This window comes from Camellia sinensis, chromosome 12 (genome assembly GCF_055761805.1).
Source record: "Camellia sinensis isolate YWXY chromosome 12, ASM5576180v1, whole genome shotgun sequence".
NCBI lineage: Eukaryota > Viridiplantae > Streptophyta > Magnoliopsida > Ericales > Theaceae > Camellia > Camellia sinensis.
This window is the reverse complement of record NC_138972.1, coordinates 123,625,009-123,697,097: the sequence shown is the minus strand read 5'-3', so window position 1 is coordinate 123,697,097 and position 72,089 is coordinate 123,625,009. Positions and strand designations below refer to the sequence as shown.

The 72,089-nt window shown below is 37.4% G+C and overlaps 3 protein-coding genes across 5 annotated transcripts; 1 reads left to right on the top strand and 2 right to left on the bottom strand.

The window, feature by feature from the left end:
• Positions 1–44,321: 44,321 nt before the first annotated feature.
• Positions 44,322–63,566, top strand: LOC114286807 (L-cysteine desulfhydrase). Of its 3 annotated transcripts, none has more exons than XM_028230016.2 (2): positions 44,322–45,897; positions 48,124–48,448. In XM_028230016.2, the coding sequence occupies exon 1, from the start codon at positions 44,435–44,437 to the stop codon at positions 45,848–45,850; it is 1,416 nt and encodes a 471-aa protein (XP_028085817.2). In that variant the 5' UTR covers positions 44,322–44,434; the 3' UTR covers positions 45,851–45,897; positions 48,124–48,448. The 3 variants fall into 3 exon arrangements, with proteins under 3 accessions (XP_028085817.2, XP_028085816.2, XP_082755916.1); XM_028230015.2 differs by having other exon boundaries at positions 48,120–48,448; XM_082899790.1 differs by lacking the exon at positions 48,124–48,448 and adding an exon at positions 63,120–63,566 and having other exon boundaries at positions 44,329–45,897.
• On the bottom strand, positions 48,640–57,069 carry LOC114286806 (ABC transporter B family member 11). The gene is made up of 13 exons (XM_028230013.2): positions 56,761–57,069; positions 54,468–54,862; positions 54,239–54,293; positions 53,943–54,118; positions 53,541–53,762; positions 53,137–53,375; positions 52,340–52,865; positions 51,909–52,182; positions 50,640–51,520; positions 50,104–50,370; positions 49,727–49,990; positions 49,321–49,614; positions 48,640–49,199 (listed from the first exon to the last, which is right to left on the bottom strand). The coding sequence occupies exons 2-13, from the start codon at positions 54,807–54,809 to the stop codon at positions 48,846–48,848; spliced, it is 3,894 nt and encodes a 1,297-aa protein (XP_028085814.2). The 5' UTR covers positions 54,810–54,862; positions 56,761–57,069; the 3' UTR covers positions 48,640–48,845.
• Positions 63,567–63,696: 130 nt separating the features above from the next.
• Positions 63,697–71,556, bottom strand: LOC114286805 (ABC transporter B family member 11-like). Its single transcript, XM_082899789.1, has 13 exons — positions 71,224–71,556; positions 69,480–69,951; positions 69,250–69,304; positions 68,954–69,129; positions 68,552–68,773; positions 68,145–68,383; positions 67,342–67,867; positions 66,911–67,184; positions 65,642–66,522; positions 65,106–65,372; positions 64,729–64,992; positions 64,323–64,616; positions 63,697–64,199 (listed from the first exon to the last, which is right to left on the bottom strand). Exons 2-13 carry the CDS (start codon positions 69,819–69,821, stop codon positions 63,846–63,848), a joined length of 3,894 nt encoding a protein of 1,297 aa, XP_082755915.1. The 5' UTR covers positions 69,822–69,951; positions 71,224–71,556; the 3' UTR covers positions 63,697–63,845.
• Between the last annotated feature and the right edge of the window lie 533 nt (positions 71,557–72,089).

Sequence of the window (72,089 nt, the reverse complement as noted above, 5' to 3'; positions counted from 1 at the left end):
CTTAGTAAAAAAGGCCACAGACTTCTTATGGACAGAGAAGTGCAAAGTCGCCCTGGCTGACTTAAAGAAGTATTTGACCACGGCTCCAGTTCTCTCAAATCCAGAACCTGGGGACGAACTGTTCTTATACTTAGCAGTTTCAAAACACACGGTAAGCGCAATGGTAATCCGAGAAGAAAAAGGGGAGCAAAGGGTTGTTTACTATGTAAGCAAAACCTTGGCTGATGCAGAAACCAGGTATTTACCCCTTGAGAAGTTCGCACTGGCATTAGTAATGGCTTTAAAGAAACTGAACCATTACTTTCAAGCACACAGAATTGTGGTGCTAACTGAACACCCTTTGAAGTCCCTGTTACAACAGGGAGATCTGACAGGAAGAATAGCCAGATGGGCAGTGGCCTTGGGGTAGTACGACCTAGAGTGCAGACCCAAAACGGCGATCAAAGGCCAAGTCTTGGCCGACTTTGTGGCTGAGTTCACTCCAAGAGCCACCGTACATCGGGTTCCATCGAGCCGAGATGAACGGCATCCAAACGAACAAAAAGGAGCCCAGCTGAGGTCAACAGAACGAAGGGAAAAAGAAAAACTAAGGCCCTGCAGCATTTACATCGGCGACTCCTTTCGACTGTTTTTCGATGGGAGTTCAAACTGACAAGGAGCGGGGGCAAGAGTAGTACTGGTATCTCCAGATGGGCAGATACTAGAACAATCCATTCGTTTGGAGTTCAAGGCCTCAAACAATGAAGCAGAGTATGAAGCACTGATCGCAGGACTAAAACTGGCAGTAGCAGTAGAAAGGTGAGGTGATAGTTTTTTGTGACTCTCAACTTATAGTCAACCAAGCAACAGGCAAGTTCGTAACCCGAGATGAACATATGTCGGCATACGCAAAGGAAGTAGGTAGATTGGTGGCCTTGTTTCAGAATTGCCGACTACAGCAGGCTAGCCGAGATGATAACAGCCACGCCAATGCCCTGGCCAACCTGGCTAGTGCAATACAACCTGGAAAGGCAAGAACAATAATGGTCGATTACTTGTCGGGCCTGAGCATCGAACCACTGACCACAGAGCATGAAGCAATGCGTGTGGACATGGGACCAAGTTGGATGGATGCAATAGTTTCATTCTTGAAATAAGGAAAACTGCCAGATGATCACAAATAGGCACACAAGATCAAATTAAAGTCGCCCAGATTCAATCTGACAACAGAGGGACATCTCTACAGAATATCCTTCACTGGACCCCTTTTGAGGTGTGTGCATCCTTCACAAATTGAAGATTTTTTATACGAAATACATGAAGGAATATGTGGAAGCCACGCTGGGGGCAAATCACTTGCCCATAGGGCCATCACCCAGGGGTATTGGTGGCCCTACATACAGAAAGATGCAGAAGCCTATGTGAAGAAGTATGAAAAGTGCCAAAGGTTTGCACCTCTGATACACCAACCAGCAACAGACCTAAACCCAGTATCCAGTCCTTGGCCGTTTGCCCAATGGGGCATGGATCTCGTTGGACAACTCCCCCAAGCAACTGCACAACGGAAGTACCTGCTGGTGGCAACAGACTACTTCACAAAGTGGATAGAAGCTGAACCCCTTTCCAAGATTCGAGATGTGGATGTGAAGAGCTTCATATGGAAGAATATCATCACCCGGTTTGGGATTCCAAGAGCAATAGTTGCAAATAACGGATCACAATTTGACAGTCAGCTAATCAAGAGCTTCTGTGCAAAGTTCAAAATCAAGAATTACTTTTCAACCCCAAGCTTTCCCCAAAGCAATGGACAAGCCGATGCATTCAACAAAGTTATCCTGGATGGGATAAAGAAGAGGCTACAGGCAACAAAAGGAAAGTGGGTGGATGAGTTGCCTAGTGTACTCTGGGCGTATCGAACTACGCCAAGAAGATCAACAGGGGAATCCCCCTTTGCCATGGCTTATGGCATAGAAGCTGTCATTCCGCTGGAGGTCGGCATCCCAGGGATCAGAACCCAGGGAGTAGAAAATGGGACTAATGATGTACTCTTAGTCTGAGATCTGGATCTTCTAGAAGAAAGAAGGGAAAAAGCTGCAATTCAGCTCGCAGCATACCAGCACCAGCTTGCCAAAGCTTATAATAAAAAGGTCAACCCAATGGAGTTTCAAATCAGTGACCTTGTCTTTAGAAAAGTCGTCGGCAACAAGAAGGATCCCAGAAAGGGCGAGCTTGGCCCAAATTGGGAAGGACCCTACAGAATCATCTCGGTACTGGGTAATGGGGCATATCGGCTTGAAGATAATGAAGGCAAAGAGTTGCCAAGGCCTTGGAATACTTGCAATCTTAAGTTTTTTTATCATTAAATTATCTTGTTCTTTGCTATTAGCCAAAGTAATAAATAAAGCTTGATTCTTTCGTGACCGATATGATAGTTAAACGACGTTTCCAGAATGCATGTATAATGAGAACCCAAGTGGAACTTCAGTCCACATTAGGGGGCAGAGAGTTGGAAAACGGTTTTAACACTTGTTGAAATTTGTGAAAAATTTACAAGTTGAAGTTAGACCGAGATCATGTTTAACACTTGTTGAAATTTGTGAAACATTTACATGTTGAAGTTAGACCGAGATCATGTTTAACACTTGTTGAAATTTGTGAAAAATTTACAAGTTGAAGTTAAACTAAGGTTATGTCTAACACTTGTTGAAATTTGTGAAAAATTTACAAGTTGAAGTTAGACCGAGATCATGTTTAACACTTGTTGCAATTTATGAAAAATTTACAAGTTGAAGTTAAACTAAGGTTATGTCTAACACTTGTTGAAATTTGTGAAAAATTTATAAGTTGAAGTTAGACCGAAATCATATTTAACACTTGTTGAAATTTGTGAAAAATTTACAAGTTGAAGTTAAACTAAGGTTATGTCTAACACTTGTTGAAATTTGTGAAAAATTTACAAGTTGAAGTTAGACCGAGGTTATGTCAAACACTTGTTGAAATTTGTGAAAAATTTACAAGTAAAGACCAAAGTCGTATTAAAGTGAGCACTTATGTACTTACCGAGAAGATTACACAGTTCAGGTGTACATTAAAGACATGCAGAAATATTCCAAGTACAAGAGCATACAAGCATTGGAAGGAAAGAGTTGTATTTATATTCAGAAAAGGCACATTGGCCACATGAAGTACTCGCATTGTTCCAGAAGAAAGAAAAAGTACAAGGTACAGAAAAAAGAAAAAATATAAAATCAAGATTCTTCAGCACCACCAGAGGGTTGGGTTTGAAGTTCAGAAGACTGCTGGGAGGACATCTCGGCAGTTTTCCCAGCCGCAAGCTCGGCATCTATTTCTTGAAGGGTTTGATAGAGGCTCTTGTCGGCGAAAGGCACGTCTGAAGATGCCTTCTCGTGTGTAGCATCCTTGCGAACCTCCTCACCCTCCTCATCCTGAGTCAAGTCCAGGACTTGCTCATTTGGAGTAAAGGACTTGGCCCCAGCAGCCTCCTTTGACTTCCTCACCAAAACCTCCTCCTCAGACTCAGAATCATCGTCGGATTGGCTTGGAGTTAGAGGGAATGGCAGAGCAAGGACGTCGGTGTTCCTGAGGGGGGATTCGTCGGGGATTTTGGGCTTTTTAAGTAAAGTCATCCAACCAAAGGTGAAACCCTTGTTGCATGCCTACTTTACTTGTTTTTTGTAATCCGTCGTGACATCGGCCACCCCCTCATTATATCCCTTCTCATCGGTGGCCTTGACTTCAGTCTCTTTTGTGGCCAGGGCATCCTGAAGTTCTTTCTGGGCCTGGGATATCTTTTCCTCGGCCTCTCTTTTTTGGTCCTCGAGAACCTTCCTGATGGCCTCAGCGGATTTCGCCTTTTCTTCGGCGTCATTTTGAGCTTTGATAGCAGCCTCGGCTTGATCTTCTAAGGTCTTCATCTTTGATTACAAGTTTTTATTAGTCTTTTGTAGACTAGCAGCCTCCCTCTTCTTGTCGGCCAGCTCCTTCCGATTCTCAAAGGCTTGCACTGAGAAAGAATGAGCATGCTGGATGGCCTGAAAGTGAACAGAAGTTATTAGAAAATATTATAAGCATGAAAAGAAGAGAAAGAAAAAAAGATTACCAAATAAAGAGACTTACTTGAATAGAGCGCTGGAGCATCAGAGCATAGTTCTCATATTCGCTCATCTCGGCGTTTCGGTCGAGATCGCCGGGAAGGAGCAGAGTGGTACTAAGGGCAACAGCGACATTAATGTCATCGACACTATCACTAGCCTTAACTAGCTTATCCTCCAGTGTGATTTGGGGGGCCCAGGGGAAATCATGCTTTAGAGACCTCGAGGTAGTTGTAGCACATGACCTCGGCCTCTTTGATCGTTTAGACTTGGATGGTTGGGCCTCGGCAGGCCTCTTCTCGGCGGCGGAATGGGACTTATCGCTCTCAGCCAATTTAGAGATTAGCAAGGTGTCCTCAGTATTAACCTGAGTCACCGTTGCCTTGGCCTGAGCCTTCTTTATCCTTTTTTGTTTTTGCTTTGGTTGCGATGGTGTTGGTTCAGCGTCAACAGTGGCTGGGATGTTAGCCAAAAGGTCCTTAGCAACTGCTTTCTGGCGGCTCAACTCAACGGCAAAAAATGTTCGGCATCGTCGGTGGCGTTGAGATGGCGGGATCAACTGTGGAGCCGAGGTAGATGGTTGTTCTGCTGGATCAGAAGTCGATCCTTGATCTGGCCGAGATGTGGAGGCAGCTTGAGGAGTCGTGGCAGAATGAGGAGACAGACTCTTCTTCTTCTTCTTCTTCTTTGGAATGTCAGGAAGAACCGCCTTGTAGGTAGGAATGAAATTGAGTACCAAAGCGGCTCCCCGCTTGTGGACTGGCAGATCCAACAGTTTCCTCAAGTCTTTGCTGGGAAAGAAAGACTGGCGGAAGCCCTTTGGTGACTAAGGAAGAGCTGCAAGAGAAAACAGACATTAGAACAAATAAAGTATTGAAGACTTTAAAAACAAGTTAGTATGAACACAGGGCTCTTACCATTGCCCTCTACAAAAACTGATTGAGGAAGAGGGTAGAGATGGAGGTCCTCGTCTAGAGTGAACTCCCAGTTCCCCAAGGTAATGAAATAATCATCCCCAGCTCCGTTGTTGGAGTCAGAGAGGTCGGCAACAATGTTGTACTCTATGGACCTTGACTTGAGGTAATAAACATAGCCCGTATCTTTTTTGAGGCCACATATGGTGTAGCAATATTGAATATCGGCTAAGGTAACCCTAGCGCTTTCTTGTTTGGCTAAGGCTATTATGCCATTAATGACTCGGTAGGAGTTGATGGCAAGCTGCATCGGGTTCAACTTATAATAATGAAGTATCTCACGGAAAAGGATATTGAGTGGGAGCCGAAGTCTGCACTCGATAAAGGCTACAACGGGAAAGGGCATAGAATCAGTTGTGGGCATGATAGAGTCATCCTTCCCAGCCAACCTCAGATGAATGTCGGCAGGGATGTCAAATTCTCGCCTAAAATGCTCTACTTGGTCGGGGTGTCTACCCTATGCTTCCACATACGCATGATATCGACTTAACTAGAGGAGTTGGATTTCCGATGGGAGTATTTTGGAGGGTTTTAGGGACCTCGGCTCAAGCCTGAAAATACACAAAATCTACGGGAAATCGTTTCAGTTTTTCCTAAAATTCGTGGGTTCTACAAACAAATCCAAAACCTAGATCTATGGAAACGAAGATTGAAGGCACGAATCTGGAAAAGTCACAGAAAACAGAAAAGCAAGAATGTGTTTCAGAATCAAGAACAGTGATGAACTATCAAGAATAATGTGCCTGAAGTGAGTGCAAGGGTATAAAGGCCAAGAATAGTGGCAAAAGTGCAAAAAATTGTGAGCAGTGTGTGTATTCAAGACATGGGCAAAACTAAAGCCATGCAATAAACACACTCAGATACATGATTCATAAATTGAATACTCGAGCAAAACAGCAATGGCAACAAGTAATGAAACGGAAACTCTTGAAGAGCGACAAGAAGTAAAACCAGGCGGAACAGTGGCTTACCACAAAAAGTGAAGCCGGTGTAAGGATCGCCGAAGTCAGACAAACTGTTACAGAAGCAATAAAGTGGTGAAAATCACGCCGGAGAAGACGAATACAGCAAATTGCAGAGCTGGGAAAGCTTGAACAATGGAGGATTGGGGAGAAAAAGCTAGGGAGAGAGAGAAAGCCTCAGAAACGATGGAGAAGAGTGAAAAGACGGGGGAAGGAAGAAAGTTTTGTCAAAAACACGGAAAGACGGCAAAATGGAATTGATGAGCTTAGAATGACGGATTTGTCAGGCGGCGCATGTAGGTGCGAGATGACCTACAAGCACGTATGGAGTACGATCCAGTAAGGGGAAAACGCGTGGCTTAAACGGTTGAGTCATTATGCTTGACAGCTCATATGCGTGAGGGAGCTCTTAGAATTCTTGTTCTTTAAAACAGACGTGTCAGCCCGTATCACAATCTCGGCTAAGAAATTTTAGCCGACGTACTGGAATCAAGTACTGATATAGGTTCCATCACCTCAGAATGCCGAGGTGATAGAACCTAGGGGCAACTGTGGGGATATATTTTCTGAGCACCAACACATGGCCAAGGTGATGCCAACGTGTCAGCCGAGGTGCCACGTGTCCTGGTCGTGACGCTAACGTAATCCAGCTAAGCCGAGGTTACCTCCGAAGATATCGGAATCCGGGATAAGCGGATAAGGCACAAGAGTCCTAGAACAAGGAAGGACTTCAGCATAGATAAGGATAATACCCTTAGGGAGTCTATCTTTATCTCTTGGAAAGTCCAGGATAAGCACTGAGCCAGAGTCCATTGAAGCTAGGCTTCTATTGGGACTAGGATTGAATGAGCTATAAAAGAGAGGCACTCCTGATGGGTCTAAGGTATGCAATTTATATTCAGAATAGTGAGTTAAGCATTATTGATTATCTTTGAGAGATATTTGATTACTGATTTAATCATCGAAGTGCCCCCGGGTGGACGAACCACCGCCGAAGTCTCTTCTTTCTGTTACAGGTTGTTCGGGCTAATCCTATTCTGCCAGTGCTCTCCAGCTGGATACTGAGTTGGCAGTGTGGTCAGAAATTCACTCACACAATATATATATTCAAACAATGCAAGACACTTGCGATTCATACCAAAATCCAACATTGTTGGATTTTTATTTATTTTATATAGTTAAATGTCCAGTCTTATAATTACAATGATTGTAAATAATCATTGTGTTTGTGATGATTACAAATAAAATACTAATAATAAAAAGGTTGGTAGGCCTTGAGTCCACTCTTTCCAGTTCATCCAGAACACAACCATTTCATGAATCAAAACAGAAAAAACTGAAATGCTTTATTTGAGAAAAATGTGAACACTCAACCGAAGCCTCCGGTATTTACAGAAATGCCGCAATGCTTCTCATTCATACAATCTATATATGTGTGTGTGCGCAAGTCAAAAATATGAACTCTGGTGGTAATCAATTTGTGCCTTTATTAATCATCTCATTGTACTGTAAATATGAGACCTGTCTCTGCATCTTCATTTGCTCATAGAATTTAGCTATAAATTGCTCTGCCTTGAGATCAATCCCTTCATCGTCACAAGCAACAATGTCTTTGCAGTCATCTTTATTTCCACCTTTCAAGAAACTTTTCCTTGCTCCATCATCATCATCGTCATCAATAAAATCACAATTCATTTCATAGTCATTGTCACCATTGGACTCAAAATCATAATTGAAATCAACTTGAGGATGATTTATGCAAGGGATGCACACTAAAACAATTTACACTTTTGGCAACTAAAAGGAATTTAGTCGCCAAAAGTGTAATTTTTGGCGACTAAAAAATGCATTGGTCGGAATATATTATTTATTGGCAACTAAAAAAATTTTAGTCGCTAAATATACCATAATAGACGACCAAAACAAATATTAGTTGGCATTAGTCTGGTTTTTAGGCTACTAAAGTCTGTTTTAGTCATCTTATGCTAAGTTTTGCCGACTAAAATAATTTAGTCAGTAAATAATAGCCATAGTTTTACTGTTACCCTTCGGCGACAAAAAAATTGGTTGGCAAATATAAAGTTTTGGTGACTAAAAAAAATTTTAGTCATGGTACATTCATTTTTCCAACCAAAGAAAAACTAGTCGCCAAATGTCTACTTTTGACGACTAACATTTTAGTCGCTGTTAGAGTTGGTTCAGCTACTAAATAATTTAGTCATTATTACTTAAATTTTTGCCGACAAAATTTTACATTAATCACCAAAGGTGCCAAAATTTTGGTGGGAAAATAAAAAGCTATTGTTGCCCGCCCACGTATTCTCCTCTGTTTAGGAATACAAAACACTTCTCTCTCTCACACACAATTAGTCACCACCACACCTCACTTTACTGCCAGCACTCACCACTGGGAAGAATTCGACATCGCACATTGCCACCACTACCGCCGCCGCCGCAATACCAGGTTATCTCTCGCTCTTCCTCTCGGTCTCGCGCTCTCTCTCACTCTCACTCTTGCTCTCTTACTTGTTATATCCCCAAATCGACGAACAACGACGCGATAACAAACAATTCATCGCTGATCTGCTCTGGTTCTCCCTCAATCTCTCTACTATATGGTTTTAACTTGATCTTCCTTCACATTTTAGGGTAAGTTTTTCTCTGTTGCATATATGTATCCATAGACTCGTGTCTCTGTGTTTATAAAGATGGTCAAATTTATGTAATTCTTTCTAGTAAATTGTTTGATTTTGTTGGACTCAAAGGTCACTCCATTAGTATTGAAACTATTAGACTTCTGCTTCAGCTTTATATGAATCTAGCTTTATGACATCAGTTCACTTGTTTGACAAAGTCAATTTATTTCATTGAACTAATTGTTTATTAGTACTCTCAATTTTTGGACTTTTTTGACTGATTCATAGATATTTTTTTGGATGTTTAAAATCATATTCTAAACATTAATGAATTTTATGGTTGTTTATTAGTACTCTCATCATTTGATGCTTATTGGAAATTAATAAATTTTACGGTTATTTATTGGTACTCTCATCATAAAGAAGAGACCTCCAACGGTATGAACTCCGTCAACTTCTTTATCTAGTAATCTCTTTGTTCTCCTCCTTTCTCTCTTGGATCTCCTCTCTCTTTGTTTCTTCTTATTTTATGATTTGAATCTACTTCTAGGGTTTGGATCAACATATTCACCAATTCTTCTCTTACCTGATGTTGTCTGTCGTGATTTTGAATTGGTTAATTCTCTCCCTCTTTCATCAATTCTGTTATTTGAATTGTTCGTTCGGTTATGTGTGTTGAATTTTGATCGAGATTGCTAGAATTGATCACCTAAGTTTGTTGATGCTCATGCTCTATTTTTTTCCCTTCTGTTGCTTCAGATTCATACAATTGATGAGAGGTAATTTTAGTGTTTCATATATGTTTGTGATTCCATTGAATATAAATAATGATGAGATTGAACAGTGGCAGAGCCAGAAATTTAATATGGGGGTACCTATTAATTATAATCTCAAAATTTTTCTTTCCCAATCAATAACAATAACATAATAATAATTTTTTTAGCTAATATTAAACACAAAAAATTAATATTAGCACAAATTAATATTTTTAATTTTAGCACAAATCAAATCCCTAATTTTAACACAAACAACAAACCAAAATTCCTAATTTTAACATAAATCACCACCAATCAAAATTCATAATTTTAGCATTTCAAAGAGCTCCAAAATTCTATAAAAAAATTTACATGACTCACGAGATTTTTGTTAACATGACTCATGATTTCTAGGGTTTTATGGGTTTGATGTGGTAAAGAGGTTTGATTTATGTGGTTTGATACATTTTCCCTCTTTTTCTTTCTCTCTCATTAGGCTCAGAGTGCTAATCCGACTAATTGTGTATGTATTTCCATGTATGGCTGCTCATTGATTGTGTATGTATTCTGATTATTTGAATTGAAATTTGATGCTATGATTGTTAATGCAATATTGATGTAATTGATCCTACTATTCATGTATATTGCTGAATACTATAATTGGAAAGGATGCAAACTCAAAATTTTTACTATGAAATTTATCCAAAAATTGAATTTCTGATATAGATTAAAATTTAATATGATGTGGGTCAGCATCATATTGTGGGTGTTTGGGAAGTGGATTTTTTTGTAGGTTTTTTAGTTGTAGGATATTATTGGAGAAAAAAAAATTTGTATTTGGGAAAGTAGTTGGGTTTTTTTATGGTTGAATGTGATGTTTGTGAGAGAAAAAGTGAAATGATTATGGGGTTTGATGTGATATTTTGTTTGGATTTGTTTTTTTTTTGGTTTTGTAACCAATTTGTCTTTTAGTGAAAAAAACCAAAAAAAAATCCTTCCCAAACACCACCATTGAATCTGATCTGTACAATTTTAATTTTACGTGATTTTTTTCACATTTTTTCTGTGTAGTAATGTAGATTGCTCAATTAAAAATTACACATCAAATTATAAGAAACAAATAGAGAGCAAAGCTTATAAGGGTGTAAACAAGGAAGGACTCTACAACATTACCCTGCTCTCTCTCTCTTTCTCTCTCTCTCTCTCTTCTCTCCCCATTTCTCTTTGTTCACTCTTCTCAACCCTCCTAGCTTCTTTATCCATTTTGTGTTCCTCTCTCTCTCTATATATATATATCAATCAATCTTAACTCTACATCTATTGATCGAAAGATCTGATCTATCTAGATTGTAGATATCGAATATATTGAGAGTTAGAGACCATGTTGTTTAGAAAAGGCATTGCCTTGGTTATTGTTTTGGTGGTTTTGGGGTCCTTAGAGACATGTTTGGCACAACAGAAACATATCAATAGAGGAAGTTTTCAAAAAGGTTTTGCTTTGGGGACTGTCGCTTCTTCTTATTAGGTTGGTTTTTTTTTCTTCATGCACTTGTATTTTATTTTCTTTTCCATTGAACATATTCATGTGTTAATTTACTTATGAGTTGTTTCATTTACTCATTTGTACTATTGGTTTTTTTTTCTGACAAGTATTTTTCTATCTCCTTGGGATTCTTATTTTCTAGAAGATCAATGGAAAAAGTTATTTGGCTATAGCATCAGCTTTAGAATCATCCGAGCATAAATTTAAATGCTTGCTGGATTCCCTGAGGCCATGGGAGGCACAAGGAGTTTAAAGAAGCTTCCAAAGTGAGTGCTCAAGTAATTTTTGTATCTGAAATACTTAGACTCTCCTCTTTGTTATTCATATAATTGGCTATAAAACTCTCCTCTTTCTTAGTCACTTAATTGGCTATAAACTCCATGCTCTTTCTTTTCTCTGAAACATTGTTCTTTTAATGAATGCGACTCTAGGGTGTTTATGGTGTTTAAATTTTGGTTCTATCTAGTATAAATTTTGAAATGACTGCTGTAATTATAGCACACACACAGTATAATGGTTGATGATGTTACATCTTTCATACTTAATAACATATGTGCATAAATGTTCTTTTGTTTCCATAGAACTTGTCGAACTATTTAGTTGACTATACATATCTATATCTACAAATTGTCAAAAATTTTGCTTTATGCGCATCTTTCAAATTTGACGTGCTATTGTAAAGAAGCTAGGATATGTATAAGATTAAGTGTTGTATAAGATTAAGGAGTAGTGTTTGAAAATAAACTATTTAAGCATCTTCTTTCCAAATTTTCAGAACTCAAGTAATTAGCATTCTTTTGCTCATCTTGCTGTCCATTTGTTACTCTTGGTGGTGGTTCACATATTTTATTCGAAGTTTATGTTCATCTTTGTGTCACTAGATTCCTTCTTAATCTTAACGTAAGCTTCTTGTTAGTAGCATCATAATTGACTATGTGAATGAATATTCAGTAATGCTCATCCTCGTTATGCTTTGAGCCTTTTGGTACATGTTTGGAACATTCATGTTACAAATGGAGACACATCAAATGGAGTTTTATACTTGTCAATAAGTTTGAAAATTAGGTGGCCAAATACCAAATTTTATACATGCAGATTTGCAGATTCATTAGTAGAATGGTTTTCACTTAAGGAAAATGGGTGTTGTCATGGAATTTCACTTGTTCAAGATGCTCAAGTTCCCATAAAGTTAAGTTCAACTGGTTGTGATTTTGTTTTTTTGGATATTTGGGTTTTTTTAGTGATTTAGTTAATTGGGTGTGAATTAGAATTTAGATTATAATTTACATTTGAATCAGAATTTTGATTTGGTTGTTATTTTGGTTCATCTATGTGTTTGGTTATTATTTTGCACATGATTAGTAGAAGTCACCCTGCATCCTCAATGAAAATCCTAGGCTTTGTAGTCTTCTGATTTGCATATGGGTCTTTCTTGTTCTTATTTATCATTATTGACTTCATAATTTCATTTGGATTATCTGTCGAGAAATTGAAAGTTCCAATGGATTTAGATTATGGGTAGAATTTTTATGATGGTTTTAAGATCCTCTGTTATTGCATTTCACCTAGGTTCACCTTGGATTTGTTAAAGTCATTCCATAGGTAGCTTTCCTTTTCCTATTGTAGCTTTTATCTCATTTGCTGAGAATAGATAGATGAACATCACAATATGAGCTGATTTAATATTGGTTTTGATATATATATATATATACATATTTGTTTGCCATACAATGTGCTGATTTAATATTGATTTAAAGCATCTCATAAAGCATAAAAGTAGGGACATAAAGCTTAACTCATAAAGCATCTCCTACAACTATATAAAGGTGGGGACACCTTCCTAAATGCTAATCCAATGCTGCATAGCTTTCTTTTCTGTTAGTTTATGAACCACCGTACGGATGTCACGGCCACCTTCTCTGTGACAAATAAGACCAATCACAACAGATGGAATGTCATTAGCACACGTAGTTTGGCAGTTAGAGCCAAAAACGCATTAAACTTAATCGAAAAAGGGTGTTAAGGGGACGAAAATGCAAAACAGCCCCCGAACCACCGTACGAATGTCACGGCCACCTTTCCCATGACAAATAGGACCTGTGACAATAGACCAAATGTAATTAGCACGTGTAGGTTGGGAGTTAGAGCCGAAAACGCCTTAAACAAAACCGAAAAGGGCGATAAGGGGGTGAAACCATTGTACGGATGTCATGGCCACCTTCCCCATGACAAATAGGACCTGTCACAATAGACGGAATGTTATTAGCACAAGTAGTTTGGGAGTTAGAGTTGAAAACGCCTTAAGCTTAACCGAAAAAGGGCCTTATGGGGGCAAAAATGCAAAACAGCCCCCGAACCATCGTACGGATGTCACGGCCACCTTTCCCATCACAAATAGGACCTGTGACACATACAGAATGTAATTATCACATGTAGTTTGGGAATTAGAGCCGAAAATGCATTAAACTTAACTGAAAAAGGGCGTTAAGAGGGCAAAAATGCAAATCAACCCCCAAACCACCGTAGGGATGTCATGGCCACCTTTCCTGTGATGAATAGGACTTGTAACAATAGAAGGAATGTAATTAGCATGTGTAGGTTGGGAGTTAGAGCCAAAAACCTCTTAAACTTAACCGAAAAAAGGGCGTTAACGGGGTGAAAATGTGAAACAACCCCCGAACCACTGTACGGATGTCACAGCCACCTTCCCCATCACAAATAGAACCTATGACAATAGATGGAATGCAATTAGCACATGTAGTTTGGGAGTTAGAGTAGAAAACACATTAAACTTAACCAAAAAAAAACGATAAAGGGGCAAAAAATGTGAAACAACCCGCGAACCACTATACGGATGTCACTGCCACCTTCCTTATGACAAACAGGACCTGTCACAATAGATGGAATGTCATTAGTACACGTAGTTTGGGAGTTAGAGCCGAAAACACCTTAAGCTTAACCGAAAAAGGTCGTTAAGGAGGCGAAAATGCGAAACAACAACTGAACCATCGTACAAATGTCACAGACACCTTCCCTATCACAAATTGGACCTGTAACAACAGATAGAATGTAATTAGCACACATAGTTTGGTAGTTAGAGCCGAAAATGCATTAAACTTAATCGAAAAATGGCGTTAAGGGGGTGAAAATGCAAATCAACCCCCGATCCACCGTACAGATGTCACGGCTACCTTTCCTGTTACAAATAGGACCTATGATAATAGACAAAATGTAATTAGCACACATAGTTTGGAAGTTAGAGCCAAAAACGCATTAAACTTAACCGAAAAAGGGCGTTAAGGGGGCGAAAATACGAAACAGCCCCCGAACCATTGTACGGATGTCACGGACACCTTCCCCATCACAAATAGGACCTGTGATAATAGACGGAATGTAATTAGCACATGTAGTTTGGGAGTTAGAGCCGAAAATGCATTAAACTTAACTAAAAAGGGTGTTAAGGGGGCAAAAATGCGAAACAGCCCCCGAACCACCATATGGATGTCACGGCCACCTTCCCCATCACAAATAGGACCTGTGACAACAGATGGAATGCAATTATCACATATAGTTTGGGAGTTAGAGCCAAAAACGCATTAAACTTAACCGAGAAAGGGCGTTAAGGGGGCAAAAATGCGAATCAGCTCCCGAACCACTATACGGATGTCATGGACACCTTTCCTGTGATGAATAGGACCTGTGGTAATAGATGGAATGTAATTAGCATGTGTTGGTTGGGAGTTAGAGCCGAAAACACCTTAAACTTACCCGGAAAAGGGCATTAAGAGGGCGAAAATGAAAAACAGCCCCCAAACCACTGTACGGATGTCATGGCCACCTTTCCTGTCACAAATAGGACTTGTGACAACAAACTGAATGTAATTAGCACACGTAGTTTGGGAGTTAGAGCCGAAAATGCATTAAACTTAACCGAAAAAGGGCGTTAAGGGAGCAAAAATGCGAATCAGCCCCTGAAACACCATATGGATGTCACGGCCACCTTCCTCATGAAAAATAGGACCTGTGACAATAGATGGAATGTAATTAGCACGTCTAGGTTAGGAGTTAGAGCAAAAAACGCCTTAAACTTAACTAAAAAAGGGCGTTAAGGGGGTGAAAATGCGAATCAGCCCCCGAACCACCATACGGATGTCATGACCACCTTCCTCGTGACAAATAAGACCTATGAAAATAGACGGAATGTAATTAGTTGGGAGTTAGAGCCAAAAACGCCTTAAGCTTAACCAAAAAAGAGTGTTAAGGGAGCAAAAAAGCGAAACAACCCCGGAACCACTATAGGGATGTCACGACCAGCTTCCCCGTGACATATAGGACTTGTGACAACAGACGGAATGTCATTAGCAAATGTAGTTTGGAAGTTAGAGCCAGATACGATTTAAACTTATTCGAAAAATGGAGAGTTTGACATCCAATAAATGTTCAGCATTTTCATTATAAATGATGCCATTGTTTCATCATACACAGTGGTCATTTGGGTGGTAAACGTATTAAGAAAGCATGATATGGTTTTGGAGATAACCCCGTAGATTACTCAATCATTTTACTTTGACTAGGAAAATGAAATGAAGAAGAGTTAAAATAAATTTACCACTAAAACATTCTACTCGTAAAAATTTATTTTATGAAGAGGTATGCTCCTAAAAATTGTATTATTTGTAAATTGAAATCAAGTTTGGAATAAATCTTTCATGATACATACATATGATTGTATTTCGAAAAAATGTTTTTATAGATTGTTCTACCTTAAATGCATGTTATTACAACATTTTCCTATGTCTGAATGAGTTGATATTTTATAATGGGTGTAATTTTTTTTTTTTTTTTTTGTAGATGGCTTTTGGCGTGGACTTGTGGATAGTCTACATTTTTGTTTATGAAGGACACTTGACACTTTTTTATAATCCTGCTAACTATGTCTTTCTCTGCTTTTGTGAATTTTAGCATTACTGATACATATAACTTTTGTAATCCAACTGATAGTTGCTGGCATAGCATATAGTTCACCTTTTGTCATGGTACAAATTACGATGGTAAGTTGTACCACACCAAATGGCCATATCACATGGTAGTTAGATTTTTGTATGGAAATATAATTTTAGTTTGGACAATAGTTGGTTTGTATGGAATATATACATTTAAAGTTATTCATTTTTGGATGGTTGGAAGCAATATGGACTGTAGCATAATTGATAATTTTATGTTGTGAAATGATGGATAGTATATGTATTGTTTTGTTTATATACGTATTATAGGTTGCATGAAATACAGACAAGTTGTGAATAAATTATAATTTTGCGATGAAACATAAGAGTATGTTTTTGCGACTAAATTGTTAGTAACTAAAAAAAATTCAGAAAATAGTTTTGGCTACTAAAAGTTTAGTAGCCAAAAAAAAATCAAACATTTGGCGACTAAAATATTTTGTAGTAAAAAACAATCAAACATATGGCGACTAAAATATGTTGGAGTTAAAAAACTAAGCTGAAGAAATAAAAAAAACTTTTGGCGACTAAAACTTTAGCAGCAAAAAAATATGAGACTTTAGGCGACCAAATGTTTAGTAGCCAAAACATAAAATGTTTGCCGACTAAAATCTTAGTAGCTAAAAACATAAGACTTTAGGCGACTAAACCTTTAGTAGGCAAAAAAATTTTGACTTTAGGCGACTAAAATCTTAGTAGCCAAAACATTGTTATTTACTTTAGGCCACTAATATATTTAGTAGCTAAAACTCTTTTCTACGACTAAATGATTAGTCGTTAAAAATAACTGAACTTTTAGCGACAAAAAAATTAGTCGCCGAAAATATGATATTTAATTTTATTTCAAACCTTTTGGCGACTAAAAACTTAGTCGGCAATGTAGTACATTTGGCGACTAAAATAATTTAGTCGCCAATGATCTTTCCCGACAATTCTTCCCCAACTAATTCTGTGACCAAGTATTTTTGTCGCTAAAAGCCTTCGGCAACTAAATAGTGACTTTTGGCGACTAAAAATTTAGTCGCCAAAAGTGAAAATGCTTTTAGTGGTGAGGCATCTTGAATTGCATCGAGGAAGGGTGGTGCATCTTGACGTGAATAATGACGGTGTTGTCGAAGGAAAGCTGGCGCTCGCCGTAATGAATAATGGTGGCGCTGCGGCAGCAATCGATGGAGTAGTGGGCTAGGGTTTTGAGGAATTTGTGGAAGCAACGGAGGTCCATCATGAGTCTCTTGATTTTGAAAACTCCGCATTTTCTTTCCCATAGCAAGGCTAGTCAGAGGATGTTCCATGCCCTTGCAGCTGCGCTAGATTTCTTCCTCTGCATCTTCAATTTCGACTTCGACTTCAGACTGTGATTGTGAAAAGCAATGTGAATAGAATGAACAAGGCAACATGAGATTTGAGAGTTTTTTTAAAGATTTTTTTAAAGTTTGAGGTGGTTTAGATAGTGAGGAAAGAAGAGAAGCGAGAGACATATATATATTAGATGATGTAGTGTATAAGGGGAAATGATACGCGGTGTGTGCAAGGTAAGTGTGTGTGTCGCAAGCTATGGGCAGTGGAGTTTGGTTTGGAGGATTGACACGGTTGTACGCGGGTTAATCAAAAGTGTAGCATTGTTTATTTCTGAATGTACCCTTTGTTTATTATAATTATTACTTTGGCATAATTAATAAGAGTTTTTTTTTTAATTTTTATTTATTTATTTTTAACAATGATAAGAGGTCATTTGTTCTGTAGAGAAACCTAATCATTTCAATAATATTATAAACATCTCATTTTTTGTATCATATAATTTATCAAGTTAGTTGTAGACACTACAATTGAAACAAAAATAAAGCTCAAGATTGCATTATTAATTTTTTTAAGGAGAAATTGTAGCATTATTGTTCAAATTTAAGAATCTTTGATGTCAAAGTGAAAATTCACTCACATATTCTTAGGATAAGGGATGAGTTTGGATTAAACTGTCTAGAGATAAATAACCTTGTGTTTCCTAGCGAGAAATTGAATTTCATAAAGAATTTGTGAAGTGGAAGGAAAACTAAAAAAAATTATGAGTAAAATCAAAATGCAAATACTTGTTAGAGTGAGACCTATAAGCGGCCAAATAAAAATACCATAAATAACATTCATCAAATAATATAACAATTTAGTGGAAGTGGGGATGCTGCTGCGCAGCCCACGCAGCAACGGCTGCTGTGCGGCAAAATGGGCCAATTTTGGAGCTCATTTTGATAATTCGAACCGTTCAAATTTTAGAATACATCAAGTAAAAGATGTCTGTAAAAAATCAAATTAATCGGATATCGTTTATCCATTCATTCACTCACATTTGTATCTACAAAAATAAATAATAATTAGGATTTAAAGTATTAAAATAAATACAAATGTGAGTAGATGGATAGGTAAATGATATCTAATTAACTTAATTTTTTGCAGGCATATTTTACTTGATGTATTCTAAAATATGAATGGTTCTAATTATCAAAATGAACTCCGAAATGGGCCCATTTTGCCACACAACAGCTATTGCTGCACAGCCCGCATAGCAGCGTCCCACTTCTGCAATTTGTTCCATATTTAATTGTCAAATTTGAAAGAGGGGACAAGTGTTTCTATCTCACATCAATTAATATAAATATAGGATTGACTATGTGTACATAAGGTCCTCTATATCAATTTTGTTTTTTTTTTTGTTTAAAATAGTCAAAAAATAATAATAATTAAAAGTCTAAAAAATAATTCATGATCTTCAATACACCTAAAAAAAATTATTTTTTTTACATCATAAAAAAATAAAAAATATATTAAAAATGTATCAAATAATCTGCCGCTTGTAAGCCAAATTTACGATGATGAGTTCTCTTCCTAAAGAGTGAGTGCAAATTTATTCACACATATTTGAACAATACACATTACTTCATTAGTTGAATGATCTTACCAAAAACTTAAAATTAGCCAATGAGGGCATATATTGTTCACATTGTGAACAAATCTTCTCTCTTAAAGGGTAAGTGAAACTACTTGGGTCTAGACTATTCCATTGATTGTTTGAAGTCCCCTAATTTTTTTTTTTCATTAAACAAATGATTAAAAAATAACTATCTTTAATAAAACCAATATTACATACATGTAATCACATACATTGTTTAATTTAATGATTAAAAAATAACTATTTATATAGTAAAACAGCTCTATTTTTTTTCCTGATGAACTTTTGTCCCTTTGTCAAAATATGGACCCGTAGATTCAATTCAATCCAAGGGCTCACAATGTATCACTCACCCTCTATTTGGTCCAAAATATGGATCATTTTCAACACACACCCTCTCTCTCTCTCTCTCTCTCTCTCTCTCTCTCTCCTTCTCTCACACACACTCCTCTCATCTCTTTCTTCCTGATTTCAAATTGTGAACACACCCTCTCTCTCTCTCTCTCTACCTCCACCGGACGTGCTTCCCTGTCGGAGCCCAACCCTTGTCGGCGACCAAACCCCAACCCCCTATTAGTCTCTTCATCTTCTCTCTTCTTCCCAATCGTCATCAACAGTGGCAGCCTCAAACCCCTTTCAATATTGAACATTAGATTGAATGGAGCCACTGCAAAAGAGATCAGAGAGATGGAAGATTCAGAGATGGGAGTCGAAATAAAACAGAGAGATTCAAAGATGGGAGTCAAAAATGTATGCATATATATATATATATATATATGTATTTCTGTGTATTATATATATAATTTTATATATGATTATGTTTGTATATATATAAGGTTGAGATTCAGAGATTGGAATATGTATGTATATATATAAGGTTGAAATGTGAACATTAAAATGCCTAGAGACCACCCTTTTTTTTTCGTGTAGTTGTCATCTATGTATATATATGCATTTCTGTGTATTATATATATAATTTTATATATGATTATGTATGTATCCCTGTTTTTTTTTTAAGTTATCATCTAGGTAGAGTTGTGTTGAATGTATCCCTGTATGTATATGTTCAAACTTATTTAGGGGTTGGATTGATGTAATGAAACATACAAACTGAACATTGAGACCCCAACAACAAGGGTGCAAAAGTTTTATCTGGTTTCTCTAATTTTGATTATGTATGTATATATATATGATTATGATTATGTATATAACTTATTCCAATATGTAAATCTAAACAACATTTCATTTTTCTATTTCAATGAATAGGCCCTTATAGAATTCATGAGTTAATTTTTTAAATTAATTGATTTTTAAATTCATAATGTTGTATCATAACATTTGATTTCTTAAATTCATACTTTGGTTTGATTTTGTGGTGTTATATATTGTTCAAGCTTTAATTAATCTCATACTTTAATTAATCTTATTTGAAACCCCTATTACTAAATTTTATTTCTTTTTCAAAAGGAAAAAGAAAAGGCTAAGGTGTCTTAACAAAAAAGAAAATGAAAGCTATGCAGGAATGGGAACACAAAATGTACCGCAAATGGTATGGTTCTTCAATCATTACTTTTTGAGTTTGTTTTTGGAATATTTAGCAAGTAAAGCAATCACTACGGAATGTATATATTTTGGAGCATGCCGAACCTATTTTAGTGTAAAGTTTCTAAAGATGAGCATGGTTCTTTTCTACTAACTGATTGTATAAATTTAATCTATAATTTTTTCTTATAAACTGAAAGTGCATTTTTGTTTATAAACTGAAAGTGCATTTTTGTAGTTGTTATGGTCCATTTCTTATTCTCTCTCCCTCTCTCTCTCTCTCTCTCTCTCTCTCTCTCTCACACTCTCAAGACCTTTGAATCTCATTTGTGATTGGCAGTAGTAGGCATTGATAGGTGTGCTTTCTTATCAACTAAGCTATGCATATATCTTTGTTGGAACAAAGGGTCTTGAATTCTTCAAATGGTGGTCTTCGGGTCTTTAAAGTTTGGCAATGATCTTGTCTATATAGAACAAAAAATTAGTGCTTCAAGTCGCCTTACTAAGTCGCTTTCCTAAAGACAATATTTATACCCACCAAAAGGTGTACAGGGGGTTACAACAAATTTACCTCTAGGATACAATGAAACCCGATCTAAAGATTTAGTCTATCGATGTCTGCACTGACGACAATAGAACCGAACACTCTTGATATAATCAAGAAACCAAGACATTGATAATCAAATCTGTAGCACTTGATTATCAATACGAAAAACAGAAATTTATTTAAGAAACTCTTGATTGAAAATTCAAAATCAAGAGGGAGAGAGAGAGAGAATTGCAGGAATGCTTTTCAGGATTTTGGATGGAATGAAATCGCTGATTTTGTAGCCTATTTATAGGCCTTAATGGATCTGATCGAATGGTCATGTCCCTTGATCGCATCCGATCAGATCTGACCGTTAGATCGATGATCTATGGTGCAGATCATTCTGACACTGAATAGATGCCTTGACTAATCACACCTGATCACGATCTGGTGTCATCTCATCTGTATGATCACGCGCATCTCCAATCAACGGCTATGATCAACCCACTCTAGATTGGACACACAACCGTTGATCAGTTGGTTGACTCATCGCCAACGGATGACACGTCACTGCCACGTGGAGCTGACTGTATTCCACGTCACCCATGCCATGTTGGATCTACGTCATCGCTCCAACCTGTCCGATGCATATAGGAAAGCGCCCTTATAGCGCCTTGCGTTGATGCGTCCATGCTAAGTGCAAAGTGCGCCATCAAACGCCACATAACCCACTACCCACGCCACGCGCGCACAGGCGTGTACGTGTGCGTGTGCGTGTGCGGATGGTGCGAAGCACCATCCTTGCGGTGTGGGTGCATGCACACTAGCTTTCATCCCATAATTTCATATTCAAAAGAATATTCCACGTAGCACTTTATTAAGTGCTCTATGTTTTGCTCTCTTTCCAATGTGGAACAAAGTCCCCAAGCTTAATTAATGTTTTCCAAAGAAAAACAAGGAAGGTTTTGAAAACACCCAAAAATTAAACTATAAATTTTAAAACCATTTTGAAAATTCCCCAACATTTCCCCACCATTTTCAAAATACCAGATGAAGACTCTTGGTTCACTTGGCAGCCTTATGCATAAGTGAAGATATCTTACGATTTGAATCATTCACTTAGTGAAGACATCTCAAAGTTAGTCAAGATGGCATAGTAGACTTGTCTTTGAACTAGCGATCTTATACGACTAATCGGACATGTCTCATGCATAGTACAGGTTACCTCAAGTATTCAAACAAACCGACACGTGGATTAGCCTTGTGTCTATATCCTGTTTCACAAGCGCTCTAGAGTCAAGCCCTTGGACTCATAGGAAGCGGCACCACCTCCTACACTCACATAGGTAAGCTTACTGAGAGTACCCCCTGTAATTTACAGTACCCTAACAACCTAGTTGTAAGCTTATTAAGAGTTTGCTAACTCATCCTCTTTTTTTCACATTACAGGTACCAAGCACTTCAACCTCGGGATGAAAATGAAATAAACTAAGTGCTTGCAAACTGTAGACGTCCCCGAACGTCCCGGGAAAATCCCATTTTGTTCATTGGGCTTACTACAGTTCGAACTCAATGTTACAGTTCTTAATCTGATCTCGCAAAGTGCAATACGAGATTGATAAATCACCAAAAAGTCCAAATCCGGCAAATCGTTTTGAAAAACTGATTTTTAGAAAGAAGTGCCAAACATGGACTGCTTTGCCAGATACAGAGTCGCCACCTAAATATTTTATTTTGGGAGAATTTAGGAAACCCTAACTCGTGCCTAAGGCCACGTGCCCGTCATCACCAAAGTTACCTCGGCTCGAGAACTTGGGTACGATTGGGAAAGGTCATGCAATGAGCACCCCCGCTCGCCCGATCAAAGATTGGCCACTACTAAACATGATATCTTGTTTTTGAAAACATATGTGCTCTTATTTCGATTTATTAGCCTAGAATTACTATATGATGCACTCAGCATACAAGTATAGACTGGATCGCCTAAGTTGGAACAAAACATCTCATGTTTGTTTTTGAAAGCAGTTTGCTACTCGCAAGTAGGCTAAAATGCGGATTTTTCCAACCTCAAGTGGGCTTAAGAAAACAGGGTGATTTGCCACTCTCAAGTGGGCTTAAAACTCACAATCGATGAATTGTTCCAATTCAAGTAATCTAACCTTCACCCACAGGCATTCAGGCAAGTATATCACATAATCAGTTAGCCTCATGGTAAGCATGCTATCATGGCAGTCACTTACACACATGCAAGGATGCTAAAGCATAAACACTCACCAAGTACTCCGAGCCAAAGAAAGAAGCTAATTAGAAATCATGCATGAATCCGAACTATGCTGAGATGCCTAATGCAACACATGCAGGATGCAACTAAGGTAGGCTCGGCTATTCTAAAATGGCATATGAGATGTTACAGATAACATGTATTCAACTTGGAATTGAAATACAATGCAGTTAGTATGATACGCCGAGCCCGATGCATGCAAAACAGATGAATGGATGCAATCATGCAAGCATAAGGATGCTAATTGAAACATGCCCTAAAACTAACCATCATAAGCTGATAAATAAAAGGAAGAAAGACGTGGGGTTGGAAGACATGCATCACACACACGCACACTTATTACAACAGTTGGCCCTCTCGACGGAGGGTCCGGATAAATAATACAACACCAACTAGCTAATCTAAGCTAATCTAATTAAGCTAGTTATTACACAACCAAAATGAATAATAATTTACAGCTAATTATTACACAACTTAATTAATTAACAAACTAACTAAGTAAGCAATTAAACTAGCATGCAAACTACATGAATATGGACTGCCTCAGCTCTGCCTTGAATGATAAAGGATGTATGCATGCTCGAGTCGCCTTGTCGGGAAATCCATCGCGATGCCCCGGCTTGCCTTTGTTTGCAATTGATTTCAGAAATTTACACAAAGCTCCAGAGAGATGAAACTCCACCCCGGGAAACTGTGAGAAGGCTGCCGACCAGCTTATGGGCATGGGAGACCACCTGCCGACCACCTTTTGTGGTGGAAACCAAAGAAGGTGGTTGGCTTGCCAGAAAACCTGGTCGGCCGACCAGTTTCTTCTCCTGGATTCTGTTTTTCTGCAACAAAGGGAAAGAGAGAGGCATGGCAAGGTATTTGTAACACATGTGTGCATGACCACTCTCTCCGTCATTGCATAAGCTCTAGGGAGTGTAGTCCTCGGCCCTCGGGCTACCGATCACGCATTTTGATGCATGATGGCTGAGGAGCCGAATTGCACGACTCAATGTGAAATGAATGCACATATTAACACCTAAAGCCAACAACTCCGTCATGGGTAGTCAAGAGTGTCGGTGACCGGAAATTGAGGCACGTTTCATCACTTCAAGTATGAAACGTCCCTCGCTTCTCGTGTTCGGACTAACTCCTATTCCAAACACAATGCAACAAACAATGGCATGCACAATGCAACTTTAAGCATGCAACCTAAATGCTATGCAACTAAGTGATGCAAACATGCAAAGGATGACATGCAAACATGCAACTAGCATACACAATGATATGAACTAACAATGGCATACTCAATGCACGTGGTACTTAGCATACACAATGCACCTAAGAACTAACATACACAATGCACCTAAGAACTAACATACACAATGAGATGAACAAGGCATGCACAATGCAATGATCAATCATGCGACAATGTGGCATACTCAATGCTATGGAATACAATGGCATACTCAATGCAAAAATGGACTTAAACCAAAATGAATGGGCCTCTGCCACACCCAAATCAGTGGCCAAAGATGATGAAAACAAGGCCTCAAAACACATGCAAACATGCACAATGCAAGGACCTAAGCCCAAGGGACAAAAACACAACTTTGTAGATGCATTGAAAGGACTAAACATGGAGTACAATGGCATATATTCCAGCTCTGAAATGGCATATAACATGACTCCAAAATGACTCTGAATCATGCAAACAACTCACACAACGCATGTTGAATGGCTCAAGCATTGAAACTAGTGAAGTGTATTACACTATAGGCATGCAAAGCGATGCTCAAATGATGAAACCAACCCCAAACAGACCCTATGCAGGCCCAAAACAGTAGCAAAATGGGTTGGGATGATGGCTTGAAAGGCACAAAAGTGAAGCTCATGCAATGGCTCGCAAATAGGGCATAAATGCACAACTCTAAAGAGCACTTAAAGCATGGAAAATATGGAAGTGTAGCACCCCTATAAGCTCTGAAATATCATGCCCAATGATGCTAAAACATGTAAATAGCTCAAGTTAAGCATGCAAGGGACCTCCAAACTTAATGTTAGTCAATACTATTACACAACAAGTATGCATGGCTAGCATTTTTCGACCAAGAGGCCTCAAGACAGAGCTAAGGCAGCCCAAAATAAGAACAAAATTAGTTTGAAGTGTGGCCAAAATATGCTAGAATAAAGGGCCAAAACAACATGCATTGTGAGCTAGTGAACAAGAGTTACACTACAAGCATATGAAGCATGTGAAGGACTACCAAACTAAGCAAAAACAGAGTCATGGCATGCCGAATGATGGCCAAAAACCCACTGAAACAAGACCAATACATGCAAGAATGACATGCTCCTTTGATAAGCCATGAAAGGGATTACTCTACACATGCAAGAAGCAAGCAAAAGGGGACCAAACCAGCCATGGTCAGAGCCTAGGCAGGTCCTAGAAGTCACCAAAAAGTGCCTGAACTAGGCCTCCAAATGGTATAAACATATGCTCCTTTGGTAGGCCAAAAATGCTAGTAAACAAGACAACAAGCGAGAGGGTCACCCCTCTCTGATTTTGGCCCTCAAAGCCACATTCTTACCACTGAAAATCTACTGGATTTTAGTGGTAGGAAGGCCAAGCAAAGACTAGGCTAAATAGAGCATGCAAGAGGGTAAATGACCCTCAACACCAAAAGAGCCTTAAACAAACATGAAAAACACTTAAATATGAACCTTTTTTCAGTTGACAACAAAGCTCAAATAAGCATGCAAATGAGGCTAAGAGAAGGATCAAAACAATGCTTAAAAAGAGGGAAAAGGAGTTACCCTTGAAACTCGGCAAAACCAGCAACTTTTCTGAACCAAAACCCAACTTTTGAGACCTCTCAAAACCCTCTAGCAACTCAGTAACAATGGTGGAGGTGTATGGTTATGAGGTGGTGTGCAATAGGCCAAGAACAAAGCACTTTCTAAGCCTAAAATATAGAGACAAAGAGGGATATATAAGCTTTACCTTAGAGCATTTTTTTCAACCTGGTATAAGGAGAGGGAGGGCCTCTCTTATAGAGTTTCAAAGCCAAAGCTTCTCCAAGAAGCTAAAAACTTGGTTGCAAATCCTCTATACACGTCTGTGCCTTCCAGCTGGAACAACTGGCATGCACTCAGACAGACAAAACAGGAGGAAACTAGCCGACCAGAAAAGGGTTCCCTGGTCGGTCGACCAGGTCAAGTGGTCTCCCAGATAAAAATTGGTCGGCCAGGGCAAATGGTGGTCTCCACTTTGAAAGCAAGCTAGTGGTGTGGTGGAAGACCAGCAAATGTGGCCCAAAGACCAAGAAAACCAGCTTCCCGACAAGATAACCGGCTGGCGGGGAGAAAGTGGTCTCCAAGGAGAAAAGGTGATCTCCCACCCTTGTACCACCTCCCAAATAAGGAAAACAAGGTTCATGCCAAAAATGAACCAACACGGATGCAAAACGAGAGTTCGGGGGGCAAAGCGCGCGGTCGGGTGCCCCGAAAATTGGCTGTTGAGCACCAAAAGTGGCATACGACCAAAAAAGTGGTCTCCCAGACCACAGTGTCCCTCTAGACAGAGGAAACAAGGTGTGTTCCAAAAATCGTGCCAAACGGAGAATGTTAAGCGGTCCCGAACCGAGGTGCACGGCTGACGGCTCCGAAAATCAAAAACTAGTCTCCAAACGGGAACAATGGCCTACGACCACAAAAAGTAGTCTACGACCACTGAGAGATGGTCTACAAGACCTCTCCCTCCCTCCGGGAAGAGAAAACAAGAATTAGTCCGCAGACCGAGTCAAGGCACAAAAAGTTCCGAGGCTCGGAGGGTAAGGCTCTCAGCCAAAACTCCAAAATTTCAGAACGAGCACAACATGTCCCATCACCGAGCGCTCAATCGATGACGTTTGAGTCTTAAGGTTGGTCAAAAATGGGGTATCTACACAATCACGACGTATAGTGTACTTGGGCTCATTGAACTCAAGACTTGATGTTTCTTCAAGCGTTGAGTCGAGTTTCCACCAGGAGTGATTATGTTAAGTGGGCTTGAGACCTATCCCTTTTGATGTTTTCCACACTAAATCCCTTGCAAGTCCCTTTGTTAAAGGGTCAGCCAAGTTTTCACTTGACTTTACATAACTAATAGTAATCACACCTTCTGTGATTAACTGTCTAACACAACTTTGTCTCAGTCCTATATGCCTGGACTTTCCATTATAGACATGGCTATAGGCCCGTGATAGAGTTGCTTCACTATCACAATGCAAAGATATTTGTGGCCTAGGTTTTGGCCATATCTTAATCTCTAACAAGAGATTCCTAAGCCACTATGCCTCTTTGCTACAAGAAGCCAATGCTACAAACTCTGACACCATGGTTGGGTCTGTTATGCATGTTTGCTTCTTAGAACCCTAAGAGATAGCTCCACCTCCAAGAGTAAAAATCCAACCACTCATGGACGAGTGATCTTCACGGTCAGTTATCCAGCTAGCATCCGTGAATCCTTCCAGCACTGCTGGATAGCCATTATAGACTATTTCATAGTCTATTGTTTTCCTCAAGTACCTAAGTACTCGGTTAACAGCATGCCAATGCACACTACTAGGATTACTAGTGTATCTACTAAGTTTTCCCACTGTAAAAGCAATATCAGGTCTAGTGCAAGTCATGGCATACATCAGGCTACCTATTACTCTTGAGTATTCTAGCTGATCAACAGCTCTTCCAGTATTAGGATACAATTTCAAATTTGAATCAAAAGGTGTAGACATGGGTGTACAATTATATTGATTAAATTTCTTAAGAATTTTCTCAATATAGTGCGAGTGGGTTAAAATCAAATTATTGTCCTCTCGTTTGATCTTAATACCCAAAATTACATCAGCCAAGCCCATGTCTTTCATACTAAAGCTAGACAACAAGAAACTTTTAGTACTTTCAATGACATCATTGTCAGTACCAAAAATAAGCATGTCATCTACATACAGACATATGATTACACCTCTATTTCCAGTAAACTTACTGTACACACACTTATCAGATTCATGTATCCTAAAGCCATTTGACACTATTACTTTGTCAAATTTCTCATGCCACTGTTTTGGAGCTTGTTTCAGTCCATATAGTGACTTCACGAGTTTACACACTTTGTGCTCTTGACCCTGTACAACAAATCCTTTCGATTGTTGCATGTAGATTTCCTTATCTAAATCTCCATTTAGGAAAGCGGTCTTAACATCCATTTGATGGATTTCAAGCTTATAGATTGAGACTAAGGCAATCAACACTCGAATGGTGGCGATTCTAGCCACCAGAGCATATGTATCAAAATAATCGATACCCTCCTTTTGAGTAAAACCCTTAGCAACTAATCTTGCTTTGAACTTGTCAATTGTGCCATCAACTTTCATTTTCCTTTTGAAAATCCATTTACCTTTTGAAAATCCATTTACAACCAATGGGTTTGGATCCAGGTAGCAAATTAGCAAGTATCCAAGTATTGTTACCCATGATAAAATCCATCTCATTGTTTATTTCTTCTTTCCAGAATGTAACATCTTGAGACTTCATAGCTTCCTCAAAGGTTAATGGATCTGAATCCATATTCAAAGAAATCATTGTTTGCTTATAATAAGCTTTTCTAGTTCCTTCTACAAGGTAAACAATGAAATCAGGGCCAAATGACTTCTCAGTCCTAGCCCTCTTACTCCTCCGTAGTTCAATAGGCTCATTAGGTTCATTAGGCTCAATAGGTTCATGTCGTTCACTTTCCTCTGTAGACATCAAAGGAGTTGATTCATTTCTTGATTAGAATCCAACCTTGGAATGATTGTGAAACGATTCTCATAAAATACCGCATCATGTGATTCAATGATGGTATTTGTTTCCATTGAACCATTGGGCTCTACTACCAGAAACCTCTATGCTTTGCTATGTATAGCACAGCCAAGGAATATGCATTCAATTTCTTTTTCATCTAATTTCTTCCTTTTAGGTTCAAGCAATCTGACTATTGCTCTACAGCCTCATGTTTTCAAGTAACCAAGATTAGGTTTCTTGTTTTTCCAAAGTTCATAAGGAGTAATATTTCTTCCCTTGAGAGGAATTCTATTGAGTATGTGACAGGCAGTGAGTAAGGCTTCACCCCAAAAACCAGAACTTAAACTGGAGTAAGAAAGCATAGCATTAATCATTTTTGTTAATGTCCTATTCTTTCTTTCAGCTACTCCATTTTGTTGTGGTGTGTAGGGTGCAGACTTCTCGTGAATAATACCAACATTTTCACAATATTCTGGAAAATGGTATTCACCGTCTTTATCAGACCTAAGTCTCTTTATTTTGACATTACTCTGATTTTCTACTTCTTTCTTAAAAATCTTGAATTTATCAAGCACCTCATCTTTTGAATGCAAAAGATAGATATGACAGTACTTAGAAAAAACATCAATAAATGTTACAAAATATTTCTTACCACCTCTAGTAGGGGTACTATGCATGTCACATACATCACTATGCACAAGTTCAAGCAGAGACGTGGTTTTATCTATTTTAGGAAATGGAATGCAAGTAATTTTAGATTGTACACAAAATTTTCATTTTCCAAACATATCAATATTATACTTAGGAATTAAATCTAAATTAACCATATCATGCATTTTCCTAGTATTAACATGACCTAAACAAGTATGCCAAAAAAAAAGAGAATCAACAATATAAGCAGAAATAGATGTATTATTGATAACGTTATGTTTGAACATTCCTTGATACATGTAGCCCTTCCCAATAAAAATCCCACCCTTAGACAAGACAAATTTGTCTGACTCAAATACTAACTTGAAACCATGCTTATTAAGCAGGCTTCCAGATACAAGGTTTTTCCTGACATCGGGTACATGATAAACATCATTAAGACATAGGACTTTTCCAGATGTAAACTCTAGATCCATCGTCCCTTTGCCTTTGATAGCAACAGTTGAAGAGTTGCCTATGTAGAGAACAATTCCATCACTCACTTGTTCATAAGTAGTGAAACAACTCTTATCGTTGTAGACGTGCTTTGTTGCTCCTGAGTCAATCCACCAGTCACTAGCATCTTCGAGCATGTTCACCTCGAATACAACAACCACGAATTTGTTCTTGGCATTTGATGCTTCTGGCTTCTTCTTGTATGACCAGCATTCATTTCTGAAGTGCCCTGGCTTGCCACAGTGCCAGCAAGCGCCTTTCAGCTTCTTAGTATCTTTCTCGGATTGGGGTTCATGCTTATGCTTCTTTTTGTTAAACCTCTTACCATCATCCACCATGTGGATCTTGGACGTCTGAGCCAATTGGTTATCTTTACTTTCAAGTAACCTTGACTCTTCCTCAACTCGGAGGTGTTGAGCCAATTCCTCTAAAGTAAGATCTTCCTTTTTGTGTTTCAAAGTTTTCTTAAAATCCTTCCAAGAAGATGGTAGTTTCTCTATTATAGATGAAACTACAATAGATTCATCTATGTTCATATTCTTTTGTCGAAATTGACTCAGAATATGTTGGATCTCATGGAATTGTTCCAAAATGGGCTTTGTATCAATCATTGTAAAACACATAAAATTACTAACAAGAAATTTCTTACTGGTGGCATCCTCGGTGAGGTACTTTGACTGTAATAAGTCCCAGAGTTGCTTTGCCGTTTCCAGATGTTGATACACATCAAATAGAGAGTCTAACAGTGCATTCAGAATGTGTCCTCGACAAATGTAGTCATCATTCTCCTATTTGATTCTGGCACGGGTTTGCTCCACAGTCTCATCTTATTGCTCCGTCGGATAGGGGGTAGTTAGCACATAGACCACTTTGAGAGTGGTAAGCAAAAAATGCATCTTCTTGTGCCAACGTCAGAAATTTCCTCCATCAAAGCGGTCAAGCTTCATGAAATCTTGAGTCATTTTCTGAATAGACTTCGCCATATCCAAATATTGTCTTTAGATTGTTGGAACAAAGGGTCTTGAATTCTTCAAATGGTGGTCTTCAGGTCTTTAAAATTTGGCAATGTATAGTGATCCTGGTTTTTCCCCTGTCATTTACTATATTCCGGACTCGAGTTCCGTGGTTGGATGTTGTTGTCTGTATCTCGTTTCCATCTTTTGATTCCTTGTAATTGAGTTTTGGGATATGTTGGGTGAGTTTGGAATAGGTTAGTTGTGAGTTAGAACAAATGGTTGCTGCCTAGGATTTGGCTTCTTCGCTCGAGCGAGGCTTTTTGTGCTCGAGCGAGCCTTGGGTGTTTGCTTCTTCGCTTGAGTGAAGATTTGTGCGCTCGAGCGAGTATTGTGGGTCTTCAGGTTTCTTTTTCAGATGCAGCTTCCACTCGAGCGAGCTTTCTTGCGCTCGAGCGTGCGTCTACATCTCTTTTAGACCTAAAGGATGGCATTCTGCGCTCGAGCGAGCTTTCTTGCGCTCGAGCGTGCGTCTACATCTCTTTTAGACCTAAAGGATGGCATTCTGCGCTCGAGCGAGCTTTCTTGCACTCGAGTGTGTGTCTGCGTTGGTTCAGACCTGAAGCTTCTCATTGTTCGCTCCAGCGACGATTCTTACGCTCGAGCGAGGTCCTTTTGTGTCTGGTCGCTCGAGCGACCACTCATTCGCTCGAGCAAGCCTTGTTTATATAAGATCGCAGCAGCATGATTTTACATCACTTTTTCTTTCCTTTTTCACTCCAAACCCTAAAATCGACAGCCTCTTTCTCTACACACACACTCTCTACAAATACTCCATGTTCTAGGGGTTTTCTATCCTAGTTCCTTTGTAAGAACGCTAGAGCATTGTGTGGGCTTCATTTTGATCCAAAGAAATTCAAGTTTGGAGCATCTTGAGTTTTTCTCTCCTTCTCCTTTGAGCTTCTTCATTTGAGGTAGGGACAATCTACTCATTTTTATGAGCTTTAACATAAATGTTAGTCATTTTGTATAAATGGTGTGATTTGAAAATTTTGGAAAGTTAGGGTTTTGAGATTTGAAATGTTTAAAAGAGGGGTTTTCTATCTTTGGACTTCATTGTGCGTGTGAGGTCTTGAAAATGGGGATATTTGGGTAGAATAGATGAAATTTGGTCTTAGGATCAATGTTTAAGAAAAAGGGAAAAATGCCCTAATCGAATTCAAATAATTAATATGTATAATTAATTTGGTAAATTGTGGGAATGTGAAATTGGGTTGAGAATCTTGAAATTGGGGGAAATTGTGATTGAATGGTGCAGTTGGATTGATAAATCACTCACCGATGGAAAATGTAATAAATTATCTGTTTGATAGATTTATTTATCTGTTTAGAAATAACTACTTTGGGCTATCGGTGGAGGATAGTCTTGATTGTTGTAGACACTGCATGATGATTAGGTAAATTGAAACTAATCAATGGGATTATGTCATTGAATGTGACGGTGGAATTAACACATTGAATATGTGAATTGTTGGGTCATTGTATATGACTATGTGTTTAAATACATTGTATATGTATATTGTGTGAGAGGAGATATGGGATGTACTCCATTTGTTTGGGAGGAGATAGGGGATGGACTCCATTGATAATTAAGTTAGACGGAGTGTCCAGGGTGAAAGTCCCGAAATCTTTTATATATTTGGGTGTCGGTTCCTTCGGACGTAGTTCCGTAAAATGGCAAGAAAATGGAAGTGTTAAATGCTGTTGATTATTGAAGTGTTGATATATGAGTTGTAGTCTCATTTTAAATTGTTTGGATAATATTGAATAATGCAAGTGGATTGATTTGAATACATGAAAGGAAGCGGTTTGTAAATGTTGATTGGTTATGGAAAGAACGTAAGTTGGCTTATAAGTGTTAAACATTTATCAAATGCTAATGTTTTAGATAATTCTCATATACTGTTTAGCATATCTCTACTGGGTTGTGGCTCACCCTACTTGGGACACCATTTTCAGGTACAGGTGATATGCCGCCTCCAAGGACTTAGCTTGGGAGGTTTAGTGGCTGAAGGCTTCTTTTGTTGTTACCTTTTTGTGTTACGTGTAATTCAAGCCAAGGGCTTTATATGTAAAAGAGTTAGATCGCTTCTTTTGTGTCACCAAGTATTTTCTTGGGAGGTTGTAAGCCGTTGGGCATCTATCTTTGTTGTTAAGCATGTAACACCTTTTGTAAAGAGCACTCTGATGTATAGAATATAATACTTCTTCTATGTTTTATGGATCTTATGAATGAATGAATTATGTCTTATTTTGAGGGCGTTACACAATGACCTTGTCTATATAGAATAGAAAATTAGTGCTTCAAGTCGCCTTACTAAGTCGCTTTCCTAAAGACAATATTTGTACCCACCAAAAGGTGTGCAGGGGGGTTACAACAAATTTGTCTCCAAGATACAATGATGCCCGATCTAAAGATCAAGTCTATCGGCATCTGCACTGACGACAATAGATCAGAACACTCTTGATATAATCAAGAAACCAAGACATTGATAATCAAATCTGTAGAACTTAATTATCAATAAGAAAAATAGAAATTTACTTAAGAAACTCTTGATCGAAAATTCAAAATCAAGAAGGAGAGAGAGAGAGAATTGCAGGAATGCCTTTAAGGATTTTGGATGGAATGAAATGGCTGATTTTGTAGCCTATTTATAGGCCTTAATGGATCTGATCGAATAGTCATGTCCCTTGATCGCATCCGATCAGATCTAACCGATAGATGCCTTGACTCATCACACCTGATCACAACCAGGTGCCATCTCATCTGTACGATTTCCCGCATCTCTAATCAACGGCTATGATCAACCCGCTCCAGATTAGTTGGTTGACTCATTGCCAATGGATGACACGTCACTGCCACGTGGAGCTTACTGTATTCCACGTCACCCATGCCACGTCAGATCCACATCATCGCTCCAACCTGCGCGCCGATGCGTCCGTGCTAAGTGCAAAGTGCGCCATCAAACGCCACACAGCCCACTACCTACGTGCGGATAGTGCGAAGCACCATCCTTGCAGTGTGGGTGCATGCACACTAGCTTTCATCCCATAATTCCATATTCAAAAGAATATTCCATGTAGCACTTTATTAAGTGCTCCATGTTTTGCTCTCTTTCCAATGTGGGACAAAGTCCCCAAGCTTAATTAATGCTTTCCAAAGAAAAACAATGAAGGTTTTGAAAACACCCAAAAATTAAACTATAAATTTTAAAAACCATTTTGAAAATTCCCCAACAATCTTTGCTTATACTCTACAAAATTGAAGACTCTTATGAAATAGTTTTAATTGAGTGTGACATAGTTTTTAAAAAAATGATTGTTGACATAAATTGAAAAACTTCATTTTTTCCATAAAATTTTATAGTGCTTCCAATATCAGGTAATCCATTATATTGTCATTGCTAACGTAGTTTTAGTTGCCAAATCCTTGGACACATTATTTGGAGTTTGGATTTACAGAAAAACAAGAAGCATAAAGGGAGAAGCATGGAAACATGGTGGATACATCTATTTTGGATTGAAAGATTTAACCTAACAGGAAAATGTGCATAATGAAAAAAATAAAATAGCAAATATTGCAGGTCTTAAGATAATATATATCTTTGTAAATTTTGAGTTACTTTAGGAATAACTTTGTGTTAAGTTATTGTCAATATTGAAATTTATGTCTAATTGTGATTTTATTTGGGTTTTTGGTTTATACACATTTTATTTACAGAGAAACTATAAATTGCAAATGTTTTTTTCCGTTCCCAGTCTCTATCGCATTTGTTTTAATATCCATAGGAATAAAAGCTAACAAAATCATAGTGTAATGCTTTTGTTGTTCCATTGTTCTTCCTACATGTGAGCTCATTTTTTTGTCAAGAGAAAATATGTGTGCTCATTTTTTATCAAGTGCTTTAGAGGAGATAGTAAAATTACATGAGGAAAGGTGAAGAACATAGGAGTAGGTACCACAAGAATTAGCATATTTTTTAGCAGTTAGAAAGTTCCTTGCTTACTATGTGACATGATTTGGAAATACCAAACATTAGTTATTTTTTTAGAAAACAATTTCGATTTCTTTGTTAAGATTTTCCATTTAAAGTTTTGATAAATAAGGAAGTGCCTTTCTCCCTTTAATAATTAGTTTTCCTAAATTTCAGTTTGTTTCTTTCTGCCATTTTCATGTTGTGTTGTGTCTTTTTGTTATAGGTTATCAATTTATGGGTTTTCGATATAATCAAAGGTATAAACTCTAAATGATTTTTTATTTTATTTTATTATATATGTTTCATTACTCAAAAAATTTTAGAAAATTTATTTTTTTTTAGGTCTATTACTTATTGGGTCTTTTGTTGGATCTTTTGGTATTTTGTGCCTTTTTTTTCCCCCCACCCCTCTCCTTCTCTTCTCTCCTTAATCTTTCTTTTTTTTGTATGATGGTATTGTGGAAGTCTTTATAGCTTTCCTGTGAGTGGTTTCGGTAGATGTTAGAGTTATATACTGAGATATTATGACTTTTGCATGATATTTTGGTTTCTATATTTTGCTATTTGTTGGCTCTGGGCGGTGTACAACTAGCATAGTTTCCCACCCATAAAAAATTGTTGGCTTGGCTATTTCATATTTTGTTGATTGTTGGGATGACTTCAATTCCATATCATGTAATAAATATGTTGGAGACTTAAACTAACAGGAAAATGTGCATAATGAAAAAAATAAAATAGAAAATATTGCAGGTCTTAAGATAATATATATCTTTGTAAATTTTGAGTTACTATACGAATAACTTTGTGCTAAGTTATTGTCAATATTGAAATTTATTTCTAATTGTGATTTTATTTGGGTTTTTGGTTTATATACATTTTATTTACAGAGAAACTATAAATTGCAAATGTTTTTTTCCATTCCCCGCCTCTATCGCATTTTTTTTTATCCCCATTGGAATAAAAGCTAACAAAATCATAGTGTAGTGCTTTTGTTGTCCCATTGTTCTTCCTACATGTGAGCTCATTTTTTTGTTAAGAGAAAATATGTGTGCTCATTTTTATCAAGTGCTTTAGAGGAGATAGTAAAAGTAGATGAGGAAAACAGGTGAAGAACATAGGAGCAGGTACCACAAGAATTAGCATATTTTTTAGCAGTTAAAAAGTTCATTGCTTACTATGTGACGTGATTTGGAAATACCAAACATTAGTTATTTTTTATTTCAAAATGACTTTAATCTATCTGACTTATTCTTTTCAAATCCTTTTAATTTGGTTATTTTTTAGGGATTTTTTTTTTATAAAGAGAGTAAATTTCACCATTTAAGCGGTCTTTATATGGGAGTGCTTTGTGGTTAAAAAAATTATACCAGTGCCTTTTTTTCTCTATTTTTCTCACTATATTTTGGGTTTATAATTTGCAAAGAACTGTTAAAATGTGATTGGCAGTAATAGCACTAGTAGGTATGCAATGTTTGGTGAGATTGTAGAGCACCAATTAATGTGCATTTTAATTTTAATTTTTTTGAATTGTAAAGTATTGGCTGGTGTCCATTTTATTTTTACTTTTTTTATATTGCAGAATACTGGTTGATGTGCATTGTTTGGTGTTTAGTTTTAATTTTTTGGGATTGCAAAACACTTGCTGGCGTGCTTGCTATTTTTTTTTTTTGGGATTATAAAGAGTTAACATGTGTACAATAGCTTTGGTTTGTGTGCTTTGTTTAGTTTTACAATTTTTTCTTGATTTTCTTAGCAGCTGTGTTTTTATTTTTTATTTTTGTGTTGACGTGCGGTTTATACTTTGGTGTTGATGTGAAGCTTACACTTTGGTGTTTGTTAATAGAAACAAAATGTCTATAATAAAATTAAAATATATTCTTAAGTTTTATTGGGCGTGCCTTCAAGCTCGGGTTATTCCTAGAGTTGTAACGTAAAGCCTTCAGGCACGGCCGATGACTGTAATTGGAGCCTCCATTAAAGTACAAATATGTAAGAAGCCTAATTTTTTATTATTATTTGGGAATGTGAATTGATATGTTGTGATAGAAACTATATTTTGAGCTTTGTTTATTAATTTTTTTCCTTCTTTTTTAGACTTGATAACTCAAGCAGTGCTTAAAGCTCAAACAATTACATTCTTTCTCATTTGTTTTGTTATGCATGTGTTTCAATTGAATTGGGATTTTAATGAATCAATTTGATTTGGGTAATGTTTTACATTTGAATGACATTTTTTTTCTCCTGCCAATCACTCCATTCATCTTAGTAACAAAATGACTTTTTTTTTTTAGTTCGTGTTTTAGTTTTTTTTATTATTTTGAAAATTCTATACTCTGTAGAGTATGGACATCCATGTTGATGATAATGAACTATGAAAGTGATTCGAGCCGTGACAAAGTCACCTAAGATATTGTTATTTTCTTTTAGTTACTCTGTGTATAATGGACATCCATGTATATTTTCCCTTCCGCTGTCTACAAACATTAATGGTACTTTGATTAATTATTTTCTTTCCTTTGTTTCAATTGCTATATTTCTATAAATCAATTTCTAATATCTGATTTCCTCTTGCTGCAGTTCAATAATTTTTGACAAAGTTCATCAGTTTCTTTAATGAAAAGAATTATATTTTTTGATTTCTTTGATAATATTTTTCATTAAAATTTTAATAAATATGTCATTTCCTTTCTCCCTCTAATCATTAGTTTTCTCCCAAGTTTTAGTTTGTTACTTTCTACTGTTTTCATATTGTGTTGTGTTTTTTGCTGGTGGTCATCAATTTCTAGGTTCTCAATATAATCTAAGGTATAAACCCTCTCACACAAATTTTCTTTATTAAATCTGTTTCATTACTCATAATTTTGAGAAAAGTTATATTTTTTGGTCTGTTACTTTTGTAGTTATGTTTTAAACAAAGCTCCATTTCCATTTGCATAAAAGATAGAAGCAAAATGGGACTAAAGAGTAGTAAACCATGATAAATAAATAAAAAAAATAGTATTGCTCAAACTTTTTGCTTTAATTTGTTGTAATAACCCGACCCTCGTATGTGATTCGGGTATATTTTCAGTCCCTTATTCTGTGCTTTTAAATGCTTATTGTGAAATTTTATGTGAAATTAAGTTTGATTAAGTGAATCCTATGAATATAGGTTCATATCTGTTTAATAAGAGAACTATCTGTTACAACTATAAAGTTGGCTTAGAAATTGGAGGCCTTAGAAGCTTAATAATCTGAAATTGATTTTACATTTGAGATCGGCATGATTTTTAAGTCTTAAAATGATTTTCTGTGAAATTTTGATTAAGAATGATTAAACTAATTGATTTTCGTCTTATTCACCTTATATGTAAATATCAATGATCTTTAACCATTTGACTTGGGAAATTTATTTCAAAATATCTCCTGGAGAGAAAGAGAGAGTGTGGAGAAGAAGAATTAGGGAAGAAGAAATTCAACAAGGAAGATTGGCAAATTGAGGAGGGTTGTGGGATTTAATTCAAGGTAAGCTCAATCCAACCTAATTAAACTTCACTTGGACTTAAGGAAGGGTTTGTTTCATGTTTTTACAACTTAGGGTTTGTAATTGAGGATTTTGAGTGATTCATGCTTGATTAGAAATTGTTCTCATCATTTGGTTACTTTGAGACTTAATTTAAGTGTTGTGTCGGAATTACCCTTTACTCTTTGGTTTTTATGCCAAACTCATATAATTATACATATGTATTGTATATATATTTTGTGAAGACAAGGAAATTGGATTTTGTAGATGAAATTAGGAAGGATTGTGGCCTAATTAAGCTTCTAATCATGTCTATTTGTGATATTATAATTGTGATTCATGTTATGAAGATGTTGGGTTAACTTATTGAATTACTCATCTTTATTTTGTACTTAGAATATGTTGGTTCTGCTAGATTTTGGGTTAATTTCGGACTGCCCAAAACAGGGGCCACGGCCGCACGTGCGGAGGTCATGACCGCACATGCGGAGGCCATGGCCGCACGTGCGAACAAAAGGGAAAAAATGGGAATTTCATTCTGCTTTCAGCCGCTCGTGCGGGGAAGGAGTACCGCACGTGCGGCCCACTTCCGTACGTGCAGAGGGGACTGCCGTACGTGTGACCCAGGCCGAAAAAATTTGCCTGCTCCGTTTTGCGTGCTCGACCCTCTGAAATTATTAAAAAAATTATTAAAAAATTTCTTGATAATCTTAGAATGGTTGTAAATTCATTCGAAGCGTAATGACTCAGGAAATGATTTAAAAGAAAAAGGAACTAATTTGTGAATTATCTATGTGAGTAGGACACACTCCGGGAGAAACCATCGCTACGCCACAGCACTGTGAGTAATAGTACTATAGAAGTACATTTATTTACCGTTAATAATTATTGTTATTAATGTTCTAATCTTCGCAAGTAATGACATTAACACGTATGTTGATCGGGAATTGGTGTGAACTTATGTAAACGTTAAAAGAATCTGTGTACATCTGTATCACTCTAGAAACACTCTGCTCTGTTGATATCTGGGCCAGAGGCCAATCTGTGAACTCTGTGAGGCCTATGGCTAATTTGTGAACTCTGCGAGGCTTGAGGCCATTCTGTATAACTCTGGGCTTAAAGCCACTCTGTTCAAAAACTGGGCCCAAGGCCGTTCTGGAAATAATTACAGAATCAGATTAATCATATGTCCTCTGCATTTATATACGCATTGATATGCATAGTAATTCAAGTTGATTATAGAATTGTTTACGTACTATTATTCATTGAGCCTGGCTCACTCTGTATTTTGTCTGCTTCTGTAGGTAATCAACCTGGAGGTCAGCCTTAACCCTTGATGATCGTCTCTCTTTTGTCAACATTCAGTCTGTCCAGGCACTTAGATGAAACCCGTGCATTTTATGGAGTTTTGCTAAGTTTTGGCTTGTACTCTACTTGTCTGTCTAAAGTTGACTGATGTATATAACCCTTACCCTCCAATGTTTTTGTTATATGCCCAATCATGGGGCTGGGTCTGTATATGAATATGTACATAGCTAATTTCTCAGATGCATGTCACTGTATGTTCATCTACCTTATGCAATGCGTGTGATCCTGGCATAGTAGTGGTAGCTCAATGGACATTGTTTTATGTCATTTTATGATATTTAGTGCTTCCGTTCAGGCTCCATAGTTTATGTAAACAGAATTTGTGTCTGTTTCTGAGTAGGTCATGCCCAAACTTTTAAGGGCAGGTTTAGGGCGTGATATTTGTTTTTTCCACTAGATTATTTTTCTTAATCTTTCTTTCTTTCTTTCTTATGGAGCTTAGTAAAGGGTGTTGTAGTAGTCTTTGTAGCTTTTTTATGAATGGTTTTGGTGAATGTTCAAGTAGTGGAATGAAATAGAATAAATTGGTATGACCTATGAGAAACCTAATAGAATGGCTTATTTGAATGATTCATGCACTGTACACTAGATTTCTTTTCCCCCCATAACAGTGTTGGCTTGGCCATTACATATTTTGGTGATTGTTGGGAGTATGTATTGAAGATTTAAACCAAAAAGAAAATGTGCATAATGAGGATTGAAAAAATTGAAAAAATAAATAAAAAGGGAAGATAAACATAGAAAAATCTCTTTTTGTTTTTGGTGAACACACAGACTAATCTTAGTAACAAAATAAATGCCTTTCTTAAAACAATATACGTTGGTAAATTTTGAGTTAGTTTGAAAATAACTTTGTGCTAAGTTTTGGAGTCCCCTATTGTCAAAATAAAAAATAATGTCTAATTTTCTCTTAAATTGGTTATGCATGTGTTTCAGTTGAATTGGGATTTATAAATTTACATTTTATTTAAGTTACAAGTTCTTTTTTCGTCTCTATTTCTGTCTTTTCTTTTTTAATCTCTTGGAATATGAGGACAACAAAATCGTGGTGTAGAGCTTTTGTGTCCCATTGTTTTTCTTGCCTGGTTTAGTTAGTAAAAAAAAACATGTGTTTTCATTTTTTTTGTCAAGTACATAGTAAAGGTAGTAAAACTTGACAAGGAAACATGTGAAGAAAGTGAGTTGGACTGTGTGCGATGGCAAGTGGTGTCTGATAAATAATAGATGCTTTTGAGCAGTAAGAAATTTTATTACATACTATGTGACATTGATTTGAAAATACTGAACATTAGGCATTTTTTCTCCTAATTAGATTTTTTGCTCTAATCCATCTAATCTAACTTTATTATTATTTTTCTTCTTCTTTTTTTCCAGGTATTGATACTAGAATGGCTATTGAACGACTTTCAAATCCTTTTATCTTTGGCCAATTTTTGGGGCAACAATTTTATTTTTAAAATTGTTTTAGTTAATGTAATTGATGACTTTTTACATTAATCATCTTTGTAATAACTCTTTGGTTTAGTCACATTCAACCATTATATGAATGCGATGATTTTTGTTGACAATTTATTTGGGTAAGTTGGATCAAAGAATGGATTTACTCGACTTAGGTTTGGATGTACACCATATATGCCTTTCAAACTGCATGAGTGGCTGGGAGGAGAGTGCCTTTAGGTTCGGGTGAAAATATTATTGAAATTATGCACCAATTGTATAGATAAAATTATATAGGCATTGGTAAACCCACTTAATGTAATAAGGAAATTTCAATTTCAAAGTATTTTGATATATATTTTTTCAACAAATGTACTAATCTATATTTTTTTTGCTTCCACAAATTACCAGATTGTTGTGCATGTTCCTCATTGGGGATACATACAAGTTGATACAAAGACTTTTTAGAAAGTATTGAGGAGGAAGTTTGGGTAAACACATGTTTGAAGACATATTATCGACACATCTTTTGTAAAGCATACACCCACTTTTTATGAAGTAAACACATCTTTTGTAAAGATTTTTCCCATTCTTTTGTAAAGTATACATATATTATCGGCTCAGGTGTATGGCAATATAATGTTTGTTTTGCTTATATGGTTATAATTTGATTGACAGTCGTAGTACTAGCTGGTGTGCATTTTTATTTTTATTTAGATTGCAGAGCACTGGCTGGTGTGCATTGTTTGGCATTTCATATTTTTCTTTTAATATATTTGATTTGTTTAGAATTGTAGAGTACAGGTTGGTATACATTGTTTTCAATTTAATTTGTTGAAATTGCAGAGTATTTGCTTGTGTGATTTATGTGGTGTTTAGTAATTTTTTTCTTTTTGTTATAGAATGTTAATGAGTACACAATAGCTTTGATTTTTGTATTTTGTTTAGTGTTTATAAATTTTTTTTACTTGCTCATATTTTGATTTGCAATATTGGTAAACTTTATAAAACTTATGTTTTTTTGAACACTATAAAACTTATATGTTTGTTTCTTAATTTGCATTAAGGTTAAGGAGAGTTGTTATTTTATTTAAGTTCTGTACAGCATGTGGTACAAGCAAAATTGTTACAAGTTCTTAAGAAGAATAATATTTCTTTATATTTTTTTAATATCTTTATCAAAAAAAGACCGTGCCTTTATTATAATTGCATTTTAATACCAATATTATTTACACTGTGACTTTAGGCATGGGCCATACACTAGTCTTTTAATATAACCAATATTACATACATGTAATCACATACATTATTTAATTTAATGATATTAATTATTTTTTATTGATCTTGTCCACAATAGCATGCACACGATCCCCTACATTAAATTAGGTTACAAATAAAAAAAAAAAAAATCCGGATAAGATTATGGCTTTGTTTGGGAAGAATGGGTTGGGTGAGTTTGGGGCTATTCAAAAGAAGACAAAATAGATTTTTTTAGCCTAATAAGATAAAATATCACATGATTCAACTCATAATCATTACATTCTTTCTCTCGCAAAAAGTGAAAAAAATTAAAAAGTCCTTTCTAAAAGAGGCTTTTTAACCCCCAAAACTAAAAAAGTCAAAAAATTAAAAAACTAACCCACTTTCCAAAATAATCATATATACTACCATCTCTGTTTGAAGTTATCAAAATTGACCCCTGCCCTTTCCCTAATTTTTCCCTAATTCGGACATCTGATGCAGAAGCATATTTCTCCACTGCATGATCAAATGTAATATTTTTTTTTATTAATGGTGTTATATATATTAATTAATATTATATTATTATTATTGGCCTTATCTATTATATAAATTATAAATATTTAAAATCATTAAAATTATACAATATCATCTATTAATATATTAATTAATACATTAAGTAGTACATATAATATTATTATTATTTTATTGATTGTACTACATACACCAATTACTATACTAATTAATATACCAACACTAATTATGATATTATTATTAACCTCACTCATTATATAAATTACAATATGTACCAATTAATGTATACACTAGTATATTAATAAATGATGTGACATTATTTATATGATTTTGAATAATTATAATTTATATAAGGGCAAATTACAAACACCCCCTCGAGGTTTGGTGAAAATACAGATTCCCCCTGAGGTTTGAGAAATTACATCCCGCCCCCTGAGATTTATATTTTTATAGCAAATTGCCCCCTGAGATTTTTATTTTCATACAGATTCCCCCCTAATTTCTCCTAATTTGTTATGAAAATTTGATCCTCAGGGGACAATTTGTAATTCCTCAAATCTCAGGGAGAAATCTGTATTTTTATCAAACCTCGAGAGGGTGTTTGTAATTTACTCTTTATATAATAAAGGGCAAATTACATATACACCCCTCGAGGTTTGGTTAAATTACAGATGCCCCTGAGGTTTGAGAAATTACGAATTCCCCCATGAATGCTATATTTGCATAAGAAATTAGGGGGTAATTTGTTATGAAATATAAACCTCATGGGACAAATTGTTATGAAAATACAAACCTCAGGGGGCAAGATGTAATTTCCGAAACCTCAGGAATATCTGTAATTTAGCCAAACCTCGAGGGGTGTATATGTAATTTTCCCTATAATAAATATGATCAATAATAAAATCATAATATTAATTAATATATTAATATATATATTAATTAATACATATAATATCACTATATTAATTAATATATTAATATATATATTAATTAATACATATAATATCACTGATTATAAATATTAAAAATTTCTTAAATTATGCACGGTTTAATACACTATTGAGAGCCACCACGCCATTAAATTCACCGCAGTTGGATCAAATCGAACACTCTGAAACCCTAAAAAGCACTAATCCCTACCCTACCCTCCCCTACCATGGATGATCCTCCCGACTGCGACAACACCACCACCACCACCACCAACGGCCAAGCTACTCACGACTGTGACACCACCAACAACAACCACGTCTCCAAGAAGCCCAAGCTCTCATCTTTCATAACCACCTCCGAAATCCAAACCGAGTTCGCTCACCACCAAACCGGCGTCGCCCGAATCAACAACGGCAGCTTCGGAAGCTGCCCTTCTTCCATCATCGCCGCCCAGCGACGGTGGCAGGTCAAATTCCTCCACCAACCCGACGCCTTCTTTTTCAATCACCTCCACAACGGCATCCTCCACTCCCGCACCGTAATCAAGAACCTCATCAATGCCGACCACCTCGACGAAGTCTCCATCGTCGACAACGCCACCACCGCCGCCGCCATCGTCCTCCGCCACATCGGTTGCGCCTTCGCCGAACGCCGATTCCAGAACGGCGACGCCGTCGTCATCCTCCACTGCGCCTTCCAGGCCGTCAAGAAATCTATTCAGGCCTACGTCACTCGCGCCGGTGGCTCCGTCATTGAAGTTCACCTTCCATTTCCTGTTCATTCTGACGAAGAAATCATCGAGGAGTTTCGTCGAGGTTTGGCTAGAGGTAAAGGCAATGGCGGTAGAACTAGAAAGGTTAGGTTAGCTATAATTGATCATATTACATCTATGCCTTCTGTGGTGCTTCCTGTTCGTGAATTGGTTCGGATTTGTAGGGAAGAAGGTGTGGATCATGTTTTCGTCGATGCTGCCCACGCAATTGGCAGTGTTCATGTCGATGTGAAAGAAATTGGGGCTGATTTTTATGTTAGTAATTTGCATAAATGGTTGTTCTGCCCACCTTCAGTGGCATTTTTGTATTGTAGAAAATCATCAGTATCCTCTGATTTGCACCATCCTGTGGTTTCACATCAATATGGGAATGGACTGGCTGCGGAGAGTGCGTGGATTGGGACAAGGGACTATAGCTCACAGCTTGTCGTTCCGGACGTTTTAGATTTCATTAATAGGTTTGAAGGTGGTATTGAAGGGATTGCCAAGAGGAATCATGATGCTGTTGTTGAAATGGGTGAATTGCTAGCCAAGGCTTGGGAAACTAGTCTCGGGTCACCTCCGGATATGTGTCCCAGTATGGCAATGGTTGGCTTGCCTGCTAGCTTAGGGATTTTTAGTGATGATGATGCCTTGAAGTTGAGAACCCATTTGCGGGATCATTTTCGAGTGGAAGTTCCAATACACTACCATCAGGCACCAAAAGATGGTGGCGATATTGGTGTTAGGCATGAAAATAGTTGTATAACGGGTTATGCTCGTATTTCTCATCAGGTTTACAACACAATTGATGATTATCTCAAGTTTAGGGAAGCAATTAGTCAGCTTGTGTCTGATGGATTCACTTGCAAGATGCTCTCCCAAAAATGAAAAGAGGAATGCATCATGTCTTAGGATCGAACTCTTTCCATAACAAGGTAATAATATCTGGGATAAATGCATTCCGTTCACTTCTATGCATATGGTTCTACGCTTTGCATGAGCAAGTTTGCCAAAGCCTTTAAAAGAATAACATGACCTCCTTACAATCAGAGACTCTCAAATCACACATATGAGTATGTAATATCATATTAAGATAATCGATGGGAAGTAGATTATATCATGACATATGCTCACATTCACATTTTGTTCAAATTGTGGTATTGTATTAGTATTGCCATTTGTTAAGTTGTCCCATTTATTTTGACACCTGTAAGCATAATTAAGGCTCTAACCCCTTGGTGATCAACCTTGGGGGAACAGCAAATCCATGGAACATTATCATATAAAACAGGAACATGATGTGTTGCTTAATTTAGAGTCCTCGAAATGAAATTGAGTATTACATTCTAACTTGTTACCAGTTTCTTTACACTTCCTTTATGCTTATTTGGTATAAAATCTTGCAGTGTTGCACAAAACAAATAGATGGTAGCCCACTTGACTTCTAGTTATCCTCTGCATATAATGGTTACTGCGTGGCACCCTTAGTTTTTTTTTTTTTTTTAGTGGGATCCATAGGTTTGCTGCTCTTAGACTTTGTTGAATGTCTTCACTTGTTTTCCTGCTTTGTGGTTCAGTTCAACAATTTTTTCTTTTTCTTCAATAGGTCATTCCTTTGTTGCATGTGTTGTCGTCTTAATTTTCATCCTTCTTGTTATCACCATGGTCGCCTCATCATCGTCATCCTCTCTCTCTCTCTCTCTCTCTCTCTCTCTCTCTCTCTCTCTCTCATTTCAATTTAAATTTAGCCCCAAGAGCTGCTGCTGCATGATAATAGTGGTTTAGAACATTTAGTGGCTCACACAAGGAACATGGAGGCTGACTGTTCTCAATTGTCTACGGATAGACCTTCCAACAAGAATTTATACCAGTACCTCCCCCCGTGAGACCAGTTGAGTGCACAGCAGTGCAACCTGGCTACCTTTTGCTTATCATAGTTTGTTGTTGTGCATATTCGTGGAGAAGTTCTCCCATTCTAAATGGTTGAGTGGTATTCCTAAATCATATATTTGCATCAACACCATATTTCTGTATGGTTTAAATTCTGTTAAGCTGTTTCTCTTCATTTGGAGTTATTAGTTATGAGACGTGACCGTATTTGAGAAATATGGGAGAAATTAGAAAGCATGAGAAACTGAGGATAATTAGTGACATTGTGGATGATGTTTTCAGATTGAGATTTTCTGGCTCCATGAGAATGGATGGTCATGTTCACCCATTAATGAATTGTTATTCTTCCATATCCGCTGGTGATCTCAGAATTCGGTAAATCTTGGTGGTTGATAAAATGCTGTAACTTGTTGGGAAAGGTTTCTGATGGAAGACAACCTAGGTGACACAAATACTCCATGAAGGAGCCATATTTATATTGCATCCACAAACTGACATTGATACTTCTCAGTTTAGTATCATCATGTAAAGGGCTTTAAGGAAGTATAGTGGGTTTAATTTCCCTTTGTGCCTATGTATTAATGAACCTATTAGGACCCTCACTGTTCAGATTTTAAGAACTTGGTATTCTTTTTTATTTTATTTATTTTATTTTTTTTTTCGATAAGTAAAAATCAATATTATTAGTGAAAAAAGCATCAAGACGATGCAAACAAACACAAATGACAAAAGTCAACAAAAAAACCAAAACCTAAACGAGAAGGGAATCTATAAAATCTACAAAAGAAAACAAATCCGGAGACACTCTTTCCGAAACCCAACTATACAAGATCACCAAAAGCCTATTGTTCATGCAAGCCACAAAATCATCCACCTCCTAAAAAATCCGCCGATTATGAAACGTATTCTTGTATTTTATCCTTTGTTACATTTCTGTTACAGTCATGCACATATCAAGGCGAGGAATTATCTTTCCATCCAACTGGAATTATCCTTGGTATCCTTAGCTGTTTGACTTAAATTCAATTGTCTATATGTGTGATACAAAAACCTTGCAGTTCACCCTTTTGACAACGTTTGATGTATACTCATGTGTTTTGCATGAGCCTCCCAGTACTCCAACTATGGTGCATATGTTATGATACTGAACACTTAAGTTTCAATCATGTCTTGGTAGTTGATCTTTGAAACGGTAGAATTGCTAAAACCGATCCTATTGAAGTATTTCCTCATCATGATTCATGACTACCTATTTGGTTCTTTCTAGGCAGCTGGATTGAAACATCTGGAGCCGTCTTCTGTAGATTGTCATGATCTGTTCTTCTACTTTGGGTGCCTGTAGCTTGTCCCAGTTCGCGTTGGAATTTCGGGCAACATGCTGAATAGTAAGTGGAGATGTTGTATGTACTCACTCGGGACGTGTAAAAGGTACCCTTATGGATCTCTAATGAGTAGAAGCTGACTTACTAATATGTTTGGCCCTGTTTTGATCTATCTTTTGTAGTTGCTTATGCAATAAGCCTATTGGCATTTGTATTCTTTGAGCAATTCAACTAGTTTCTACTAAATTCAAATTTACTTGCTCCTTTTTCTGTATGATTTGTTAGTTCTGAGGCATTGATTTCTTTGTGGAAGTTTGGCTGTTGGGCACATAGAAGATATAACCTTGTTTTGTTTTTGTGTTGATTGTAAAAATTGTTTTGCTGCTTATGAAATCTTGAGCAATTCTGATGTGTTGTGAAAGTACTTGTTATGTTGTCTGCTATGTAAAAACACTCGGGCACATGTAATAAATTGCACAATTAACATGTAAAAAAGTAGAAGAATTCATCCATGACCACAAGCTTATCGAGAAATTAATTTACACATTTTCTTTCAGCTCTTGTTATTCATCCTTTAGAAACAAATTCAGTACTCATACAAAGAGCTAAAGCTGTCTTAAAAAGAAAAAAGAAAAAACGGAAGGCAAAGAAAGACGGACACAAACAGACGTTTAGGATGGGGCGCTCATGTGAAGCGCAACCAAGGAGGCATAGGCACCATCTTTGATCTTAATCAGATTGTCATGCTTTCCCTTCTCTACGATAGTACCATTCTTAACCACTGCTATAACATCTGCATTCTTGATTGTGGACAATCTATGTGCCACCACCACCGTAGTCCTGTTCACCATGACTCTGTCCAATGCATCTTGAACCACTCTCTCTGACTCTGCATCTAGCGCACTTGTAGCCTCATCTAGCAGTAGTATTTTGGGACTTTTCACTATGGCACGAGCAATGGCCACCCGCTGCTTCTGTCCCCCTGACAGTTGCACTCCTCTCTCTCCTACTATGGTATCATACCCCTGCAATTTAATCCAAATAATAATAATAATAATAATAATAAATGCCCAAATGAATATACTAAATGCTAGCCAAAAATAACAACATATGATGAAAATTATTTATTCCATATGCTTATCTAACCTGTTGCAAACCGCTAATGAACTTGTGGGCATTTGCCAACTCTGACGCAGCTAAAATTTCAGCCTCCGTTGCATGTCCTTCCCTTCCATATGCAATGTTGGCACGTATTGTGTCGTTAAACAGGACTGGTTCTTGGCTAACCAGACCCATCTGCTGCCTCAGCCACTTCAATTGCAAACTCTGAATCTCAGTTCCATCCAGGGTAATATGACCTGAATCAGGATCGTAAAATCTCTGCAACAATGCAATCACTGTTGATTTCCCGCTTCCGCTTTCTCCCACCAGAGCTACCGTCTGGAAAATTGAGATTCACATACAATTCAATTTTTGTAGTTGAAAGATGAAACACACTAACTTATATGTTCGATGACAATACAAATAGTCAAAAGAAAAGGTAGAATTTTACCTTGCCACTATCAATAGTCAAACTAAGGTCACTGAAAATCTGAATATCTGGCCTAGTTGGATATTTGAAACTAATATGTCGAAGCTCAATTTCTCCCCTTACATTCTCTAAAGTCGTCCCGGATTCGTCACTGGGATCCATCTTTGATTTTCGGTCCAGCATGGAAAATACGGAAGCAGCTGCAGACTTGGCTTTAGTAGAATTGGGAGCTAAGGAACTTGATTGAGAAATTCCAACGGCTGCCAAGGTGAGAGCAAAGAAAACCTGCAAGAGAGAGGCGCAAATAATTGAATCAAAACTAGCATTTCTTGATGTTTAGCTTTTTGGATAAAAATTTATGGAATTGTCTTGTGTATATATAGTATATATATACTCACACGGAAAACATCTGAGAATGTTGTTTTGCCAGCCTCTGTTAGCCGTGCTCCAGCATAGAAACTAGTTGCATAGACCAAAAATAGCAAGGCAAATGACACTCCGAAACCCACCCCACTGATCAAACCTTGCCTTATCCCGTTCTTCAAAGGCCCTTCACATTTCTCTCTGTATAGTTCCATCACTTTCTCTTCCGCACAGAATGAAGCAACTGTTCTTATGCTTCCAACTGCATCATTCGCAACTTGGCTCGCGTCCTCATACATCACCTGCACCCATTTACCTCCAAATCTTAATAAAAATAATTATTAGGAAACAAAAACTCATAGGTTGTGTTTAAAATCGTGCATTTATGAAGTAAAGAAAAGGAAAAAGAAATGAAGTAGAAGCTAATTCTACTTTTCCCTCTTTTTCATTTTTGTCCCTCCACCAGTCTAAGATCCAAACACAAACATAATTTTTTCGTTCTTTCAAATCAGAATAAAATTGTGCAATGTTGCAACCATGAAATGTATGATGAAGTGTTTTGAAAGCAAACCTTTGCATCTGCACTGAACCCTTGCATGAACTTAAGTTGAACAAAACCACTCAATCCTAATAGAGGTAACAAAGCAAGGATAATTAGTGCAAGCTGCCAACTTGCTTGAAAAGCAATGACCAACCCTGCAACTGCTGATGCAGAATCTTGAACAACCTGAGCAAGTGCATCTCCAACTAATGCTCGCACACTAGCTGCATCTGCAGAGAGCCTTGATCCAATCACTCCACTTGAGTTCCTGGGTTCGTCAAACCAACTAACCTCCATGTGAACCACCTTCTCAAAGCACATTGATCTGATTCTTCTTATCAACTTACAACCAGCCACCGAAAAAAAGTATGTCCGTGCTGGAAATGCCAACAATGCTGCCACTCCTAGGACAACAAAGATGAGTGCCCAAAATTGTGTATGTTTCCTTAGTTCATGCGCTGGCTCAAAAAATGCTTTGATCACACTTGAAAGCAGTAGACCAAAAAATGGAAGTATACAGCCATTAATAATTGCAGCTATAGATCCTACTATCAGCACTGGAACCTCTGGCTTGTTGAGATAGGCAAGTCTGCGCAATGAGACTTTTGGAGGCTTTGCTGAAGGGTCTAGGTCAGAGGCTTCAGCTTCCATCAATGCAGTTTCAGGAACATTGAGTCCTGTAGGTAGACCAAATGCAGCTGAGAGGTGGCGGCTGCTATTCCCTACCCCAGATGATCCACGACTTATGGATCGTAACAATGACATGCGTTGACTTGATTGTCGTCCCCATTCACTCATAGATCCTGATTTGTCTTGGTCTGCAGCTTGTTCAGAATATTTGTTCACTTCTTGCAATCGTATAAGCTGAGAGAATGCTCCTTCTGGATCCTTGAGTAGTTCCGAGTGTGAGCCTGATTGATTAAAACATACAACACTAAACTCAGCATACATTCTTTATCATAACTATGGCTTATGTAATATATTCAAAAAAACAAATGAAGAAGAAGAATTTGGGATTCAGAACCTAAATAGCATCCTGGAAATTTCCAAACTTTGAGAATTGTCAGGAAAACCTCATGGATAAGGTAAAGAAATTAAATACATAGAACAAGAAGCATATGTTTTCATCATAATTATTCAAGGTTATTTGGGAATTTTTCTCGAAATTCAGAGAGTGAGGAGGAAGGAAGCATGAAAGAAGCAACATATGTTTTATCAAATAGGTATTTATGATGTTTGCTTTACTACTCATTAATTTGTAAAGTGATTAGCAAGGCCAAGGCTTTTCATAAGATATACCTTTTTCAACTATCTTTCCTCGTTGAATCACTGCAATCATGTCAGCATTCCTAACTGTGCTCAAACGATGGGCAACAATGACAGTTGTTCTGTTGACCATAATCCTGTCCAGTGCCTCTTGCACTACCCTCTCCGACTCTGCATCAAGTGCACTTGTTGCTTCATCCAAGAGTAGAATTCGTGGGTCTTTTAGAATTGCTCTGGCTATGGCAACTCTCTGCTTCTGTCCACCAGACAGTTGAGTTCCATGCTCACCCACCATGGTGTCCAGTCCCTAAATCGAAAATTTTAAGGCATGTGATGGTAAGATAAAAAGAATATTTAAAACACGAATGCATACATGCTCATGAAAGTAAGAATGGAATTAATATAAAAATTAAAGAGTAACAACAAAAAGGACAAATAATTAATAATCAAAGGTAAGGAAGAACCTGAGGCAGTTTATCGATGAATTTAGCAGCATTGGCTTGCTCAGCTGCTGATTTAATCTCTTCTGTAGATGCACCATCCTTCCCATAGGCAATATTGTCCTTGATGCTGCATGTAAACAGCACAGGCTCTTGGCTTACAAGACCAATTTTATTCCTAATCCACTTTAGCTGGAACTCTTTAAGATTAACACCATCTATAAGAACTTCACCGGCTTGTGGATCATAAAATCGCTCTATCAGACTGATCACTGTTGACTTTCCACTTCCACTTTGTCCAACTAAAGCCGCTGTTGTGCCACTAGGGATGGAAAGTGAGAATCCACTGAATATTTGCTCATCTGGTCTGGCTGGATAACTAAAATGAACATCCCTTAACTCTATATCACCACGAATGTCATCTAGTATTTTTCCACTGGTTTCAGATGCATCTATCACTGGCTTCCTTTTTATAGTTTCAAACATCTTGTATGCTGCAGCTTGACCTGCGGCAAATGCGCTCATGCAAGGAGATGCCTGCCCAAGAGACCTGAATTTGAAACAGCCATGTATATTTATATATTATACCAAAACCTTATAAATTACGAAATTTAGAAGTACATGATGATTTAGTTTCGTTTTTAGAGCTAATAAACTCAAGGGGTTTTAACTTTTAATTGGCTTTTACAGGGGTGTACAAATTACCATGGAAATAATATAACTAATTGTGTAGGTTGCAGATATATGTAGTTTAAGAAGCTAACAATTGGGGGGGGGGGGGGGGGGGGGGGGGGGGGGGGTTGCAAGTGGAGTGCACTCACATGGAACCAACCAAGACAGCTATAATTACATTAATCACTGAACCTCCGCTATAGCCCTTATCTAATATCATCTTTCCACCAAACCATACAGCCAAAGCATAAGTGCCGAACATGATAAACATAACTGATCCAAAACCCAATCCAGTAGCCAAGCCTTCTTGAATACCCGACTTATAAGCATCTAGAAGAGATTTGTTGTAATTAACCACAGCTTGCTTCTCCCCGGTAAATGATGCAACCTACACATAGGAAACATAAATTAATGTTGAACACATATATATACTCAAATCAAGAAATATAAGAAAATTAAATAGCAGTAGAATCTATCATAAAATAAAGACATGGTCGAAGTTTATCAATCCACAGCTGCTAGGCACGGTTTACTTGTGGATTAGTTTGCATACTGTTCTAATTGAGCCGATAGTCTGTTCAACTATAGTTGCTGCTTTAGCATAAGCATTTTGTCCGTAGGATGCCATTCTGGATATGACAAGGGCCATGGCTCCACCTGCTATTGCAAGCACAGGAAGAGGGGCCAACAGGACCAATGTAAGAAGCCACCCCTTCACGAATGCTATCACAAAGCCTCCCAAAAATGTTGACAGCAGCTGTATAAATTTCCCAACCTACACCATTCAATTCATCAAAACAAAATTAATTAAGATCATATATGTATAGGTAGATTAGCTTAGCTAGGGATATGACAAAGTGTAGTGTAGTGTAGAAACATAAATATTTATAATGATGATCTGCTTGTCTATGTTTGCTGTTTGGGAATAGATGGATGGATCGTGGATGGTACATACCTTCTCACCCATAGCGTCTTGAATGAGAACAGTGTCACCTGACATCCGCCCAACAACTTCTCCAGTATTCGTTTCCTTATCAAAGAAACCGATATCTTGTCTTAATATAGTTTTCAGATAAAGGCCCCTAATTCTTCCAGCTTGTCGCTCTCCCGTTACCATCCAGCAAGACACCTCTAACCACATCAAAAAAACAACACTACGATTGTTATATACTAATTCGAATTTATCGGTGTTAGCTAATCATTCAAAACTAATTAAATACAAGAAATTATAGCTAGGTTGGATCCACTTACGGAGGAATGCTGCCGCACCAGCCCCAATAGCCAAATAGACAAATTTCAGTGATACCTAAAACGTAACCAGGCAACTAATTAAATGATTTGTTATTTATTTTTTCATTCCAACTTATATATCAGAAGAAAAGAGAGAGAACTGGGATATTTCCAAAAATACAAAATGAAGAAAAATCCAGGGGACAAAAAAAAAACTAAGCTTATATAATCTTTGGGTGATTTATTTTACCTTAGAAACAACCTTAACGATATCATTGTTGGCTTGGTTTTGTCCAAAAGAATTAACCAATTCCCCAAAAATTACGGTCATAAGGGGCATGCTAATACCATTCCCAATGGCACCAATTGTACCCATTATCATCAAGACAACATCTAAGGGTTCTGCAAAAGTGAACAGCTTGTAAAATGGAACCGTTTTGGTGCCCTCCTTTTCCTTGGTCTTCTTCGTGCCATTTGTTCCAGAGCTACTTGTTCCCGCCTCTGTTTCAAGTGCTAGGCTTTTTGATGTTGTGGCCTCCGCCTGAGTCTCGTGCCTCTTCATATTACTGTCCATGCCATTCTCCTCGGCCATATTTACTCACCCAACTTCCAAGTCTGTTATTGTTTGTCTGCACGCACTTACCTCTGAATTTATATCCAAGATTAGCAAATTATGAGCTTATAGCTGGAAAAAGAAAATTAATGCTTGGGAGTACTAAAAAGGGAGCATTAAGGGGAGCACTAATGAGGTGGCTCCCCTTGATGTGATGGTTGTCTTTTTATTTTTCTTTTTCTTTTTTTTTTTTTTAAATATATGTTTCAGCTCATTAGAACTTTTTAATGGTGTGTTTTTTAGTCGTCTCAATCACTTATGGAAAAAGAAAGTCCAATCAGTGGACAGATAAATGTAGACAATAACAATAAATCTTAAAAAGAGTAGTAACATAACAACAACAATAGTTGGAAGGGAAATTAACTGGGTGGGTAATGGGCAGATCTTGAACCTATATATGGCAATCAGTAGCTAGCAATCAGTGCAAACAATTTATTTTGAACAAAATAAAATAAAAATACATTTATATGATTGACCAGGCAGGTCTGTTTCTGGTATTTATTTTTTAAACAACTAGGTTGAAAAAAAAAAAAAAAAAAAAAAACTGCTGCTCAAACCGAGTACGGTGATAGATTCTGTTATGTTCAAAGCTTGTGGGCATCAAGCATCAATCAGGCAATTAAAATGAATCACCTTAGGCCTGGTTTAGGATATAGTTTTTTTGCTAAAAAGGTCCAAAAAAACAGAAAAAAACAAAAAAGAAACTGACTAATACCAGTGTAAAAGACCAACATACCCTCACATTAAAGCCAAAAAACTACTAAAAAACAGTTAAACCCCAAACTGCGACTCAGTCATCTTCGGTTTCTAATTCGGTGAGAACATCATTTTCCAAGAAAGAAAACTCAGCCATTACAATTTGAGCGGAAGTGAGTGAGACCCCTCAACCCCCTGCCCCCATCACCCCCACACACATGTGGGGTTGGTGATTGGAAAAAAAAATAAAAAAAAACTGGGCTAATCAAAGGCCAGTGGAGTCGTGGAGGTGACCCCCAGTGGGAGTCCGGATCTTTTTCCTAATTTGAGCAAGAGTTATGCCGGGGATGATGAAGAAAATATCATTAAAGATTTTTTATCTTTAGATCGCATATAATAAAACACTACAACCTAATTAAAGGATAAAAAAATCTTTATGATGTATTTTATGAATTTTTTTTTTTTATGATCCCTAATATTTTTTTTTTGAGTAAAAACAAATTTCTTGATGGATTGAAATCAAGCAAATTCACTATCATTTCCTTTTTTTTCCAACCTGATTAACATATACAACCACCACCCAAGGGGGGAACAGAGATGAAAAATCAATAAAAGCCCAAAACAAAATACTGATCTATATATATACCACCCAATAATAAATAAATTTTAAAAAAAAAGGCAAATTACATATACTTCTCTCGAGATTTAGCTAAATTACAGGTAGCTGAGGTTTCAAAAATTACAGATACCTGATATTTATATTTTCATAACAATTTGTCCCCTAATTTGTTATGCAAATAGTAACTTCAGTGATCTGTAATTTCTCAAACCTCAAGTATCTTAATTTTGCTAAACCTCGAGGGGTACATGTAATTTGCCCTAAAAAAAAATACTGATCAAGAGAAAAAGCAAACAATGGATTAATAATCTAAAACAAAAAATCTGGTGGAGATTATGAGTTAGGAGTAGAGATCAAACAGTTGGTTCAAACAACAAAGAGTGGTCAGTTGAACTTGTAAAAATCAAAACAATAAGGGATAATCAAGTATGATGACTGGTTTCATTTTGATGAATCAAAAGAGGACTAGTGCTAATCAAGGATGTGTATATGTGTATGTGGGGAATCATAAATTTAAGGAATGAGATTTATTTGTCAGTCCAAAATCATCATTTGCAATCACTTTTTTATCATTCAAAACCATAACAACCACTCTTTATATCCAATTTTACTTACCTCGTAACAACTAACAGCCCTTCTTCTTCTTCTTCTTCTTCTTCTTCTTTCTTGTTTTGGGGAGTTGGGGATATCAGGGTCTGGGATTTCTCTGTTCTGCAAATATTTATAGACCCAACTCACTTTAAAGGACGTGTTCACTCGATTGGTGTGCTGGGTTTTGAGTTGAGTTTGAGTTTTATTATTTTCCTTGAAGGCCACGACTTTCTACATTTCTGAGCTGACCTCAAATGAACGAACCTACGCAGTTCTACTACCACCACCAGCCAGCCATCTTCTCGATATCTAAGTGTGTTGGTGATTGGAGTGGATTTTTATATAGATTTTTTTAGTTATAGGTTATTGTTTGAGAAATTTTTTGTTGTGTCTAAAAAAATAATTGAATTTTTTTATGATTAAATATGATATTTGTAAAAAAAAAAGTAAAATGATTATGAAATTGAATGTGATATTTTATTTGTATTCATTTTTTTTGATTTTATAAAATTTTTCTCTAATATTAAAAAAAAATCAAAAAAAAATCTCAAACCCAACTTGTGAACGCGTCCATTTACCAACGTTTTGTCAAACCCTTCGTGAAATCCACCTACTTTTATTTTTTATTATTTTTTTAAGGAAACTCCAATTATATTAATTAATTGTTGAGTAATTTCAATTCAAACTACCATCTAATATTTCCTTGACAAATGACTAATCTTATAGCACAAATCATCCTTTGTCCTTTTATTTTCTAACGTTAACATTGTCTCATTCGGTAAATTTTTCACTATGTCATTTGTTGCAGCCACACAGACTAAAATAATTACCTACTTACAAAAGTTAAAAAAATTCCTTTTTGCAATTAATTTTTTATATTTTATTTTTTTAAAAGTTAAATTTTATTGATAAACAGAAACAAATACATCAACAATGATAATTCCAAATTCTAAAATAGATTACAACCAAGGTTCAGTGTTTCAAACTTGAACACTCGAAGACTCAACAATCATAGCCTGTAACATACTGTGACCATCACCCAACAACTATAACCACAACATACTGCAGGCACCAACCAACAACCATACCTGCAACATACTGCCCACCAACAACAAAGACAAACCCAAATCTCCATGGAAGAGAGAGAAAAGCCTCCACAGTGGAGGGAAAAAATAATAAAACAAAATACAAAAACACTAAAAAAAATATTTTAAAAAAATTAGATTTGCACAACTGGCAGCGTAGGATCGGCAAACAACTCTGGCATTGGCCTCAGATATACAATCCACTGAAACGGTGGAAGTCTGAATGGTAGAAAACCTCAGATTGAAAGGCAAAAGACCAGATCGGAGAAAAAAGTAGGAGATGGCTTCTCTCTAGTCCACATATTGTTGGGCTCGTGGAGCCCACCACGGGTCACTTTTCGATCATCTGAACCGTTTAATGTGTAGAACTCGTCGAGTACTTTATGTTTGCAAAAAATTACGTTGATCGGATATCATTAGCCCCTTGATCGGAACACATTTTTATCAATGATAAATATGATTTTAAAAATAAATCATTAACAAAAATGTGATCCGATCAAGGGGCTACCAATATCGGATCAACGTTATTTTTTTCAAGCATAAAGTACTAGATAAGTTCTACACATTAAAATGTTTGGATTATCGAAACGAGATCCATGATAGACCCCACAGGCCCAACAGTATGCTCCAGAGAAGCCTCTCTCCAAAAAATAAATCATCAAACAATTTTGTTGTTGTCCTGCATGTTTGTTTGTTTATTATTATTTTTTAATTTTTTTCAATGGCACAATAAACTTTATAAACATAATTATTATTATTTGTGGGAACATATTTTTTGGCTAGCAACATGCGGCCAAGGTGGCACCGAAGTGCCAGCCAAGGTGCCACGTGTCCTTAACTTGACGCCGAGGAGCTAGGCTTCTACAGGGACCAGGTTAGTATTGGCTACAAAAGAGAGGCACCCCCGTGGGTCTAAGGTACCCTTTTTGTATTCTGAATAGTGAGTTAAGCACATTTGCTATCTTTGAGAGATAACTGACTTGATCGTCGGAGTGCCATTGGGTGGACGAACCACCGCCGGAGTTCTCTAGTGTTCTCTAGTTGAGTACCTGTTTGGCAGTGTAGTCAGAAAACAGCACACACAATTTGGCGCTGTTTGTGAGAACGAAAGGAGAATAGATGGCCAATGACGAACAAAAAGAAAAGGTTGGGGACGACATCCCTACTAGGAGTGGTAAGCACATTGACCCTAATGTAGAGGAGGATAACTGCAACAAGGAAACTTGGGATCGGAATCCCGAAGAGAAAGACGTCGGCCAGGAGGGCGACGTACCAAAGAAATCAAACCGAGGCGGGTACTATAATGAGGATGACCTCCAGGTATGGAAAAATAGGTGCCCGTGGAGGGACGGCGAGATGAAGAAGATGGCAAACAAATTGGCAGACCTACAATCGGTCATCAATTTCATGATGCAGAACAACGTCATACAGCCACCGTTTCCGTTACAAGACACACCGATTCCAATGGCCAAAAAAGATGCCCAGAAAGGAGGGAAAAAAGATGCCCAGAAAGAGGGGCAAAAAGCAATTCCTGCAGTCCCCCAGCACACCAGGACCAAGGAACACTCTCACTGGCCTTCAAGAGAGGTCGAGCGAGGAGAGTCAATGAAAGGAGATTCTAGAAGGACGCATCATACCAAAGAAGTTGATCCCAAAGAACATCGGCATGTTCAAGGGAAGGAACTTTGTTTCGATGCAACTAACGGAGAGAGGTCCAAGAGGACTCACAATGACACTGGAAGTAGCGTACCGAAAAGGCTGAAATCTAGAGATAGCAGAGCTCCTGGATGAACCAAGGAGGATTTGAGGGATTACTTCTAGAGGAAGCGACAAGATGCCGAGATAACCTCTCCGGTCAAGCCGAGAACACCGAGAATTGGACAAATTTGAAGCTCCGAAGAGGTTTAATATGCCGAGATTCTAGATATATGATGATAAGTCGGACCCTAACTTTCATGTCGGCTTGTACTTGAACTTAATGGCATTATACACCGGGAACGAGCCGTTGCTTTGCAAGGTGTTTCCCTCATCCTTTGGGGAAATTCCATTAGACTGGTTTCACAAATTGCCGAAAGGAATTGTGAAAAGCTGGGAAGGCCTAGCTGAGATGTTCATGGCTAGGTTTGTAACAAACAAACTATAGCCGTTGAGGGTAGACTCCCTAATAGCTCTGAGAATTAGAGAAGATGAAAGCCTTAGGGCCTATGCCAAAAGGTATTATGAGGTGTTCAACCGAATACCAGGATGTAACCAAGAGATAGCGGTCGTGTCTTTTAAGAACGGCCTGAAAGATGATTGTCTGCTTCGAAAATCACTGGCAAAGACACTACCAAAAAGCATAGAATAACTTATGGCCAGGATAGAGAAGTATGTGAGAGCCGATAAGGACACGCCAGGAACAAAGGCGTCGAAACAAGAGAAGAGAAACGGCTCGCCAAAGTGAAGCCGAGGTAATAGTGGATACAATAAGTAAGAAACAGGATTGAGGGCTACATAGACAGTCACAACCGTATTCCGAATTCCGGTCTACAAAGTCTTAGAAAGAATCCGAAATCAGCCCTATTATAGAGCACCAAAGAAGCTTCCTAGTGAATTTATGAGAAGAAGTCTAGAGAAACACTGTGCCTACCACAACGAGAATGGACATCTAACTCAAGGGTGCAGAGCCCTAACTCTTAAATAACCCTGTCTTACCAGGTCTTCCAGATGTGCCTTTAGGGCTCTGGAAGACCTGGTAAGACAGGGTTATTTAAGAGAACAGGTAGATGAGACCAGGACGAGGGAAGAGCAAGTACCTCACGCACCAGCAGAACCACCCTCGCCAGTACCACAACCACAAGCAGAAGGACCTTGAGTGATCAATGTAATTCACTCAAAGGTGAATGAAAACGAGATACAGGGGGAAACTCAGAAGGTAAAACACCTACAACATGTGTATCAAGTCCAACAGAAGAAACCTAGGGCAGACGAGTGCCAAGGACCAGTGGTGTCCTTTACTGAAGATGACCAAGAGATAGTGCAGCATCCACACAACGATGCCTTGGTAATATCTCTCCAGGTTGGAGAGTGTCAGGTAAAGCAAATTCTGATCGACCAGTGCAGCTCTTGTGACATCATGTATGTCAGGTGTTACAAGGAGCTTGGCCTTCACCAAGATGATCTGGAACAATCCAATAGTTCAATGGTCGGGTTCAATGAAACGCCGACGTGGCCATTGGGAATAGTAAGTTTAGAGGTGCAGGCTGGCACCAAAAAGGTAACAACTGAGTTCACAGTAATTGACACTCCTTCCCCTTACAATGCTATCCTGGGAAGACCATGGCTGCATGCAATGGGGGTTGTTCCCTCAACATTGCACCAGCTGTTGGGATTCTCAACAGAGCATGGAATTGAAGAGGTCAGAGGGGATCAAGTGCAGGAAAAGAATTGCTCCATGGAAGCAATGAAATCCACCTGCAACATACGAGAAGCAGAAGCAGCAGAGATTGAAGATGAGGACATGGAGGTCCTTGAGGATGTCGGCAAAGAACTAGCCGAGAAAAGTGAGGAAGCCCTGAAGAAGATCTTGGTCCAGCAAGGGCATGAAGAATGCTTCTTCCTTCTCGGCTCAGGCTTGGCTGAGGTGGAAGAAAAGGAACTAGATGGTAGCTCACTTGACTTCTAGTTATCCTCTCCATATAATGGTACTGCGTGGCACCCTTATTTTTTTTTTTTTTTTTTTGTTTGGTGGGATCCATAAGGTTTGTTGCTCTTAGACTTTGTTGAATGTCTTCACGTATTTTCCTGCTTTGTGGTTCAGTTCAACAATTTTTGCTTTTTCTTCCATAGGTCATTCCTTTGTTGCATGTGTTGTTGTCTTAATTGTCATCCTTTTTGTTATCACCATGGTCACCTCATCATCGTCATCCTCTCTCTCTCTCTCTCTCTCATTTCAATTTAAATTTAGCCCAAGAGCTGCCGCTACATGATAATAGTGGTTCAGAACATTTAGCGGCTCACACAAGGAACATGGAGGTTGACTGTTCTCAATTGTCTACGGATAGACCTTCCAACAAGAATTTATACCATTACCTCCCCCCGTGAGACCAGTTGAGTGCACAGCAGTACAACCTGGCTACCTTTTGCTTATCATAGTTTGTTGTTGTGCATATTCGTGGAGAAGTTCTCCCATTTTAAATGGTTGAGTGATATTCCTAAATCATATATTTGCATCGACACCATATTTTTGTATGGTTTAAATTCTATTATGATGTTTCTCTTCATTTGGAGTTATTTGTTATGTGACGTGACCATATTTGAGAAGTATGGGAGAAATGAGAAAGCATGAGAAACTGAGGATAATTAGTGACATTGTGGATGATGTTTTCAGATTGAGATTTTCTGGCTCCATGAGAATGGATGGTCATGTTCACCCATTAATGAATTGTTATTCTTCCATATCCGCTGGTGATCTCAGAATTCGGTAAATCTTGGTGGTTGATAAAATGCTGTAACTTGTTGGGAAAGGTTTCTGATGGAAGACAAAACCTAGGTGACACAAATACTCCATGAAGGAGCCATATTTATATTGCATCCACAAACTGACATTGATACTTCTCAGTTTAGTATCATCTTGTAAAGGGCTTTAAGGTTGTATAGTGGGTTTAATTTTAAGAACTTGGTATTCCTTAACTTTTTTTTCTTTTTTTTTCGATAAGTGAAAATCAATATTATTAGTGAAAAAAGCATCAAGACGATGCAAACAAATACAAATGGCAAGAGTCAACAGAAAAACCAAAACCTAAACGAGAAGGGAATCTATAAAATCTACAAAAGAAAACAAATCCGGAGGCACTCTTTCCGAAACCCAACTATACAAGATCACCAAAAGCCTATTGTTCATGCAAGCCACAAAATCATCCACCCCCTGAAAAATCCGCCCATTATGAAAAGTATTCTTGTATTTTATCCTTTGTTACATTTCTGTTACAGTCATGTATGTATCAAGTCAAGGAATTATCTTTCCATCCAACTGGAATTATCCTTGGTATCCTTAGCTGTTTGACTTAAATTCAATTGTCTATGCATGATGCAAAAACCTTGCAGTTCACCCTTTTGACACTGTTTGATGTTTACTCATGTGTTTTGCATGAGCCTCCCAGTACTCCAACTATGGTGCATATGTTATGATACTGAACACTTAAGTTTCAATCATGTCTTGGTAGTTGATCTTTGAAACGGTAGAAATGCTAAAACCGATCCTATTGAAGTATTTCCTCATCATGATTCATGACTACCTATTTGGTTCTTTCTAGGAAGCTGGATTGAAACATCTGGAGCTGTCTTCTGTAGATTGTCATGATCTGTTCTTCTCCTACTTTGGGTGCCTGTAGCTTGTCCCAGTTCGCGTTGGAATTTCAGGCAACCTGCTGAATAGCAAGTGGAGATGTTGTATGTACTCACTCGGGACGTGTAAAAGGTACCCTTATGGATCTCTAACGAGCAGAAGCTGACTTACTAATATGTTTGGCCCTGTTTTGATCTATCTTTTGTAGTTGTTTATGCAATAAGCCTATTGGCATTTGTATTCTTTGAGCAATTCAACTAGTTTCTACTAAATTCAAATTTACTTGCTCCTTTTTCTGTATGATTTGTTAGTTCTGAGGCATTGATTTCTTTGTGGAAGTTTGGCTGTTGGGCACATAGAAGATATAACCTTGTTTTATTTTTGTGTTGATTGTAAAAATTGTTATGCTGCTTATGAAATCTTGAGCAATTCTGATGTGTTGTGAAAGTACTAGTTATGCTGTCTGCTACATAAAATGACTCGGGCACATATAATAAATTGCACAATTAACATTTAAAAAAGTAGAAGAATTCATCCATGACCACAAGCTTGTCAGGAAATTAATTCACACATTTTCTTTCGGCTCTTGTTATTCATCCTTTAGAAACAAATTCAGTACTCATACAAAAAGCTAAAGTTTTGTCTTAAAAAGAAAAAAGAAAAACAGAAGGCAAAGAAAGACGGACACAAACAGACGTTTAGGATGGAGCGCTCATATGAAGCGCAACCAAGGAGGCATAGACACCATCTTTGATCTTAATCAGACTGTCATGCTTTCCCTTCTCTACGATAGTACCATTCTTAACCACTGCTATTACATCTGCATTCTTGATTGTGGACAATCTATGTGCCACCACCACCGTAGTCCTGTTCACCATGACTCTGTCCAATGCATCTTGAACCACTCTCTCTGACTCTGCATCTAGCGCACTTGTAGCCTCATCTAGCAGTAGTATTTTGGGACTTTTCGCTATGGCACGAGCAATGGCCACCCGCTGCTTCTGTCCCCCTGACAGTTGCACTCCTCTCTCTCCTACTATGGTATCATAACCCTGCAATTTAATCCAAAATTTTTTTAAAAAATTTAAAAAAAAAAACCCCAAATGAATATACTAAATGCTAGCCAATAATAACAACATATGATGAAAATCATTTATTCCTTATGCTTATCTAACCTGTTGCAAACCGCTAATGAACTTGTGGGCATTTGCCAACTCTGATGCAGCTAAAATTTCAGCCTCCGTTGCATGTCCTTCCTTTCCGTATGCAATGTTGGCACGTATTGTGTCGTTAAACAGGACTGGTTCTTGGCTAACCAGGCCCATCTGCTGCCTCAGCCACTTCAATTGCAAACTCTGAATCTCAGTTCCATCCAAGGTAATATGACCTGAATCAGGATCATAAAATCTCTGCAACAATGCAATCACTGTTGATTTCCCACTTCCGCTTTCTCCCACCAGAGCTACCGTCTGGAAAATTGAGATTCACATACAATTCAATTTTTGTAGTTGAAAGATGAAACACACTAACTTGTATGTTCGTTGACAATACAAATAGTCAAAAGAAAAGATAGAATTTTACCTTGCCACTATGAATAGTCAAACTAAGGTCATTGAAAATCTGAATATCTGGCCTAGTTGGATATTTGAAACTAATATGTCGAAGCTCAATTTCTCCCCTTACATTCTCTAAAGTCGTCCCGGATTCGTCACTGGGGTCTATCTTTGATTTTCGGTCCAGCATGCCAAATACGGAAGCAGCTGCAGACTTGGCTTTAGTAGAATCGGGAGCTAAGGAACTTGATTGAGAAATTCCAACGGCTGCCATGGTGAGAGCAAAGAAAACCTGCGAGAGAGAGGCGCAAATAATTGAATCAAAACTAGCATTTCTTGATGTTTAGCTTTTTGGATAAAAATTTATGGAATTGTCTTGTGTATATATAGTATGTATATACTCACACGGAAAACATCTGAGAATGTTGTTTTGCCAGCCTCTGTTAGCCGTGCTCCAGCATAGAAACTAGTTGCATAGACCAAAAATAGCAAGGCAAATGACACTCCGAAACCCACCCCACTAATCAAACCTTGCCTTATCCCGTTCTTCAAAGGCCCTTCACATTTCTTTCTGTATAGTTCCATCACTTTCTCTTCCGCACAGAATGAAGCAACTGTTCTTATGCTTCCAACTGCATCATTCGCAACTTGGCTCGCATCCTCATACATCACCTGCACCCATTTACCTCCAAATCTTAATAAAAATAATTATTAGGAAACAAAAACTCATAGGTTGTGTTTAAAATTGTGCATTTATGAAGTAAAGAAAAGGAAAAAGAAATGAAGTAGAAGCTAATTCTACTTTTCCCTCTTTTTCATTTTTGTCCCTCCACCAGTCTGAGATCCAAACACAAACATAATTTTTTCCTTCTTTCAAATCAGAATAAAATTGTGGAATGTTGCAACCATGAAATGTATGATGAAGTGTTTTGAAAGCAAACCTTTGCATCTGCACTGAACCCTTGCATGAACTTCACTTGAACAAAACCACTCAATCCTAATAGAGGTAACAAGGCAAGGACAATTAGTGCAAGCTGCCAACTTGCTTGAAAAGCAATGACCAACCCTGCAACTGCTGATGCGGAGTCTTGAACAACCTGAGCAAGTGCATCTCCTACTAATGCTCGCACACTAGCTGCATCTGCAGAGAGCCTTGATCCAATCGCTCCACTTGAGTTCCTGGGCTCATCAAACCAACTAACCTCCATGTAAACCACCTTCTCAAAGCACATTGATCTGATTCTTCTAATCAACTTACAACCAGCCACCGAAAAAAAGTATGTCCGTGTTGGAAATGCCAACAATGCTGCCACTCCTAGGACAACAAAGATGAGTGCCCAAAATTGTGTATGTTTCCTTAGTTCATGCGCTGGCTCAAAAAATGATTTGATCACACTTGAAAGCAGTAGACCAAAAACTGGAAGTATACAGCCATTAATAATTGCAGCTATAGATCCTACTATCAGCACTGGAACCTCTGGCTTGTTGAGATAGGCAAGTCTGCGCAACGAGACTTTTGGAGGCTTTGCTGAAGGTTCTAGGTCAGAGGCTTCAGCTTCTGTCAATGCAGTTTCAGGAACATTGAGTCCTGCAGGTAGACCAAATGAAGCTGAGAGGTGGCGGTTGCTATTTCCTACCCCAGATGATCCACGACTTATGGATCGTAACAATGACATGCGTTGACTTGATTGTCGTCTCCATTCACTCATAGATCCTGATTTGTCTTGGTCTGCAGCTTGTTCAGAATATTTGTTCACTTCTTGCAACCGTATAAGCTGAGAGAATGCTCCTTCTGGATCCTTGAGTAGTTCCGAGTGTGAGCCTGATCAATTAAAACATACAACACTAAACTCAACATACATTCTTTATCATAACTATGGCTTGTGTAATATATTCAAATAAAAAAATGAAGAAGAAGAATTTGGGATTCAGAACCTAAATAGCATACTGGAAATTTCCGAACTTTGAGAATTGTCAGGAAAACCTCATGGATAAGGTAAAGAAATTAAATACATAGAACAAGAAGCATATGTTTTCATCATAGTTATTCAAGGTTATTTGGGAATTTTTCTCGAAATTCAGAGAGTGAGGACGAAGGAAGCATGAAAGAAGCCACGTATGTTTTATCAAATAGGTATTTATGTTGTTTGCTTTACTACTCATTAATTTGTAAAGTAATTAGCAAGGCCAAGGCTTTTCATAAGATATACCTTTTTCAACTATCTTTCCTCGTTGAATCACTGCAATCATGTCAGCATTCCTAACTGTGCTCAAACGATGGGCAACAACAACAGTTGTTCTATTGACCATAATCCTGTCCAGTGCCTCTTGCACTACCCTCTCCGACTCTGCATCAAGTGCACTTGTTGCTTCATCCAAGAGTAGAATTCGTGGATCTTTTAGAATTGCTCTGGCTATGGCAACTCTCTGCTTCTGTCCACCAGACAGTTGAGTTCCATGCTCACCCACCATGGTGTCCAGTCCCTAAATCGAAAATTTTAAGGCATGTGATGGTAAGATAAAAATAATATTTAAAACATGAATGCTTGCATGCTCATGAAAGTAAGAATGGAATTAATATAAAAATTAAAGAGTAACAACAAAAAGGACAAATAATTAATAATCAAAGGTAAGGAAGAACCTGAGGCAGTTTATCGATGAATTTAGCAGCATTGGCTTGCTCAGCTGCTGCTTTAATCTCTTCTATAGTTGCACCGTCCTTCCCATAGGCAATATTGTCCTTGATGCTGCATGTAAACAGCACAGGCTCTTGGCTTACAAGACCGATTTTATTCCTAATCCACTTTAGCTGGAACTCTTTAAGATTAACACCATCTATTAGAACTTCACCGGCATGTGGATCATAAAATCGCTCTATCAGACTGATTACTGTTGACTTTCCACTTCCACTTTGTCCAACTAAAGCCGCTGTTGTGCCACTAGGGATGGAAAGTGAGAATCCACTGAATATTTGCTCATCTGGTCTGGCTGGATAACTAAAATGAACATCCCTTAACTCTATATCACCACGAATGTCGTCTAGTTTTTTTCCACTGGTTTCAGATGCATCTATCTCTGGCTTCCTTTTTATAGTTTCAAACATCTTGTATGCTGCAGCTTGACCTGCGGCAAATGCGCTCATGCAAGGAGATGCCTGCCCAAGAGACCTGAATTTGAATAGCCATGTATATTTATATATTATACCAAAACCTTATAAATGAAGAATTTTAGAAGTACATGATGATTTAGTTTCGTTTTAGAGTTAATAAACTCAAGGTGTTTTAACTTTTAATTGGCTTTTACAGGGGTGTACAAATTACCATGGAAATAATATAACTAATTGTGTAGGATGCAGATACACATAGTTTAAGAAGCTAACAATTGGGGGGGGGGGGGGGGGGGGGGGGGGGCGAAATGTAAGGTTTAAAAGTGGCGTGCACTCACATGGAACCAACCAAGACAGATATAATTACATTAATCACTGAACCTCCGCTATATCCCTTATCTACTATCATCTTTCCACCAAACCATACAGCCAAAGCATAAGTGCCGAATGTGATAAACATAACTGATCCAAAACCCAATCCGGTAGCCAAGCCTTCTTGAATACCCGACTTATAAGCATCTAGAAGAGATTTGTTGTAATTAACCACAGCTTGCTTCTCCCCGGTAAATGATGCAACCTATACATAGGAAACATAGATTAATGTTGAACATATATATATATGCTCAAATCCAGAAATATAAGAAAATTAAATAGCAGTAGAATCTATCATAAAATAAAGACATGGTCGAAGTTTATCAATCCACAGCTGCTAGGCATGGATTTACTTGTGGATTAGTTTGCATACTGTTCTAATTGAGCCGATAGTCTGTTCAACTATAGTTGCTGCTTTAGCATAAGCATTTTGTCCGTTGGATGCCATTCTGGATATGACAAGGGCCATGGCTCCACCTGCTATTACAAGCAGAGGAAGAGGGGCCAACAGGACCAGTGTAAGAAGCCACCCCTTCACGAATGCTATCACAAAGCCTCCTAAAAATGTTGACAGCAGCTGTATAAATTTCCCAACCTACACCATTCAATTCATCAAAGCAAAATTAGTTAAGATCATATATGTATAGGTAGATTAGCTTAGCTAGGGATATGACAATGTGTAGTGTAGTGTAGAAACATAAATATTTATAATGATGATCTGCTTGTCTATGTTTGTTGTTTGGGGATAGATGGATGGATCGTGGATGGTACATACCTTCTCACCCATAGCGTCTTGAATGAGAACAGTGTCACCTGACATCCGCCCAACAACTTCTCCAGTATTCGTTTCCTTATCAAAGAAACCGATATCTTGTCTTAATATAGTTTTCAGATAAAGGCCCCTTATTCTTCCAGCTTGTCGCTCTCCCGTTACCATCCAGCAAGACACCTCTAACCACATCAAAAAAACAACACTACGATTGTTATATACTAATTCGAATTTATCGGTGTTAGCTAATCATTCAAAACTAATTAAATACAAAAAATTATAGCTAGGTTGGATCCACTTACGGAGGAATGCTGCTGCACCAGCCCCAATAGCCAAATAGACAAATTTCAGTGATACCTAAAACGTAATCAGGCAACTAATTAAATGATTTTTTATTTATTTTTTCATTCCAACATATATATCAGAAGAAAAGAGAGAGAACTGGGATATTTCCAAAAATACAAAATGAAGAAAAATCCAGGGGACAAAAAAAAAAATTAAGCTTATATAATCTTTGGGTGATTTATTTTACCTTAGAAACAACCTTAACAATATCATTGTTGGCTTGGTTTTGTCCAAAAGAATTAACCAATTCCCCAAAAATTACAGTCATAAGGGGCATGCTAATACCATTCCCAATGGCACCAATTGTACCCATTATCATCAAGACAACATCTAAGGGTTCTGCAAAAGTGAACAGCTTGTAAAATGGAACCGTTTTGGTGCTCTCCTTTTCCTTGGTCTTCTTCGTGTCATTTGTTCCAGAGCTACTTGTTCCCGCCTCTGTTTCAAGTGCTAGGCTTTTTGATGTGGTGGCCCCCGCCTGAGTCTCGTGCCTATTCATATTACTGTCCATGCCATTCTCCTCGGCCATATTTTTTACTTACCCAACTTCCAAGTCTGTTATCCTTTGTCTGCACGCACTTAGCCTCTGAATTTCTACAACTTCAGTCGCAGCCAGAATATTGTTTGATATCAAAGATAAGCAAATTATGAGCTTATAGCTGGAAAAAGAAAGTCCAATCAGTGGGCAGATAAATGTAGACAATAACAATAAATCTTAAAAAGAGTAGTAACATAACAACAACAATAGTTGAAAAGGAAATTAACTGGTTGGGTAATGTGCAGATCTTGAACCTATGTATGGCAATCGGTAGCTAGCAATCAGTGCACACATTTTATTTTGACCAAAATAAAATAAAAATACATTTATATGATTGGCCAGGCAGGTCTGTTTCTGGTATTCATTTTTTAAACAACTAGGTTGAAAAAAAAAAAAAAAAAAACCTGCTGCTCAAACCGAGTACGGTGATAGATTCTGTTATGTCCAAAGCTTGTGGGCATCATGCATCATCAGGCATCACCTTAGGCCTGGTTTAGGATATAGTTTTTTTTGCTAAAAAGGTTAAAAAAAAAAGAGAAAAGAAAAAAAAGAACTGACTAATACCAGCGTAAAAGACCAACATACCCTCACATTAAAGCCAAAAAACTTCTAAAAATAGTTAAACCCCAAACTGCGACTCAGTCATCTTCGGTTTCTAATTCGGTGAGAACATCATTTTCCAAGAAAGAAAACTCAGCCATTATAATTTGAGTAAGAGGAATGGCAGGGATGATGAAGAAAATATCATGAAAATTATATTTTTTATTTTTGAATTGCATATATAATAAAATATTACAAACTAATTAAAGGATAAAAAAATATTTTATAATTTTTTTTTATGATCCCTAATATTATTCTTTGATTAAAAACAAATTTCTTGATGGATTAAAATCAAGAAAATTCACTATCATTTCCTTTTTTTCCAACTTGATTAGACAAATACAACCACCACCCAGGGGGGAACAGAGATGGAAAAATCAATAAAAGCCCAAAACAAAATACTGATCTATATATATACCACCCAATAAAAAATAAACTTTAAAAAAAAATACTGATCAAGAGAAAAAGCAAACAATGGATTAATAATCTAAAACAAAAAATCTGATGGAGATTATGAGTTAGGAGTAGAGATCAAACAGTTGGTTCATACAACAAAGAGTGGTCAGTTGAACTTGTAAAAATCAAAACAATAAGGGATAATCAAGTATGATGACAGGTTTCATTTTGATGAATCAATAGAGGACTAGTGCTAATCAAGTATGTGTATATGTGTATGTGGGGGATCAGAAATTTAAGGAATGAGGTTCATTTGTCAGTCCAAAATCATCATTTGCAATCACTTTTTTATCATTCAAAACCATAACAACAACTCTTTATATCCAATTTTACTTACCACGTAACAACCAACAGCCCTTCTTCTTCTTCTTCTTCTTCTTCTTCTTCTTCTTTCTTGTTTTGGGGAGTTGGGGATATCAGGGTCTGGGATTTCTCTGTTGTGCAAATATTTATAGACCCAACTCACTTTAAAGCACGTGTTCGCTCGATTGGTGTGCTGGGTTTTGAGCTGAGTTTTATTATTTTCCTTGATGGCCACGACTATTCTACATTTCTGAGCTGACCTGAAATGAACGAACCTACGCAGCTCCACTACCACCACCAGCCAGCCATCTTCTCGATGTGTGAACGCGTCCATTACGTTTTGTCAAACCCTTCGTGAAATCCACCTACTTTTTATTTTTTTAAGGAGACTCGAATTATATTAACAACAATGCTAGGTAGTTCAAAATTTTGTGCCTCAAATGGCTCAAATCACTCAAAACGACGTCGTTTTGATTGTAAATGAGTGTAAAACAACGTCGTTTTGACAGATTTGAGCCATTTGAGCCACAAAAATTTGAGCTACCAAACATTTTCCTTATATTAATTAATTGTTTAGTAATTTCAATTCAAACTACCATCTAATATTTACTTGATAAATGAATAATCATATAGCACAAATCATCCTTTGTCCTTTTATTTTCTAGCGTTAACATTGTTTCATTCGTTAAAATTTTCACTACATCATTTGTTGCAGCCACACAGACTAAAATAATTACCTACTTAAAAAAAATAAAAAATTCCTTTTTGCAATTAATTTTTTATATTTTATTTTTTTCAAAGTTAGATTTTATTGATAGACAGAAATAAATACATCAATAATGATAATTCCAAACTCTAAAATGAATTACAACCAAGGTTCAATGTTTTAAATTTGAACAC

Bases quoted from the DNA above. Each gene is read 5' to 3' on its own strand.
- LOC114286807 (XM_082899790.1), top strand. From the start codon at position 44,435: ATGGATGATCCTCCCGACTGCGACAACACCACCACCACCACCACCAAC.
- LOC114286806 (XM_028230013.2), bottom strand. From the start codon at position 54,809: ATGGCCGAGGAGAATGGCATGGACAGTAATATGAAGAGGCACGAGACT. The intron at 52,866-53,136 runs GTGAGTGCACTC...TTTCAAATTCAG, and splicing joins GCTGTCTTGGTTGGTTCCAT to GTCTCTTGGGCAGGCATCTC. The intron at 50,371-50,639 runs GTTTGCTTTCAA...AAATGGGTGCAG, and splicing joins GGTTCAGTGCAGATGCAAAG to GTGATGTATGAGGACGCGAG.
- LOC114286805 (XM_082899789.1), bottom strand. From the start codon at position 69,821: ATGGCCGAGGAGAATGGCATGGACAGTAATATGAATAGGCACGAGACT. The intron at 67,185-67,341 runs GTTCTTCCTTAC...TTTTCGATTTAG, and splicing joins TCATCGATAAACTGCCTCAG to GGACTGGACACCATGGTGGG. The intron at 65,373-65,641 runs GTTTGCTTTCAA...AAATGGGTGCAG, and splicing joins GGTTCAGTGCAGATGCAAAG to GTGATGTATGAGGATGCGAG.